The sequence below is a fragment of the Dryobates pubescens genome, chromosome 3 (genome assembly GCF_014839835.1).
Source record: "Dryobates pubescens isolate bDryPub1 chromosome 3, bDryPub1.pri, whole genome shotgun sequence".
NCBI classification, from domain to species: Eukaryota; Metazoa; Chordata; class Aves; order Piciformes; family Picidae; genus Dryobates; species Dryobates pubescens.
Window position 1 is genome coordinate 8,793,850 of NC_071614.1, and position 72,089 is coordinate 8,865,938.

A 72,089-nucleotide genomic window follows, 5' to 3' on the forward strand; every position below is an offset into this window, starting at 1 on the left:
ATAGATGTTTAGATTTAGACTCTCGATATTATATCCTCTTACTCTTTGTTCTACCCTGTCCAGATCACAATATTGCTATTCTATTACTTCCCTTTTATTGCTACTGTGTCAGTTAGTACATTGCTACGCCGAGTAAAATCAAAGTGCCCTAATATTTACTGTTATGCTTCAAATGAAAAGTATTCTATGGCAATCCATATGCTGAAAGCACACTTAATAACAGACTGTTAATTGCAGATTCTATGTCTAAGCATGACACTTCAGGGCATGGTTTAAGGGCCATGGTGGTCTTAGGTTGGTGGTTGGACTCAATGATCTTGGAGGTCTTTTCCAACTGAAACTATTCCATGACTTGCTCAGCATTCAGTAAGCTTAAAGGAAAATTTTAATGTTGATATGCAGGTGGTGCATACAGATTAACTCCTAAAAAGCATTCTCAACCTTATTTGTACAGTGTAGTTAGCTTTACAAAGCTTAGAGTGTCTTTAACCTACTGACTTTTCACCAGTGTAAAAATGAAGGTTTAGGAAATTTCAACAGGCTAAATGCCAGAAGGATACAGTCCTTATTTTTTTATGGGGATTTAATGAAGTTTTAAGCAAAGTTTAGAATACCTAGAGTGTCATGAATGCAAGAGACATCACCAATCATAGCTTGCTAGTGAGCTGAGAGGACCTACTGTCTGATGTGGTACCATCAGCCAATCAGCAAGAATATGAAGGCCAAAGGGAAGGGGAGGGAGTCAGAGGGAAAGAAAGAAAGAACAGATGGCAGGAGTAAAACTTAGTATAGAGGATTTGTTAAGGACAATCAGCAGTATCATTTAACAGAAGAGCACAGAATAGCACAGCAATACTTGATCACAGAAGCAGTATTACATTCACACTGTTCTGGTGCCCTCTTCCAATTGTCTTCTAAACCTGTCCTGTTAGATTGACTTTCTGAAGCTTTGGGAGCCTCGGAGCTGCTCCATCATATCACTGTTTTATCAAATGAAGGCTACAGTTAAAATCTGGGAGTGAAATCCTGGGATTTTTGCCAATGACATCAACAGGGAGAGGTTTCCATACCTGCAGCTATGCAGAGTCCTAACCGTTAAGACCTGCACAGACAGTCTTCTAAAAGCAGAGAGCTTGAGGAACCATCCCTTCAACTTGTGCCACTGTGTGCCACTGAAAAGGGCCTGGCTCCATCCTCTTTGCATCATCCTCTTTGCACCTTCCCTTTAGGTGTCTCTCTACATCAATGAGCTCCCCCCATGAGCTTCTACAAGCTAAGCAGTCCCAATTTTATCAGCCTCTGTTCACCAGAGAGATGTTCCAGTCCCTTTATCATCTTAGACAACCTTCACTGGACTCCCTCTGTGTCTCGTACTGAAAAGCTCGGAACTGGAAAAAGTGTTGCAGGTGTGGCCACAGGAGAGCTGAGCAGAGGGAAAGAATTCTCTCCCTCCACCTGCTGGTCCACCAGGACCTCCAGGTCTTTTTCTACCAAGTTGCTTTCCAACTGAGGTACCCCCAGAATATATTGGTGCACAAGGTTGCTCTTCCCTAGGTTCAGGACTCAGCATTTCCCTTGCTGAACTTCATGAGGTTCTTATCAGCCTGTCAAGATCCTGCTGTATGGCAGAATGGCCACTTGGTAGTTTTCTAATCCACATCCATATCCAATTTTTTTTGGCAGATCATAAAAAGGAAAATGTTCTTTCAAAAAGAACCTCCTCTTCTTACTTACCATTAACAATTCTACTTAAATGTTTTCTTAAATGCAAGGAGTGTGGATGCAGAGTTTCAGTTTTGATACCTACGTGAGTATAAAGGAGTCATAGGATTAGTAAAGATAGCACATGAGAAAAACTGTTTGATGAATAATACTCAAGCAACTCCCATATCAGCCCCTCCTATGCAATTTTATTATGCATCTTTGATGCAGGACACAATATAGCTGTGCAGAGCAAATGCTTCCTGTTGAAAAATATTCAACATACTATTTCATTCTATTTTTTTTTCTTCCAATTAAGGCATATTACTTTCTCAAATGGCTTTCTTAATATAAGACAAGGAAAACGGAGAAGAAAGCATGATACAGAACTAAACCCGGACCTCAAATGTGCTCTATGAGCTTTTCAAAAAAGCAAGAAATCCTATTTGTCTCCTATCACTTATTACCCTCATCTCTGCTAGATCTCTAGGAAAATTCCACAGACAGATCTCTTTTGAAGGAAGAATAAGATTAAACTGTTTTGCTACATCTTTTTGAAGGTCCCTTAAATTCACCCTGTCTTCACAGCAGATTGTGACTTAAGTTTGGGGGGGCTGTACAAGAAGCAAAGCACGTGTGGCATGGTCCTTTCTCTGGTTACTCTCCACTTCTGTTGATCATCCCAAGTAAGATGTTCGTATCTCTGTCTCCAGTAACCACCAATGAGCACACTGTGGGGTTTGTGTTTTTTTTCTTATTCTTTTTCTGATGCATTTGTGCATTTGTCCTCTGCTAGAATGAGAGCACTGAGTGGCACCATTTGACTATTTACTGTACAAATACAAGTGCCTGCTTTTATTTATTTTATCTCTATTGCCTGGTCATTGCCTGTGATAGCTTCTAAATTCTCAGCTTGCAAGAAACTGACTAAACATTCCTTGTTTTTCTCTATATGTCACCTGTTGCACTGCAGATCACTCTCATAGTCCTTTTCCTCACACATCTAAACTTCCATCCCCTGCATTCCTTTGCTGATACTTCTAGTTTCATTATATGAAACTAATAATTTCTATGTCCATTCTTGATAGTTTCTCTGCCTCCTACAGTTGCTCTCTGAGATGACCGCACCAGCATGCAGTATTCCAACAATAAATCCATGGATTTACATGGTGATAGGACTGTGTTTTCTATCTCACACCCTCACTTCCTTTCCTAATAGTTGTTAGGAGTCCACTTGCTTTTTAAATGCCCCTGAGTAATGACTGAAGACTTTCTGAGGAACGACTGCAACTGCTACTCAGAGCTGTTTATAGTTTTCCCTCTAATTCAGGCCCATGTGTGTATACTTTCAGAAAACAAATACTTATACCTTGGTAATAGTGAAGATTGGTTGGTTGTAAGTATCGTTAGTTCTTACCCGAGCTACCATTTGACTGTGAATAGTATCACCTGCAGCAGATCTTTCTCTGGTACTTCTCATTGAAAGGAAAGAGGAAGAGGCAGCATTTAGAAGTGCTTATTAAACACAAGGGTGGGGGAAAGCTGAACTAATTTTCTTCTTTACAAGATATATCTTGTCTTCTGATGAATTTTCTGCATTGACTTGGGACGCTCTATTGCCAACCACCTCTTTAAATTATTTTGGTTTGGAGTGAGTTTTTGGTCTAATTTTTAAGACATTACTTTGAATGTGAGTTCTTTGCTTGTCTTCTTGGCTTTTGCCTGAGCATGGCAAGAAAAAAGCTTTACTATTCCCTGTACTGTCACTTAGAGGTGGAATATTCTGGTTCTTCACTTCCAAATAAACTGCCTTGGCAGCCAATATCTTCACAGAATCACAGAACCACCAAGGTTGGAAGAGACCTCAAAGATCATCAAGTCCAACCTGTCACCACAGATCTCATGACTGAACCATGGCACCAAGTGCCACGTCCGATCCCCTCTTGAACACCTCCACGGATGGCGACTCCACCACCTCCCTGGGCAGCACATTCCAATGGCTAACAACTCTCTCAGTGAAGAACTTTCTCCTCACCTCCAGCCTAAACTTCCCCTGGCACAGCTTGAGACTGTGTCTTCTTGTCGTGGTGCTGGTTGCTTGGGAGAAGAGACCAACCCCCTCCTGGCTACAACCTCCCTTCAGGTAGTTGTAGAGAGCAAGAAGGTCTCCCCTGAGCCTCCTCTTCTCCAGGCTGAACAATCCCAGCTCCCTCAGCCTCTCCTCGTAGGGCTTGTGCTCAAGGCCTCTCCCCAGCCTCATTGCCCTGCTCTGAACACGTTTGAGTGTCTCAATGTCCTTCTTAAACTGAGGGGCCCAGAACTGGACACAGTACTCAAGGTGTGGTCTAACCAGTCTTCCTGGCATTTCACCTGAAGAGACATTTTTTTATAATTCAAGTGTTAAATATGCCCCTGCAATATTAAATTCAATTTAATTTAAACACTCTTCAGTTTAATTTAAACATTCATTATCTGTGCTTCTAATGGTTTTATTAAAACAAAACCTACTTAATAATGTCTTTAAATGTATTCTTATATAAAGATCTGGAGATACAGACACATTTAAATAACAAAGAAAGAAATTATCTAGCATTTGTTTGAAACAGCCCAATGAAATACCTAATTGTTTGGCAGTTCCCAAGAAGCACATGAAAATCAAGAAGTGCTCTGATGACAGAGCCACTCAGATCACAAAAAGGGCACTTTTTGCAAAGACAAATGGTGACTTTCACATAGGAATAATGAGAATTACTAAGTGTAATTCTGTCTTAAGTATAGAAGGTGCATTTTATTATTCTGTGATGTAACTCTGATATAAGTTGAAATTTAGACAAATATTTAGATGAAAGCATTTTCCAAGCTGGATATTTCAGCTTCAATTTCAGAGCATGCTTGCACTTTATTATCAGAAAGAGAGAAGTGCAAAAGCACAAGGCCGAAGGCTCCAAAGTCTTATTTAATCCAACCCTCACACGGCAATGAGTAATGTGTAAAGCTTCAGACCACTGATAATAACTATTCTCTAAATTAAAGATGAGCTTCAGCCCATCTTCTTTGATGATTATGAAAGCCAAACTTTTAAAGCTAATTAGTTTCTCAGTTAGGGACACTGTTGTTTATTGTTCAGGCACCCTTAAGGTAATTATTATGCCTGACCTAAATTAAGAACATTTAGCACATTTTATTAACAATGCACAGTTACAGAAACCCCTGACCATAATATGGTCTGGGCCTCTCTCTTCTGAGGTGGCCTATCACAGGAAGTAAATTTCACATCCAGGGATACTTCCAACATAAACATCTGGCTGCAAGTTCTTGCTTACTTGACTAGCAAAAGTTGCACCACCCCAGTTCACAGAGAAAAATGGCCTCTGTTTTCCCCATCCTTTGTTGGCGTTATATTGTTCCCTCAAGAAAAGGGTCACCAAGATGATCAGAGGGCTGGTGTATCCCACCTGTGAAGCCAGGCTGAAAGAATTGGGCCTGTTCAGCCTGGAAAAGAGAAGGTTCTGGGGAGACCTTACAGCTACATGTCAATACCTGAAGGGGGCTACAGAAAGGCTGGAGAGGGGCTTGCAGAGATAGGACAATGGGGCAATAGTTTGAAACTGGAGCGGGGTAGATTTAGGTTGGACATAATGAGGAAGCTCTTCATAGTGAGAGCGGAACAGGCTGCCCAGGGATGTGGTTGAGACCCTGTCCCTGGAGACATTCAAGACCAGACTCGATGTGGCCTCAGGCAGCCTGTGGTAGTTGGAGATGTCCCTGCTGATTGCAGGGGGGTTGGACAAGATACCCTTTGAGGGTCATTTCCAACCCAATGCAATCTGTGAATCTGTGTATTGTTGGGAGCTGAGATCAGCCAGCCAGGAAAGTACTCTGAACTACCTAAGGAAGCAGTAAGAACTGGTTTGCTCTTCTAGCTCAACAGCCTCCTGCCCTCAGCAGTAGGAAGTGGCTAATTCTCAGAGAAAAAGAGTAGAAATCAGAAAATATTGGAGATTTCTTTCTGTCACACACCCTGCCAGCTTCCAACAAGAAGCATTTTACAGCTTTCTGAAACAAAAGTGGCACTGCTGTTAATATTAGTGGTCTAATTATCTGGCATTTAGATTATGAAAAATAGTCCTTCCCAACTTATCTTCTCTGTATCATTACCAGTTGTGTTGACCTTTACTATATCACCTTTTTTCTAGATCAAGAATTTTATTCCACCTTGGACTTCCTAACCATGATCTTTTATTGCTCCTTTTTTGTGCCATTCTTACTTCTACTACTCCTTTTATGAAATGGCTTATGAGAATTGCAAGCTGGGTTTAATATATGAATGTACCTGTGGATAGAGAAAATATATCAAATGAAACATGAAGAGTTGTTTCTTTCCAAATGATTACTCCTGTTTAATTCCCCTTTGATTGACATTGGTCACTGAGCTCATGAAATTCCCAGAGAATCATCCCAAGTCTGTTTTCAAAAAGTACCATCAAGGCTGGAGCCTGTCATTCTGTTCTTTAGTTAATCTTTCCATGATTCTATTAATTGTGAGTTTCAGTCATCAATTTATCATCTGTTCACTCAATATGGTAATACTCTTTTGTAACTCTGGGTAGTCAGCTTTAGATTTGGCTGTCATGAATATGACTAATTCTACACTGTTACTGTGTTACTATTGATCTCCTTTCCCATATCTTTTATGAATATATGGACAGGTTCCAGGTGTCAACATCCTCAATTCTTCTTTCCCCTATTTTAAACCACTTATGGTCACTCTTCCTACTGCAATTTTCACTAGGACTGTTTTGATGATGGGCTTTACCAAACTTTTTGAACTCTCCCACACTGATCAGGTGAAAATTAGTAATACACATAAGTGAGTCCACGATTACACTGCAGTTTATTTGTGAGATACATCTTCCCTCTACAAAGGTCACACTCATTATCCTCAAATATTTAATATATATTCACATGCTCACTGAGCCTACACTTTAGCAATCCCGTATAGAAAGTGGGCTCTGCATCAAAAGTATTTTTATCTTTAATTTTGTTTTACTTTTTCAAGCCTTTCACACACAATGGTATGAAAGTTTGACTGAACACTGTTGGCAGATTCACTATGCAATAATGTGACTCGGTTGTGGATGTTGGTAGGGTCCCCTGCACCCAAAGTAGTGTAAAAGAAAGGATTGCTTTTCCCCTCATCTTCTCCTCATGTTCAAACAAAAGCCTTGAAATCTGTCCATAAGGTCACAGATCCCCAGCAAACAGGGCAGGGATTTACTGCAGTTACACAACACAACTCTTTGGATGGGCAGGCCAGCCCATTTTCAAATACCTCTCTGCTGCACAAATGCTTCCTGGTGATGAAGGCATGAATAACTCTAAAAAGTGCTGTGACAAAAGGGCATTTACTCACTCAGGTGGAATCTCCACCTGGATTTTTGAACAGCAGAGCAACTTTGATGATACTGACACCAAGGAAGGCTCCAGATTTTCTGGGAGAAGGTCACGACAGCAGCACATGAGTGACCAACCATGTTCTGTCAGGCCCAAGAGCCCTTCCAGCCCAGTGTGTTTTCTCCAGCTCTTCACACAAGCATACGCCCAGGAGAAGCAAGAACAAGGCTGCCAGCTTTGACATTTCCAACAGCTCTGTGCTGAGGGTACCATGACCCTATCCTGTTGCTATTCCTTCCTATGTCTCTCCTGCTAGTATTTGCCCAGTGTCCCTTTGAACTCCTGCAGTCTTCCTGCTACCTCAGGAGCTTCACATTCAGCATAGAGGTCCAGTGTGTTACTGCAAGTACTGAACGGTGTGTGTAGGAGGAAAACACGAGTGGTACGAAGCCAGGCCAGAGTTGAAAGTTGTTAATTAGGGCTTTGGAATGACAGTCTGGGTCAACAGACTCAAGGCACCTTTTCTGACAGATGTGGGTTTCTCCCACACTGACATTTAACAAAAAAAATTGAAAAAGCTCCCCAAAAATTAAAGTTTTGACCGCAAAGTAAGTATTCTGGGTCATTATGTTTGGAAATTATTGCAGGTCCAGACAAATTCATTGCCTTTCTATGACCACAGGTAGTTGCATGGAACATAATGAATTAAAATATGTATATTTTAGAATATTTCCCAGCTAGCTGTTAAATCCACTACGGCAAAGTGGGATACAGCTGCAGGGGACTGCAGGGGGCTGTGGCTCTTGCTGTGGGCTTACATGAACATCTGAGGTGGGATATACCCAGAGAAGCTGGCTGAAGGCTGGGGATAAGAGGTTGCTTCTGAAGACAAATCAGGCTTTACCAGGTCACACAAAAAAATTAAACATTGCAGCCTATTTTCCTCTGCTCATACTAGGTCTGTACTACGGAGTTTGGTGCAATGTTGTAGGTTTAGTGTGCATCCATCATCAGAGGCAGCCTGTAACACCAACGTACCACAGGGTACTGCAGCATGCAGCTGGGAATGTGACCATAGGTTATCACAGGTCACAACAGGTTATCACAGTGCCCTATGGACAAGGAACTCTTTCAATCCACCTCTCGCTTTCCACCTCACCAGGTCCCGGAAGCACTTGGTTGCAACCAGTACATTGGTCACACACCTCAATGGATTGCCCACAGGACTAGAGGGGGCCATGGCTGTGGTTTCAACCATAGCAGCACTTCCTATGCCCACACAAATGTGTAAGCATCCCACTGCGATTGCCTGATGGTTACACCTTTCCCTATCTTCTTGCCACCTACAATATCAGTGACATCATCAAATGACTGTCTTACGCTTTCAGATGCAACAAACTCATGGATCCTTGAAACTGAGAAACTGGAAGTTTTGGGGGTTTTTTTTAAAGAATTTTTGCTTCTTATTTGCATATTTCAAGGTAACAGCTATGAATTTGAGTTCCTGGAGTAGGTCCAGAGAAAGCTGACAGAGCTGGTAAAGGGTCTGGAGAACAGAGCTGTTACAAGGAACAGATGATGGAACTGTGGCTGTTTGATCTGGAGAAGAGGAGGCTCATTGCTCTCTACGGCTCCCTGAAAGAAGGTTGTAGTGAGGTGGGCGTTGAGCTCTTCTCCCAAGTTACAAGCAATAGGACAAGAGGAAATGGCCTCAATCTGCACCAAGGGAGGTTTAGGTTGGATATTAGGAAAAAAATCTTCACTGGAAGAGTGGTCAGGAAGTGGAACAGGCTGCCCAGAGAGGTGGTGGAGTCACCATCCCTGGAAGTATTCAAAGTACATGTAGACATAGAACTTTGGGATGTGGTTTAATGGACATGGTAGTGTTGGACTGATGGTTGGACTTGATGGTTCAAACCAATTCTATGACTCTGTGAGATCATTGATCCTTGAAATAGAGAGGAAGGGTTTTGTAGAACTTTTGCTCCTTTGATTTCACATTACAGGGTTCCAGCTATTGAAATGTACCTGTCTCCTGTGTGTGCAACCACACTTCTGGGTTAACAATTATGAGCATTTATTCTTTTATTCATTTGAAGCCACTCTGAACCCGAGGCGACACAGGTGAGCACATGCAACAGAACAGCACAACCCTCCCCAAAACGAAACCTGGCCGAAAACCCGAAGGTTTCGCTCGCGGTAACCACCCGCCCTCCCCTCCCCGCCCATGCCTGGCGAGTGCCATGGCGGCCACGGGGCTGGCACGGCCCCGTCGGGACCGACAGGGGACCGTCTGCGCGATCCCCGCGGAGCGACAGCCGGCCGCAGCGGGCCAGAACGGGGGGCTACGGACGGGGGAGCTGCTCTCCGGGACAGATCGCGGAGGGGAGGGTTGAGCCTCAGCAGGCGCACCCTGCGCAGAGCCGGCGCCTCGGCAGCGCGGGCGAGGCAGCGAGGGGAGGGGACGGGCAGCGCCTCACCGCCAAGGTGGGCGGGCAGGGCAAGGCAAGGCAGGGCAGGGCAGGGCAGGCGGGCGGGGTGTCCCAGCGCCGTGCCCGGGACGGGCATTACCTAAAAGGAGGGGGGGTTAAAGAAAAAAAAGAAAAGTAATTAAAGTCGCCGCTGCCGCCCGGTCCCTCCCTCCCCACCGGCCGGCTCCTCTGGCAGACGGGAGGGGACAGCGGGAGACGGCCTTCCGCGGAGACACGCCACCTGCGCCGCCACCGCGCACTCGCTCTCCGGCCGCGGCAGCAGCACCGACAGCGTCGGTGGCTCCCCCCTTTCGCCCCCTTCGCCCCCGCGCACCATGGCCCCCGCAGCCCCTCGCCTCGTCCTCGGTCTTCTGGTGAGTGGCTGGGTGAGTGAGTGGGTGGCCGAGGGGAGAACGGAGCGGTCCGGTGGCGGTGCGCGGCCGCGCAGCCCTATCATGCACCCGGCGCTTCTCCTCCGCAGCACTTGCTTCGCCGCGGCCGCGTAGCGCAGAGGGATCGATCTCCGGCTTTTTATTCCCAAAACGCATTTGAGAGGGATTGTTGCGGGCACAGGAGTGGCCGCAGCCCTCACCCCGCGCAGGGGACCGCGGTGACTGCGCGGCCGCGGAGCAGATTTCGGAGCGCCGTATGCTGGCGGCGGGGCGCGATTAGGCGAAGGGGAGAGAACTTGGTCGTTCGTTGGGTTGACTTTTGACTTTCGGACTGGTGGCCGGGCGGCTTTTTGGAATGTGCGTGCGGTGACGTTCCGCGCTGGACACGGACTGCGGTCGGTATTGCTGCTTTTGGTTATCCAAAGGAAAATTTGAGGTGCGGTTCATTTTACTTGGAATTCCTCTGTCTGCCCCCCACCTTCCAGGCCCCCAGTTGTCTCTTTTCCCTGGGAAGGGTTGTCCGTGCGGTGCGGAGCGTGTTCAGCTGCTCTGGAAGAGTTAGCAGTTCATTGAAGAATGCCAGCCATTCCTTTAGCTTCAGTTTACGATGTTTGTACGGAATTACCAGCTACAGAAGGGCTCTTGCAGGGCAGTTCTCCCTCTTTTTTTTTCTTTTCTTTCTTTTATTTTTTTAGTGGCTGAGTGAAAGTGATTTGTCTTTTGTTTCTTTAACCCATTATTTTTTTCTCCCCCTGTGATCATTGTGTTCACCAAAAAAAAAAACAAAGAAGGCGGGTGATGGTTTGAGCCTGAAAGGAAAGTACTTGGTCAGGCTGAAGCACTCAGTTTATTGTTTTTATACTAATTATAGATGTACATTTTAATGAAAGTGTTACTCTTCCAGACACTATACAGACTTGCCTCTGCTAGGATATTAATAAAACCCAAAGAAACCCAAGCGAGCTTACTCATACACCTAATTAAAAAACAGAATAATTAAATAAAAGAAATCCTCCTGTCAAGTAGAAAAATTGCAACACTCAACCCCAAAAATCTGCTGAAGTGTCTTCTTTGTAAAGCAAAGGGATATTGCAGCTTATTTTTACCTGGTGTTTCCTTACATCTTGATATCTACGAATTACTCCTGTTTATGTTTGGTTTAGTCTTCAGTAGTTATTTCTGCTGACATCAGGCTAGCTTGGCTTTAACTGTTTCAAAATGAGATGTCATTGATTCTTCAAATGCCTTAGAACAATGTGATAAGATGGTTTGATTCTAATAGTTTGAAAGTTAACATCACCCAGGAGAGAGTGTTTTATTAAGTTTCTGTTAATAAGGAAAGTGCCTACTAATACTTAAGCAGGGGTGTTTAAATTGGTTTATATACACATATTTTTGTATCCATGTGGACATAAGGAAGGACAGGGAGAGCTTTTGTGATGCAGACACAGCATTTAAATTGCTTTAATGCATGAGAGAAAGTTCCAAGTTTCAGCTTCATTTATTTTTTAGCTGATCATAGTGTTTCTAAAGTGTTTTATTTAATTATTTTCTTAATAAGAATCCCAAGTAATTTTCAGACTTTCCATTAGCTATTTACTTCTTTACACCTTTAATCCTACACAGGGACGTGCAAAATAAAAATGAGTTTCTCTCTTGCTAGACTTTCATCCTGAATGAATGAATGCACTTAAAAGGGTGAATGTATTTATTTGCACGTCTCCATTTCTGTGCTTAATTTGCTGTGTGTGATTTTTGGATTATAGTTTTAAAGATCTGGATAGAAGCTGGGCAAGGGTAGAAACTAGGCAAGGACTAAATTGCTCAGTGCTGAGGAAAATCTTTGTAGCTCTGTGTGATTCTCTTTATGAAAGGCCTGGTTATCTACCAGACATTTGAATTTTGAGGAGGACCCCATTTTGTAACTGGTTATATGGGAGTGGACTGCTGGGATACACAAAGTTTTATTTATGTCATATCTAATTGCTGCAGCTCGATTTAATTAGTTTGTTGAGAAGGCACTTTGAAGATGCAAAGTGATACGTAAGCACAAGTGTCATCATGAGGTTTTAATAAGGCAACTTGTCCCTTTAATGTTAAGCATCACCACGGTCCTACCAAACTGAGTGGTGGTGGATTGAACCTTCTTGGAGACCTTGGATCTAAACTGGCCAAGAATGCTACTGGAGGGAGTGCACGGCGAGACTCACTACTAAAGTAACAGTGTAGGTGAAATCTTCTAGTCAAAGGCTACTCCTGCTTTTAGTGTCAGCACTGCCATGATTTTAGGGAAAAGCCCACAAGCCTTGGACAGACAGAGGAGCAGTTGTCAGAGCTTGTTTCCAGTTTGAAACTTTGCATGCTGGTGCTGCACGGTACCTGAATTTTTAGCTGAAGTGTTTTCTCTGTGCCTTGTCCTAAACCCCAGACAAACCAAAGGCAGCTTCAGTGTCTAGTTACTATTCAAAATACCATGCAATTATTGGTGTTTGTTTTTTTTTACCCCTGATTTCTTAATTTGTTTTTTAGGTGCTGAGTCTGTGCTGTGAAGCTTGCAAGAAAGTGATTTTTCATGTTCCTTCTCAACTAGAGGCCGAAACCTTAGTTGGCAGAGGTGAGAAACTGCGAGATGCCTGTCTCATCAGTACGACCTTGTACCTTTGCTGGAGGTGCTGTTAACAGTGGAGGAGACCTTTTGTTTTTTAATGGAATGAATGGATGACTGGACAGCCAGCTAAACAGCTGGATCAGCCTTTTTGTGGAGGATACGCCCTGTGTTTGTGTTACGGATTGAAACACTGGCTCCGTGAATCCATTTGACTTTGGTGTAAACAGCTACTGTCAGGCTCCAGTATTTGCTTGTAAAATGAGTATGGCAGAGCTTGATGTTTTCAAAATTTGGAGTCCAGGGCTTAGTCTTGAACTAAGTGGCTTGATATTCCAAAGTGCACCCACAGGCCACAGTGATAGACGAAGGCAGTAGGTCATTTGGATAATGGAGAAGAAATAAAAGAAGACAAAATACACACAAACAAGCAGAAGCTGCCCCTCTGTGAAACATGGATGTGACTGCTCTGCAGTGCTGGGGCATTCAGGGCATGCAAGGGGACACGTTGCAAATGTGTCATGCACGCAGATTGGCTTGAGAGAGAGCTCCTGCCTGACTGGATGGCCTGTCTTGAGTTAGGGCAGTGTGCAGGTGACTGAGAGGAATAGGGGAGACCAGAAAACAGCCCACTCCTTTTGTTCAGGCCAGTCTTTGAAAGGCAGCTTTTAAAGGTGTGGCAGAGGAGCTGCTGCAGGGTATTGTTGCTGGCTGAGACTGAATTTGAGGATTCAGAGTTGGCTGTGTGAGTGTTATGACAACAGGGGAATATCTACATTCCTCCAGAACAAACAAATAAAGTGGATTAGCAGTTCATCAGAATACTTCTGCTCAGCAAACCTAGCTTTAAAAATGAAACTTCATTGTCCTTAGTGTTAAATTTTAAGAGGAAAGGTTGCTAGAGCTGTTCAAGTGTTTAGCACATTCCCAGAGACTTTGGCATTTCTCTGTGTAAATAAACTTGATTTGTATAAAAACAAAACTTCATGTTATTAGAGTGCTGTTAGAGAAACTCCATAACTTTGAACTGAAGCTTTCCTCCCCCCAAAAAACACACATTTAACAAAACCTGTATAGTTTGAATGGCATTACTTAAGCATTTATTGAGAAAGAGTAATGTGTTTTATGTTGATGCAAGGGCCATAGCCTGGCAATCAGATGAGTCAGGATTTTTCTGGTTGTTGTAAGGTTTTTGACATTTCTGACTTATGCAACATACACAAGAGGCTGTAAAGAAAAAAAAAAGATCCCACAAAGCTATGGCTAACTGAGCATGGTGTTGACTCATATAACCACCAGAAACAAAATCTCCAGTCTGGTATTTTTGGAGCTGCAGTGCTGTAATACATAGCAATATGAAATACCTCTAAGTGAGGCAGTGATACTCTCTTCAGTGCTAAATTGTCCTTGTACAGAGTGACAAGGGAGAGGAGTCACTGCTGCAGTACTATATATCCAACCTGGTTAATTCCTATTCTATTCTATTCTATTCCATTCCATTCCATTCCATTCCATTCCATTCCATTCCATTCCATTCCATTCCATTCCATTCCATTCCATTCCATTCCATTCCATGTTGGACACAATGATCTTGAAGGTCATTTCCAACCTGGTCTGGTCTATTCTATTCTATTCCATTCCATTCCATTCCATCCCATTCCATCCCATCCCATCCCATCCCATCCCATTCCATCCCATTCCATCCCATTCCATCCCATTCCATTCCATCCCATTCCATTCCATTCTGTAGAAAGTCTAGCAAATGGTTAATTGAGCAGTTAAAAGAAAAACAGAAGAAGGAAGAATCATGTCATATTCAAAATCATGCTTCCTTTCTCTTATTGAATAACTGAACAGAGAAATGAAATCTAGTTTATTGCAATATAATCTACTTATGTGGGGTGAAATCCTGAATCTGCTCTGCTCTGGGATTTTTGCAGTCAGCTTTCCTAGAGCAAGGTCCCATCCACTGTGATATCTTTGAAGGGGTATTGAAAAGTTTGGAGAACATGACAGTGGCACCCCTTGCACTGTGCAAGGGCCATTTCTTTAGGGTCATGTGTTTAGGTCTCTGTCTTCATCTTTTTCAGGGTGTCAGATTGGTTTTGCTTAATGCTGTGGTCCTGCTGCAGTTCGTAATAGTTATCCTGGGTTTGCCTTTTCTCAGCTGTAGTGCTGAATTATTTGCTGATGAGCCAAGTTTATTGAATTCATTACGTTAAGTTTTATTTTGGCCACAAGGGATAGCAAATGCAGTAAAAAATAGCCAGGAAGTGTGCTGAACTTACCTGGTGCTTCTTATAAACTGCCTGGGATTCTGTCATGTACATACTAAAAATCTGCCAATTGTTTGTTTGAGAGTTAGTCTTTATCTTTCCCATCTGTCTGCCTCATAATTTAAAGGCCTTTGTCCTCCCAAGACTATTAAATCACATAGTACCAGTCAATGCTTTCCTCCTGAGGGCAAAACTTCCAAGATGTAACATCTCCACGGGGCATTTGCATCAATTAATCATCTTTGTTGATGTTGTGGGGCATGGAGCACAAGGCAAATGTAATAGCTACTGATCCAATAATGAGCATGTCTACCATGTCTTTTTTGCATCTAAATGTCTTGGTTCATCTCTGATGCTTCAGTAATTTTGTCAGTGTCTTGTTGAAATAGATCCATGAAGCACCCATGTCCTCCAGGAAACACTTGGGAGCAAAAGAGTGGAAATGGCTGTAAACTTGCTCAGGTCTGAGTGATGGGTTCTAGAATTTGTCATGCTTAAATACTGAATGACAAAAATTTTTGCAGGCTCTCTGCCAGGAAATACAATTTTTACTTAGGAAATGTTTGGTGTTGGGTGTTACTGTTTCCCTGGTTTGAGTTCTTGTCTAAACAATTTTTTCTTACAGTTGATTTGAAAGAATGCCTTCAGTCTGCAGAATTTATCAGTTCCAGTGATGAGAACTTCAAAGTTCTAGAGGATGGGTCTGTCTACACAACTTCTGCTGTTTCCTTGTCTGCTGAGGAAAAGACTTTTACCATACTACTTAAAGATAGTCAAGAGCAAGTACAAAAGAAAATACATGTTAACTTGGTGGAAGAAGAAAAAAAGGTGAGCTTCTAATTTCAAGGTATCTTACTTATTTGAAGCACTGTTTCACAGAGCATAGCTTCATGCTGGGTCACTGGTTGAATTTTAGAATTGAAGCACTCAGGTGTGGAGTGTATTTTATTTAGCAGCTGATCACTGTGTTGCTTAGGTCAGTAGACTCCCTTTCTGAAATGGGAGATGCTAGCAAGGATAATCAAGATCATCAAGAATCTTAAAAGCTATGTTTTAATTAAATTAGGAAGGAATCAAATCAGATTTTATTTGTGCAAAACAAGACAATGAATTAACCCCCCCCCCCCCCCAGCCACACTTGGATCATCACAGGTGTAACCAGACATGAAGGCTTTGGAAAAACAAATGGTCAGTGGGAAAACTGGAATGAAAAGCAAAAAGATGGCAATGCAGGACAGTAGCTGAGCAAACAGGACAGTAGTTAAGCAAACATATCCACAGTTAAGAGTATATGGATGTATTCTTACCTGTCTTTCTGTCCTCTAGCCCCAGCCCCAGAAGACCAGACATGCTAGAGATACAATTCTCAAGCGAACCAAAAGAAGGTGGGGCCCTATTCCATCTGTTATGATAGAGAACTCACTGGGACCTTTTCCACTGCAAATTCAGCAGGTATCTTTTATATGAGTCATAATTTTATGACACGAGCTGGTTTTGTATGTGACTTTATTACAAAAGAAGAGTGAAAGTGAGCTTTCTTCTATTCCCCACTGATGGCATGCCTGTGACTATTCCTGTCTTGCTCTGTCCTGTTCCTTGTGTATCTCCTGATCTTAGATCTGAAATAACTTGTGATCATAGTTGTTGGGATGAACTGGAAACGTGAAAAAAGCTGTCAAAATGAGAGAGATACACTACCAGAAGAGAGCTCTTTGGCCTGGAAATCAGTGAAGTGTAATTAAAAATCAAAAAAGCAACAACAAAGCAACCCCCACAAACTGTTGCCTAGAAGAAGTTTTTGTAGACACAGTGAGGGACCTTACCTGCATGTCTACATTCTTTGTGGAGCTGGATGTGTATACTTGGAGCACTGAAGACTGAGTGTGGCCTATATTATTAGGAAAAGTACTTACTGTAAGAAAACAAGTAGGCGTGAAAGAGAAATGCCAGAACTGGAGTTATCATAGATCCATCTAGCCTGCTCTAGATTACAGAGTAGCTGGTAGCAAATGTGTAGAGACAAGTGTAATAACAGAGTCTGTGCAGAGCAATCATTCTTCTACTAATCTTACCTTCCTAACTTCTGGCCTTCAGTAGGGGAGGAAAGTGCGTAGGGAAGTGTTTATAAATAGACATCTGCTTGATGTTACCTTCTTGGTGCTTGTAATGAGATGCAGAGAGGCTCTCTGGATTTGCATCTCTCTGGGCTATACTTTAGGTGGTCTTCTTTCTCTCTTCCTCTCTCATGATTTTGACTTTTCTAGTTGCAACCCACATTCTCAATGAATGCATTAAACCCCAAGTCTCACGATCAGGGGCAGTAATAGTAAGCCACCTGTATCTGACTTGTATGTGCAGTATTCTAGAGAGATTAGATTTGAAAATGCTGATTTTTATGCCCGTTGTCATTAATTGTTTAGTAGCCTTTAACATTTCTGAGTTTGAACTAATTGCCTCTCTCCTGTACACACATTACCAAGGAAAGCAGTTATGTGGCAAATTGTTCTCCTGTGAAGCTTAAGCTGCTGAAAAAGTAGAAGCAAACACAATCTTGGGTTTGTTTTTTTGAAGAATTCCTGCTTGTGCTAAATACCATTGTGAGAAAGGGAAAAAAATGTATCAGAATTGCACTGCTGTTTTCCCTTGGGCTTACAAATGTGTTCTTTATAGGTCCAGTCAGACACAGCTCAGAACTACACCATTTATTACTCTGCAAGTGGACCAGGAATTGATCAGGATCCAAAGGGTTTGTTTTACATAGAAAGGGAAACTGGAAATATCTTTGCTACTCGTGCTGTCGACCGTGAACAATACCCCAGCTTTCAGGTACAGTCCTAAATTGTGTTCAGACAATTCAACCTTTATTTCCCCTTTTTTTTTTCTGTCATGTGTATATTTGAAAGCTGGGATACAGGGGAAACTGGGAGCAGACAAGATCTGGAGTCAACTATCTGTTCTGAGTAACATCTCTGATGTTACAGAGACAGAATCGGTGACAAATAGATAGCTAGTCATCTAGATCTTGAGAGCAGCTTTGATTTTCACTGCTTAGACTTTAATTACAGCATAAATACATAGAATACATAGAATACATAGAATAAACCAGGTTGGAAGAGACCTTCAAGATCATCGCGTCCAACCCATCAACCAATCCAACACCGCCCAAGCAACTAACCCACGGCACCAAGCACCCTGTCAAGTCTTCTCCTAAAAACCTCCAGTGATGGCGACTCCACCACCTCCCCAGGCAGCCCATTCCAATGTGCAATCACTCTTTCTGTATAGAACTTTTTTCTAACATCCAGCCTGAACCTCCCCTGGCGCAGCCTGAGACTGTGTCCTCTTGTTCTGGTACTGCTTGCCTGGGAGAAGAGACCAACATCCGTCTGTCTACAACCTCCCTTCAGGTAGTTGTAGAGAGTAATAAGGTCACCCCTGAGTCTCCTCTTCTCCAGGCTAAGCAACCCCAGCTCCCTCAGCCTCTCCTCGTAGGGCTTATGTTCCAAACCCCTCACCAACTTTGTTGCTCTTCTCTGGACTCGTTCCAGCAAGTCAACATCCTTCCTAAACTGAGGGGCCCAGAACTGTAGTTAGCTATTGGATTTTCATCACTTTGGGGAAGAATTTGAGGTTATCCCAGAGTTTTTCAGGGAAATCTGAAATTGTCTTTGTAGAAACAGTCACAAGAAACTCTAGATGGCTGTGGATTTTTGAGCCTCCCTTTCCCAAGCTGTTAAGCTTCAGTATTTTGTTAAGAAGGTGCACTGCTCTCTCTGCTGGCTGAGAAGTGTAAGAAGGCAGCTAGTGAAAACTTCTGAACAGCTAATTTGCAATACCTGTTACTGCATTTTATTTGATTATGTTGGAATGGGGAAACAGTTTTGCTGTTGTTCTTGATTCTGTTGTAAATAGCAATATTTACATCTAAATTTTTGGTAAGGCTGAGATTGCCTCATAGACACCTGCTAAAAACCGTGTCCAAGAGACTTGGAAAAAGCATTTGACAGAGTTGGGGTGGGAGCTATAAAAGTGACTGAAATACTTGTAGTGTGAGGAGTGGAAAGGGAAAAGACTTGGAAGTATTAAATGGTTTTGTGTTGCTGTCATTCTAAGATACCAGTCACTTCCCCTTCCATGTGTCTGAAGATGCTGGTCTTGAGAAGCGTGTGCTTGGCACACTGTATTTCATTTTACTGACTCTTCCATTGAGCTGGCAGTGCAATAACACTTCAGGTTGCTTAAGCATGAAGCAAATTACTGAATTTATGTCTTGCAGATCATTTGCTTTGCAACCACCCCCGATGGTTATTCACCAGAGGTACCACTGGTGCATACGATCAGGATAGAGGATGATAACGATAATGCTCCGTATTTCACACAGGATGTTTTCCAGTTTTCTGTCCCTGAAAATTCCAAACCTGGTAAGAAGTGTTTTCAATCAGTGAAGACAGTTACTGCTGCTCAGCTCAGTTACATACAAGTATGACTGGGTCTAATGCTGTCTTTAAGCAGTTTGGGTGGGATTGCTTAAGTACTAATTAGTCACGGCAAAGGCTGAACCTGCAAAGAGCAGTTCAAGGTTTCTTAAGGATTAGAAATTCCTAAATGCCATCTCAGTCGTAGCAAAAAGTATTGTTTACAGCTTCAAAGATTCACAGATTGCTTCAGGTTGGAAGGGACCCTTAGAGGTCCTCTTGTCCAACTGCCCTGCAGTGAGCAGGGACATCTCCAACTAGATCAGGCTGTCCAGGGCCACATCAAGTTGGATCTTGAATGTCTCCAGGGATGGGGCCTCAACCACAGACCTGGGCAGCCTGTTCCAGTATTTCACCACTCTCATTATAAAGAGCTTCCTCCTTAAAAAGAAGGTTTAAAATACTGACATGATTCAGTGTTGTTAAAACTTGCGAGAACTGCAGAACATTACACTTTATTTTGATCCAAAAGCACCTGATTCCATAAAATGAATTAACAAAACAGCAGGTTTTGACAGACTAGTTTCCTAAACAAGTAAATCTGTGCTGTTCTAAGGTGTAAAATGCCTTTGATTTAAGCTTACAGTGTTTGAGCTGATGACCTTTTCCTGGGAGAGGGCAAGGAAGAAAGTCTTGCCTTCTTCCCATGCTTGTACAAGGCAAATATTTACCTGTTACTGACTTCACCTCTCTGTGTAACAGAGGACAAAAGCAGGGAGGAGGATAGAGCCCAGACAATAAGGAATGCAAAAGCTGTGGTTTGCCATTCCTCATTCATCTCCTGACTAGGGGTACAGAGTGAGGAAAGTCTAATTTGCCTCACAAAAAATGGAGCAAAAAGTCTACTGCTTTACTCCAAAATACCAGTTGTATTTCATTCTCTAAGCTGCTCTACTTACTGGGTGGTTTAAAGTGAAGTACAGCAGTGCTCCCTGCAAGGCAATACTGCAGTGTGAACCAAAAAGCACAGAGCCTTCACCCTCCCAGCAGCCCCTCTTCAGCTCTGTTTGGGATGCTCAGTTAGAAGTCACTGTCAAAAACACTAATTGAAATCTAAACTTTTAATATTTCCTTTTGATTGTTCTTTCTGACAGCTGCAGTAATGACAGCTTTGCCTAAAAAGGGCAGAAATAATGCCAGAAGATTAAAATAGACACTTCTACCCTGTTGCTGTGTTTTTACTACTATTGCCTGTGTTTTGAATATTTTAATGTAGAGCTAAATGATCAAATAGCTATTTTTACTGTATCTGAAATAGAAATACCTGGGGTTTGGTAATTGCCTTTTGTTCTTTTTTTCTGGAACTAAAAATCCCTGTGTTGTGTTCACAGGTGTAGTCGTCGGCAGAGTGACTGCAGAGGACAGGGATGAGCCTTACACTCTGCACACCACGCTGAAGTACCGCATTGTGTCGCAAACCCCGCCAGTGACCCCAGCCTTTTCTTTACATGGGGACACTGGGGTCATTGCTGTGTTATTACCACAGCTGGACAGAGAGGTGATCTTCCTTGAAGCATCTTTAGCTGTCATCTAGTGCACATAGATTGCTGTTTAACTCTGAATTGCTGGCATGGGAATCATCAGATAAATTATTTCTGTTACCCCTTTTTTGTTTCCCTCTCTAAGGACCTTATAAAGCTTTCCAGACACCTTTAATTTGCCCCAGTTTCTCCATAGATCTATCATGTCCCAGCTACTAGAGACTGAATGGGATGCTTGGTGCCATGGTTTAGTTGATTAGATGGTGTTGGGTGATAGGTTGGACTCAATGATCTCAAAGGTATTTTCCAACCTGGTTTATCCTATCCTATCCTATCCTATCCTATCCTATCCTATCCTATCCTATCCTATCCTATCCTATCCTATCCTATCCTATCCTATCCTATCCTATAGAATATGTCTGTGTCCAGAGAAGGGCAACAAAGCTGGGGAGGGGTTTGGAGCACAGCTCTATGAGGAGAGGCTGAGGGAGCTGGGGTTGCTTACCCTGGAGAAGAGGAGGCTCAGGGGAGACCTTCTTGCTGTCTACAGCTACCTGAAGGGAGATTGTATCCAGGTGGGGGTTGGTCTCTTCTCCCAGGCAACCAGCACCAGAACAAGAGGACACAGTCTCAAGCTGTGCCAGGGGAGGTTTAGGCTGGATGTTAGGAAGAAGTTCTTCCTAGAAAGAGTGATTGGCCATTGGAATGGGCTGCCCAGGGAGGTGGTGGAGTCACCATCACTGGAGGTGTTTAAGAAGAGCCTGGATGGGGTACTTGGTGCCATGGTTTAGTTGATTAGATAGTGTTGGATGATAGGTTGGACTCAATGATCTTGAAGGTCTCTTCCCACCTGGTTAATTCTATTCTAATTCTATTCTATTCTAATTCTATTCTATTCTATTCTACTCTTGGCAGGGGACCTCCTGATTCTCTCCTGTTAGACCTCTGGATTGTAAATACTATGGATTGTTTTTCCTTATCTCTTCATGAATCCCATGAGCCACCATTTCCTCCTAAGTAAGCTCCTTTTTGAGGTGCTTCTTGCTTCTTTACAGAGAAGGTGAACTAACTTCTCTGGAAGTAGTCACCCTAAACTTAACAGAAATATTTCCAGTATAGGAAACTTAAACAGTAATGTAACATTTCCTCAAATGAAAATGCAAACTTCTTTTCAGCTGGCTTTCAAGCAAACTAGATATAGGAGGGTTTAATTTTATTTAATTAATTTATTTAATTTTATTTGGGTTATTTTTTAATGGATAAGATGCCATGTGAGAGCTTGTTTCCTCTAGAGAAACAGGCATGTGTAATTCAGAATAATATTTCTAGCCTAAGACAGTCAACAAACCCCACTGCTACAGGCACATCTCTTTTAAGGACATAAAAAGTCATTTTCTGGCAAACTTGACATCACTGGAAATCCACATTAGCAGTGTGTTGCAAACTTCTCCCCTTGCAGGTACACTGCTAAATTGTTTTGGCAAGAGAAAAATGCAGTGATTGTGAGCATTTCCATGACTACTAAGGAAATGATCACAGTGACTGCTGAGGGAAGAAAAGGTTGAAAAATGAGTACACTGCCTATCTTGTAATGATGAGCTTATGAAGTGCAACAGGAGATTTCTTTCCTCTCCCTGAGAAACCTGATGCTACTTCCAGGCATTGGGAACTGGATTTACTGTCTTGATTTACAAACTCTCTTGTGCCCAGTCCCCCCAAGTCCCTTTTGCCCATTTAGGTATTAATAAGGCTGAAAAAAGCTTCCTGCTGCTGTGACTCAAATCAGGGGTTTAAGCAGGCTGGTTATCAGTGATCCTCTTGGAACTGACAAGGGCACTGACTCATGTGCCAGGTGATGCCAAATGGCAGGCACTGCCCTGTCATGTATAACTCAGACAAAGTGCAGCACCATTTCTGATCATCCTCTCTGAAATAAGGGACATGCACTGTAACGTTTTACCAGCTAGAAGCCTAAGGGGATTCTGTGCTGCTCCAAAGGGGAGCCGTAGAGAGATGAAAGTGCATCATTTTTATCTTCCAAAGCTTCAGGAAAGTAATGCTGACACCGTGAGAAGCTTTATTTGATACAAGATACAGCCTACACAGTGCTGAAAGATGAGCTCAGTGGTGCTTAGCCACTGAAAAATAGTTCACCTGGATAAAAGCCCAAAACTAATTGCCTCATTTTGTAGGGGAGCACTGAATTTACAGCAGAGTTGGGAGTAAAATATTTAGGTCTGCTTTTGTGTGTAACTATGTGATTTTAAAAGAATGTGTATGTCCAACTTCTGTATGCTTCTACTCATCCTTTCAGCTGGTACCCAGTTACACTCTGTTAGTTGAAGTGAGAGACATGGCAGGTCAGCCTTTTGGTTTGTGCACTACAGGAACAGCTGTCATTAGAATCGAAGACACAAATGACAATGCACCATCCTTTAGACAGTTGCAGGTAAGTCTTCTTATGTGAAATGTCTGTAAAAAGCTTAAAAAAGAGAGAGACTTTTTATCCCCTTTCTGCTTTCCTGATGGGCAGTCCCTCAAATAAGAAGCCTAATGTCCAGAGACAGTTAATGCTGATACAGACATTTGAGAATGGTCTGTTGGCTGTTGTGCTGTTTGGTAATTAGACCTATTGGTACATTAGTTGTTTTGAGTCCACTAGTGTCCACTGGGGAAAAGCTGGCTTTACTCATTCATTCATTCATTCATTCATTCATTCATTCATTCATTCATTCATTCATTTCTTCTGCCATGCATAGTCTTAGAAATGCCATAATTTACCCATTTTCAGGGAGGGGGCAGGTACGTTTGTAAGCATTGTCATGACCTTGTTACCATTTTAACAGCTTTTGGCTAAATGAAAACCTTAATGTCAGTGAGGTTGATGCAAGGATCTTCACTGACATGTGCTTTGCTTTTCCAACTTCTTTGTTCTTCTACAGAGATATTGTTTAGACCACTTCTTTTTCACCACCAGCTGTAGCTCAGCCCTAAGTCTTTGCAGTGATGCAGCCTTCAGTAATATTCAGGACAGAGTGTATGTCTCAATAACCATGTATACAGCTCAGCTACCACAGGACAGGAGATTTTGTAGTATGAAATCTATGAAAATTGATTCATTCCCCATGAGGACTGCATTTATTCTACAGTAATTCAGGATCACTCTTACCTGTGCTTCTTGAGGAGAAGGTCTAGAGAAGGGCCACAAAGGGGATCAGAGAATTTGGAAGCTGCTGTATGAGAGAATTTAGTTTGTTTAGCCTTGAGAGAAGGCGGCTTAAGTGAGGCCTTATCACCATGATCCAGTATTTAAAGGGGTTTACAAGGAAGAATCCTTTTTACAAGGAGTCATGTGGAAAAGACAGGGGCAATGGGTACAAGTTAATCCTGGGATGATTCTGATTAGACATGTGGAAAATTTTTCACAGTGAGCCATTGGAATAATCTGCCCAGGGAAGTGGTGGAGTCCCCAGAACTGGATCCTTTTAAGATTCAGTTGTTTAGGGTGCTGGGTCATCTTGTTCAACCCAGCAAAGGTTGGACCAGATGATCCTGGAGGTCCCTCCCAACCTGCTATTCTCTGATGGTACAGAGTAGCACAGCTTCTAGAAAAAGTTCCTTAAAAATTAAGAGTCTTTTCCTCCTTTGCCATTCAAGAACAGAAGTATTTCACCCTTCTTGGCTTGGCTTCAAGTTCTTGTGGTTTGTTTATATATATATATATTGTTTTTTCATTTACCCCAGTGCCTTTTCTAATGTGCAGCTTGATCCTGTTTTATGCAAGCCAGCAGCTCTAGCTGGTGTAACTGAGGAGAACTGTGCTAATTTATCTCTCCTGGAAGGAGAATTCCAGCCTTAATTAAATTGCCAGTGATAGTTGGAGTGTATGAAGGAGCTGATATTTCAACTGTGCTGGCAGGGAAGGTTTACTGTTTCACTTGGGGTGTAAAGGGAGGAGTGGGAGAAATATGGTAATGCATGAAAACAAAGTGAATCATTGCAGCAGCTTGGTAAATTGACCCCTTGGGTTTAAGTATTCTTATTGCCTACAGGAGAGATGGAGAGGTACTTTTTATAAGGGCGTGTGGGGACAGGATGAGGGGTAATGGCTTCAAACTGGAAGAAACTGGATTTAAATTAGACATTAGGAGGAAATTCTTCCCCATGGGGTTGGTGAGGCACTGGAACAGGATGCCCAGAGAAGTCTGGGAGGCTCCAAGTCTGGAAGTGTTAAAAGCCAGGTTGGATGGGGCCTTAAGCAGCCTGGTCTGGTATGAGGCATTCCTGCCCATGGCAGGGGATTTAGAACTGGATGATCTTTCAAGTCCTTTCCAACCCAAAGCATTCTCTGATTCTGTTTAAATGCAGTGTTCTTCAGACCTGCTGTGTGGAACAGTGATTTAAATTGATTTTTATCATTTTTGTTCCATGACACTCCAAGTATGAAACTCGAGTGGAAGAGAACAGAGTGAATGTAGAAGTGCTGAGAGTCTCTGTTGTTGATCTTGATGAACCTGGTTCACCTGGCTCAGGAGCAGTGTATGAAATTATAAGAGGAAATGATGATCAGTCCTTTGAAATTACAACAGACAGAAACACAAATGAAGGAATACTGTGTGTAGTGAAGGTAAGTTAAAATGGAACTGCTGGAGGAATATTTGTGTCTTCAGGTGTTACTTTTAAAACTAGCAATCTAGAACTTGTTTTTATTCAAGGCACATCTGTAACTATGAGGCAAATCATGCTTTCTCTCTGATCTGAACTCTCTTCTAAAGCAGATTGCATAATGCACTGCAAACAAGGCTCATGTGTGGCACATAACCTACACAAAGTCACCTTCCAGACTGCTCAGTTTTGTGTGTGCAGAATTCAGGGAATTCCCTTTGGTTTGTCATTCCAGAAGAGCTTGCTGCTTTTGTCTGATTCCACAGTTGGAGCTGTTTAGACTCAAGGATGTAGCTTGAGGCATGGCTGGGCTTTTAACAGAAATGGGAATGTGGCAAAGTAGGGGAGGGATGAGCACCTCCTTCAGCCTTGCTTTGTCGGGGAGTTGATTAAATTTGCTAATTCAGCATAAAACTCTGCAGGTTTTATTTTGCAGGGTAGGGACTTCAGATTTGCTTTTCTAGGGTGTGAGGGAGTTGACATACACATAAGTGTGTTAATTTAGTTACCTGATACACCAAATACTTTACATATGTGAGGTAAAAAGACCACTCTACCTGTACTCCAGCTGTTCCTTTGCCTCTTCATGCCTCGTTTTCATTATGTGCTAAAACTGCTAAGAGGTAAGTTCTAAGGAGCAGAGAATATTAATATTAAAAGGTGAAGATGTAAATTGTGAGAGTAGAGATATTGGTTAAATTTGAGGGGTTTATTTATTATGGTTTTTTTTGTCCCTGCTAATCATTAGAGCTTTTTTTTAAAGCATAAAACTGTGTCTCTGGTATGTGAACCCAGTGGAAATTTCTTACATTTAATGTGTATTATGACTTTAGGAGATAATTGGCTTCATTAAAGACATTGGAGAAGTTGTCTGAAGAATAAATGGTAGATACTGATCAACTCCACAAGTTTAGACTATTTGTAACAGGTGAAGTCTTACTAGGAAATAAATGTAGGTGCTAGCAAGAAGTGTGATTGACTTGTGCTGGAAAGGAAATGTGTGTAGCTTAAAATAATGGCCAGCTAGATATGGGAGGAGAATGTCCCCCATTGCATTTATTTCTTAATTCTCAATTCTGTCAGTAATTGACTATCAGACTTTTCATCTGAAGTTTGACAGTGGTGCTGCTTAACCTCATTAGGGGTGAGGCTTCATGTTCATTTCTTTGACTGACTTTGGTTTTTAAGTCATGTTCTTTTGTTGTATCTCCGACTGGATGCTCCAGAAGGATGTCTGACTTCTTTTGTAAATAAATGTGGTGCACTTTTATCTATTTAATAATTGGTCAGTGAAAACAATATGAAGTTTTGTATTGGTTTGCAGGGAAAAAAACAACACTCTTATCTTTATTACAGGGACTGGATTATGAAAGTGCCAAGCAAAGGGTCCTGGTGATTGCAGTTAACAACGAAGCACCCTATGCTCTGGCACCCCATTCCCAACAAGTGTCCCAGAGCACCAGCACTGTCACAGTGCATGTCATGGACGTGGATGAGGGCCCAGTGTTCAAGCCCTGTTTGCTTCGCATAGATGTTAAAGAGTGTGAGGATATTGGGACCAGCATTGGGAGATACGTAGCAGAAGATCCAGAAACTGGAAATAGTGAAGGCATAAGGTATGGAGCAGTCTTACGTAGTTTATTTGCAGTAGAACATGGGTGGGACACAGGAAGGGGAGAACGTTTGTGGATGCTGCATAGAATCATGGAATTGTTTTGGTTGCAAAAGACCTCTAAGATCGTCGAGTCCAGCTATCAACCTAACACCACCATGGCCACTAAACCACATCCCAAAGCGCCATGTCCACACGTTTCTTGAGCACTTCCAGGGATGGTGACTCCATCACATAGAATACATACATAGAATAAACCAGGTTGGAAGAGACCTTCAAGATCATCGCGTCCAACCCATCAACCAATCCAACACCGCCCAAACAACTAACCCACGGCACCAAGCACCCCGTCAAGTCTTCTCCTAAAAACCTCCAGTGATGGCGACTCCACCACCTCCCCAGGCAGCCCATTCCAATGGGCAATCACTCTTTCTGTATAGAACTTTTTTCTAACATCCAGCCTGAACCTCCCCTGGCGCAGCCTGAGACTGTGTCCTCTTGTTCTGGTACTGCTTCACCTCGCTGGGTAGCCTGTTCCAATCCCTGACCACTCTTGCAGGAAAGAAATGTTTCCTAATATCCAACCTAAACCTCCCCTGGCACAATTTCAGGCCATTTCCTCTCATCCTTTCAGCTGATACTAGGGAGAAGAGACCAACCCCCACCTCACTACTATCTCAACATATGTGCAGCACACAGTGTATATGAGTCCATGTATCTGTGTGTCTCTGTGTTTGTATGTACACATACCTGTGTGAAGTCTGAGATCTTTAACTAAACAAATTATTCTTGACAGCTACCGGATACCACCTGGGCAGTGTAATTGGATCAGCATTGATGAAAGATCAGGTGAAGTCAGAACCATTAAAGTCTTGGACCGAGATGTAGGTGAAATGAGACGAGGTCAATGCAATATCACAGTCCTTGCAGTAGACAGAAGTGAGTACTCAATGTTGTCAGTCTTCTCTGTGGTCTATTACAGATGTTGATGTGTAAATTTAATGTGGGGACAGCTATAGTGGTTCAGACCAGAGGCCCATCTAGTTCATTGGCTTGCCTTTGGGAGAGCTCTGTCTTAGGGAATATTATACAGTAGGGAAGGCATTTAAGAAATGGAGCCAAATTCTCAATGTTTTCTGTACTTACCTACTCCCATTTAAAAAAGCCTTTCTTAAGTATACATTGAGAGATTTTCCTGTGGCTTGTATTCCTTTTGTTTTGTGACCATATCTTTTTTAAGTGATAGCACCTGGCAGCCATGAGGTTATCAGAGGAAGCAGAGAGAGAACTTACTGAAAAACAGTTGCTGAAATTGCTATTCAGTAGCAGGATTTAGTTTGAGCCCTTACGTGGGAGCAAAGAGCAGACCTTAGAAAGCTGCTTTACAGCTAATAATTCTAACTCTGTCCAAAGCACACATACTAAAATTAAATGGAAATTGTATGAATTTAAATTGTTTAGAGCTTCTGTGGCATCTAAATATGCACCTGCAGCCTAGAGAAAGTTTTCAAAGTAGACTGGATTTCACTGGAATGCATATGCAAGCGTTGGCCATTCCTGTGTTGGAAAGAATGTAATGAGGAAGGAGAACTTATTCATTCACTTCTTGCATGTAGACTTTGGTGACATAATGTGTGTCACTGCTGAATCCTGCTGCCACATGGTGACTCAGAGGGAGGAGGACAGAAGGAAGTACACTGTTTCCCAGGATGTTCATGTTCCCAGGGGAAGTGAGGGAGGGGAAAGTGTAGTTTATTTTCTCCTTCCAGAAATAAAATGAGGGAGAGCTTCACTTTCTGCTTTTGACTCTCAGTTTGGTTTAGCATCCTTTACCCCTATCAGCTCTTTCTCCTCTGTGTCTGTCCTGGCACAGAGAGACACATTCAAAAGACATTTTCTGTACACGCAGAATATGGGGCTTTGGGAGGTGTTGATCCAGTCTACCACCAGCCAAGCAAAGAGAAACAACTAAGGGAGAGCTGTGAGAATTCTGCCTTCCTTTTTGGCTACATCAGCTTTCCACTTTAATTTTAAACTTGGATGTTAACAGCTGATGGTATTTCATTGTGAAAGTCTGAATGTTAGAAGTCAGTGCTAACAGTAGTTATTTCTGTCTCACAGATGGCAAGACAGGAACTGGAACAATTCAGGTTTACATCCATCCTGGGAACAAGAATTACCCACGAATCACTAAAACTGACTTTACAATGTGCAGAGACAGGAAACCCATCTGCCTTACTGCCCAGGACGGTGACGAGTCTCCTTACAGCACTCCCTTCGTCTATCGCATCACCGACCGCAACATGGCCTCCATGTGGAAGATAACTCGACACAACGGTATGTTAAGGCGTGTCTTCTCCTCATACAGCTGTATGTTGCCACAGGAGGCTTTGCCACCCTTGGGTTGACTGCAAGAATAGATGGGGTGAATGTATGTTTGGAATTGGTGTGGTCAGTAGGACTCACAAGGTAGCCCTGATGATCTCCAGCAGTTCCTCAGTTTTGTTTGCTGTTGTGGTGGGTTGAAATTTGAACTTTGCCAGACCGGCTCAGGTGGAAGCAAATGAAAGCTGTATTTACAGGCAAAACTACAATCTGCAATGGAATGCAATGAATATGTACAAAATATACAGTATTGACAATATTTACAGATATTTACAACTAATAAACAGCACAAGAACCCAGGGAAGCTACTAGCCTCTCTCTCCCTCTCTTACTCCCTTACCCCCCTGTAGAAAATAAGGGAGAAAAGAGCAGAGGAATGTTAGTACCAAAACAATGCAGCCAAGGTCAAGCAGAAGCAAGTTAGAATAGAACTAACCAGGCTGGAAGAGGCCTTTGAGATCATCGAGTCCAACCTATCATCCAACACTATCTAACCAACTAAACCATGGCACCAAGCACCCCATCCAGTCTCTTCCTAAACACCCCCAGTGATGGGGACTGAGGTTTGGGGGTGGCAGTGGAGCAGCTTCCCTGGTCTCTGGGGGAACCAGAGGGAGGCCAGGAGGGTTTCTGTGTTATATGCTAATTGTAAATATCTGTATAATACTGTAACTCCTGTATATTTTGTACATACTCATTGCATTCCATTGTAGAGTAGTTTTTGCTTGTAAATACAGCTTTTATTTGCTTCCAACTGAGGTAGTCGTGCTAAGTTAATGCTGATGGGAAGCTTCAGCCCACCACAGACAGGCAATTTCTTAACTGACCTGGGTTTGAAATAGTTTGCAGAAGTTAAGGAAGTGGCACTGTTGGCATCTCATCCATGGCCATTAAACCCTGTCCCGAAGTGCCACGTGTTTCTTGAGCACCTAAAACTTGACATCAACATGAAAGTTTCAGTTCATGTGTTTTCAGAAGGCTCTATAAGGTTTGCTTTTTTGATTCTAATATCTAAAAAAGTGGTGAAAATATGAATCCTTTCAAGATGTAGTTTTGTGTCAAGACATTTTAAGCTAGCTTGAAACTGGCTAACGGGGCTCTGGTATCAGTGCAGCTGGAACATAAGGGAAGATTGCGAACAGGATGGAATTTGTGATAACAGAGGTTTGGTTCTAGGCCTAATTTGGTCTTTCTTTGTTTTTCACAGATAATTCTGTGTATCTTGCACCAAGGGATGATGTTCCATATGGAGTGTATGATATTCCTATAAGCGTGACTGATAACGGGGGGAAGGTAGGAGAGAGCCAAGTCAGAGTGAACGTCTGTGATTGCACGGCTCCATCCGATTGCAACGGCACAACCCGGTACCTTTCCGGTGGAAATGTCACTCTTGGCATATGGGCCATCCTGGCTATGATCTTAGGATCACTGTTACTACTCTGTAAGTACACTTAGTTTTCTTAACACAAAGTGCAGAACAATTGTAAAATCAGCTGAGAGAACCTACAGTGAGGGTGATGAGACACGGAATGGAATGGAGTGGAATGGGATGGGATGGGATGGGATGGAATGGAATGGATGGAATGGGATAGGATGGGATGGGATGGAATGGAATGGGATGGAATGGAATAGAGTGGAATGGAATAGAATGGAATGGAATGGAATAGAATGGAATGGAATAGAATGGAATGGAATGGAATAGAATAGAATAGAACTAACCAGGTTGATAAAGACCTTCGAGATCATCGAGTCCAACCTATTACCCAACACCATCTAATCAACTAAACCATGGCACCAAGCACCCCATCCAGTCTCCTCCTAAACCCCTCCAATGATGGTGACTCCACCACCTCCCCGGGCAGCCCATTCCAATGGGCAGTCCCTCTCTCTGTGTAGAATTTCTTCCTAACCTCCGGCCTAAGCCTCCTTCACACAGGATGCTCTCAGGGAAACCAAGATGCAGTTCAGAAGAAGGAAATAGTTCAATGCAATGAAAACTTTTTACACTCTTTGAACAAAATGTTTTTGTGTGCAGTGTTGAGTATGAGCATTTTTGAAAAGAAGTGTATTTTTTTCAAGTCACATTTGATGTTTAAGCAGTAAAAAAAGGCTAATGCAACAAAAGTCATTATCAAACAGAAATAGATACCATTATGAGGTAAAACTCATAATATCTTCCTCTCTTTCTTCTTTTCCATAGTAATCCTGATCACCATTTGTGGCTGCTGTGGTGCTGGGGCAATGCAGAGGCATGTGACTGATGATTGTGCCAATCACAATTTAATCATTTCAAATACAGAAGCTCCAGGAGAAGAAGTGATGGTAAGTTGTCTACTTTACTTCAGTCTAGAAACAGCTGATTAAGACATCCATAGCATTTCAGTTTGAGAATAGGACTACCTACAAGTGAGTGATTTAGTAAAGGAAAGAAGCAGTCAATGCAGGATTTATTAAATGTGCTCTGCTGTTTAACAAGGATTTGAATATCCTTACTTTAGGCAGAGTTGGTAGAACCATTTCTCTTGAAAACTATCTTAGAATCAATCATAGAATCAATAAGGTTGGAAAAGACCTCAAAGATCATCAAGTGCAACCTGTCACCCAACACCTCATGACTACTAAACCATGGCTTCAAGTGCCACATCCAATCCCTCTTTGAACACCTCCAGGGACAGGGACTCCACCACCTCCCTGGGCAACACATTCCAATGGCCAACAACTCTTTCTATGAAGAACTCTCTCCTCACCTCCAGCCTAAACTACCCCTGGCACAGCTTGAGACTGTGTCCTCTTGTTCTGATGCTGGTTGCCTGGGAGAAGAGACCAGCCCCCACCTGGCTACAACCTCCCTTCAGGTAGTTGTAGAGAGCAATAAGGTCTCCCCTGAGCCTCTTTTTCTCTAGGATAAGCAACCCCAGCTCCCTCAGCCTCACTTCATAGGGCTGTGCTCCAACCTCCTCCCCAGCTTTGTTGCCTTTCTCTGGACACCTTCCAGCAACTCAACATCTTTCCTAAACTGAGGGGCCCAGAACTGAACACCGTACTCAAGATGTGGCCTAACCAGTGCTGAGTACAGGGGCAGAATGACTTCCCTGCTCCTGCTGGCCACACTGTTCCTGATCCAGGCCCAGATGCCACTGGCCTTCTTGGCCACCTGGGCAAACTGCTGGTTCATATTCAGGCTGCTAGTAATTCTTCCAGAATTCATTTTTTTGGTGAACATTTTAATCACTTCAGTCATTTTCAACAGTAAGATTAGATGGAAATTTGCTGTTTTGCTTGTGTTGAATGGCTGTTTATGACAAAATATTACTGCTTTTATGTGGAGAAAGAGTAAATTCAGCAGATAGTCATTGTAAATTAGAGGTGCAGTTTCTGCCCATTCCTTGAAAAATGGCCCCAAATACCATTGATTTTTTGAGCCAGTGGGAAAAATTTCATTGAAGAGTCCATGTTTGTGAAGTAAGTTCTTGCTTTTGGCATCTAAGCTTTCTTAAGATGCAGTTCACCATGAACGTAGTCCAACCCTAGACTGTGTTCATATAGAAGGGCTTAGCTCTTCAGGCTCTTTCCCCTTTTCTCTGTCCACCACCCCCTGACTTTTCTCTCCCTAAGAAAAGGTGATTAGTTTAAAAATCATGGGGTTTATTTGGCTTGAAAACCAAGAAATCCTAATGGTGACCAGTGTCAAATTTCTTTCTGCCAATGAAGCATAATGTAAAGTCATTAGCAGCTGATCATGCAGGTTCTGTGTTCCCATACTAGCTTTCTGTATTTTACTCAGTACAGAGACTTAATGTGTGAAGAAACAGAATGCAACTTAAGCATTTGACTGTACATCTCACTTAATGGCTTACAGGTTGTAGACTTTGAAAACCAAACATTATTTTTACATGCTAATTTAATGAAACTAGCATTTGGATTGTAGTACAGCTTTCACTGGGATCATGGAATCACAGAATGGTTTGGATTGGAAGGGACCTGCAGAGGTCATCTAGTCCATTCCCATCTGCAATAAGCAGGGACATCTTCAACTAGATCAAGTGGCCCAGTCTTCTTGAGCCTCACCTTGAACACCTCCAGGGATGGGTTCTCAACTACCTCCCTGGGCAAATTGTTCCAGTGTTCCATTACTCTCATGATAAAGAGTCAGGTTTTGGATTTCATCTATTTAAATACAGACTTCCCTCCCCCCCCCCATAGTTTCCTTTCTAAAGACCCCTTCTTGATCTGTATAGCCTGGTTTTTTTTGTGCAAAATAGCACAGTGCAAAGCTGGATAGTTTCTAGTTTTCAGCATAGCCAGTTCTTGATGGATGATTCATCTTTTGAATTGAAGGAAAAAAAAACCCACTAAAGGACAAAGAGTAAAGTTACCCCCATGACCACATCTGTTTTCAGGATCACAATATAATTCCTCTACAAAACACATGTGATCAAGGAGGATATGGAGTGAAAACAGGAGATCAACAAACCTTTGAAATGGTAAAAGGAAGAGGGCACACCTTGGAATCGGTCAAGGGAGGTGGACATCAGACTCTGGGATCAGTTAAAGAAGGAGGAGGGCAGCCCATGATGGAAACCTGCAGATACTCCTACTCAGAATGGCACAATTTCACACACCCTCGTTTAGGTGAAGTAAGTATTCTGAAACTGGACTGGTTTGATTGTAGGTTAATCTTGATATGCAGTCTCTTTTCAAGGAAGATACATGTTTGTGCTAGAAAGGTGGCTTTCTGGGGTTGATGTTTGTTTTGTCCTGTGCTCCCCTTCATCCCCTTTGCCTTGTCAGAAAGTCATCATTTATGTACTTTTAGACAGAAGTGGAACTGACTTTTCTTTTCTTGGTTGAAACTACAGGTAGATACTTAATATATTTACTCATTTAGAACAATCACTCAAGCTTTTGTGGGGTTTTCTGAGAATGTCTGTCTGCTTTCCTTCTAACTGCTTGCTTTGTTCTGATTTAGACCTGATACTTAGCAATGGTGCAGCACTAGAAACGCAGTTACCCCATGCTTGGAGATCAAAAACTCTCACCACTTGCCTGACTAGCTGTGTGTAAATCAGTCTTTTAACTTCAGTGGAGTTTTAGCTGCCTGACAGGTTATTTAAACAGGTTCTTCCTCTTTTTAGTTGTTACAAACATGAGTAGTAGAAATGATTTCTTTATTAATTACTTATATTTTGGAGTCTTAATGATCTAGACCAATCATGTGCATTTTTTGTATGTAGGAATCCGTTAGAGGACACACTCTGATTAAAAATTAATCAATGAAAGGTAAATCAAAAGAAATTACTTTTATGCAATATGCTTAGGATAAACAATTTAAGAGAATAACAAGGTGTGTTCTCTTCCCATGCAGAAGGTGCATCTATGCAGACAGGATGAAGAACAGAAGCATTCTGAAGATTATCTCCTTTCATATAACTATGAAGGAAAAGGATCCTTGGCTGGCTCTGTAGGCTGCTGCAGTGATCAGCATGAAGAAGAGGCACTTGACTTCTTAGATCAGCTGGAACCCAAGTTTAGGACACTAGCAGAAACATGCATCAAAAGATAAATGTGCCTTTCACAGTGCTGAGGGAAACTGTAAATAAGTGGCCTTTGTGATGTTAGGTATTATGGAATTGAGGAGGGGAGAGGTTTATCGACATTAATGTAGACCAGTGAGAGTGTCACTCACTCTTACTTTGCAACAGGTTTTTTGGTTTCTGCTAGACACTTTCCATCAAGAACAAGGGATTCAAAATGGTTTTTTTTTGGTCTTTAGACTATGTTGATAACAGTGATGCTAGTCTCTACTTTGATTACATTTCCTCCTCTTTGTGGTTTACTTCCAATGCAAAAACTTGGTGGTGTCCTTTTCGTTACTCAGCTTCGAAGTTTTACTGTATTTGCTTTTGGAGAAGGGAAACTTCTTAGGTGGCTGTTTCTTTGTTCTCTTCTAATTCTGTGGAAATAAAACAACAACCAAAAGCAAACCCCAGTCCTGGTGGCTATCAAATGCCTTGTTAATTTATAACTTAGACGAACTGAGATGCAAAACACTTCTTCATTGTTTTTTTTTTCCTCACATTCAAAATACTGATGAACACAGTAGAAAACTTTATGTTTTGATTGAAAATTAAATCTATATATATCTATCTTGTATATATGTAAAATAATATTCAAAAAGATATATATTTTTTTTTTCTCCTAATGGGTTCCAACCCATCAGACTTGCTATCCTGAGGGATTTATGGCATCACCACATAGGCTATCAGCATTGTATGCAGGTATATATTTTTCTTTTGAGGAAATAAAACCAGGTTTTGTTTGCTTTTTTTAAAGAATCAGGAAAGAGGAGTACCTATCATACTTCAAAAGAATGCAAGACAGATCTCATGTTTACTTAAGTTTGTACCTCAGTTGCTGGTGAGTTTTAACATAGGATCATTGCAGAAATGTTGAACGTTGCCCGGAGGTTTGTCTGGTGCAGCTACCACTACCTTTCTCACTTGACTTCTTCTGGACTTCATCAAAGTGTTTCTTTCTGTAAGTAGGACTTGACAGAAGACACAGCTCAAATGGATTGAGCATAAGGTGCTTTAAAGGTGCTTTACACTGGGATAAACTCTGTTTTGAGTGTATTACGTGGTGGTTGTAGAGGCGAGCGCTTACACAGATCTCTGACAGAAATCATGAATCCCATTTGTTATTTTACTAGATTAAGCATACATATACACTATATATATATACAAAAGCCTGAAATACCTTTGGCAGAGGACAGCAGTGAGACCTGAATGCTGCCATAAGGTACTTCTGGAATTCAGCCTCTGCTTCCCAGGTTTTACATATCTGCACTCCTGGTTAAGTAATCTGTCCTCTACACTCTGGGAATTCTCTTGTGCCTTAAAAGGACTTCCTGCCTATGAGAAACTTGTGCAATGCCTTAATTCTGCTGCTGTAATTCTGCTTTTAGGATCTGCTCTGTATACATATGCCTTAGGAAGATATTTTTTTAAAGTTACTATAGCTAGTGATCTGTAAAAGGGATTATTAATAACAGCAAAGGGTTACACTGCCCTCAGTGCACAGCTGCTGCTGACTTCCAGTGCTTGCAGCTCGTTCCACACAAATTAAGGTCAGTGAAAACCCCTAACAGTATATGAACTTACCCAAGTTATAAAGCAGTGCCTTTAATACTTTCTGTTTCACACTGTAAATGGACTTCAGAGTGTTTCTGGTAAGAACCAGCTGTGGTTAATAACTTCATAGACCAAAGTTAAATGTATTTTATTCTGTCATTTGGAAGTAGTGATGAATGCATCCTGAACTAGATACACTGCCAGTGGTAGGAGCAGCAGTCACCAGCAGCAAAATACTAGGTGAGAACCGAGGTGCTATGGACTTGGTTTAAAAAATGCATGCTAAGACAGCTCTTCTGAGCAGGTCTCTTCATTATCACTCACAGAAATGTGTTTTGCTGTGCAGGGATAGGCAAATCAGTGGCTGCTGTAAGACAGGATAGCTCTGCTGCTGCCAGTGGTGCTATGCTGACTGTGCCAGGTGAAGATCTGTCCCCTGGTGGTTTCTTTGCTTCTGTGTGTCTTGGGTCTTTATCTTTAGTCATTTGCTCTACACTGTTTAAGGTAATGTTAATGTCTCCCTCCCCTTTTAATGTCTGGTAGGGGTTTGATGTTTTGCTTTTTTTAATGACATAAAAATCCTAGAGTTCAGAAGGACCTAGGATAAATAACTGAATGCACTCTTTTAAGAATTACTTTGGGGGGTGATGTAGAGAAGAAACCTCTGGAAATAAGGTTTCTTTCCTCATGAAATAGAATAGTAGTCCTCTTCTAAAAGAATAGCCCAAATTTGGCTGAGCTCTAATTGAATTAGCATTGGCTATTTTCAGTGGCTAGTTGCCAACTTTCCCCTCTGGGGTTAAAAATAATCACTTAATTGAAACCAAAATAATGTTTTCTATTCTAATTTACCCTAAGGTTTTCATTTTATTTTTTTGTTTTATTTTCTATTTCAGCTACCCCAAGTAATTGGTTACATCCATATTTCCCTCCCCACACACACTCCTAAACAACAAATTTGGAACTACTTCTGTGTCTATTTTAAAAATGAAAGGAGTAGAAATGAAGTGGAAAAACATTATTCTCCTTGTGTCCTCTAATCATGGGAATGGAAACTGTATAAAGCATTAAGGTTTACAGATACCAAGTACCAACCAACATTGGTGTAAAGCTTACAAATGGACTGTTTCAAATTGTGTCATTCACTTGTTGTTACTGCCTGGAATCACCTCAGAAATGGTGAAGACTTGTTCTCTTCAGCTAGGTAATCTGCTAAGTATCTGGTTGTGTTACCATTATCTTAACATCCTGGTTTAGGTGTATTTTGTACAACAGTGAGTAATAAATCTTTTGCAAAATAAAAGGAACTTCTACAAAACCTGTTGATTTCTTGTGCATGGGTAGTTCTTGATGCTCTAGGCATTCCTGGTGGGGAGTGGAGTTACCAAACATTGGGATGGGCTCCCCAGGGAGGTGATAAGAATAAGAATAAGAATAAGAATAAGAATAGAATTGGAATGGGATGGAATGGAATGGAATGGAATGGAATAGAATAGAATAGAATAGAATAGAACAGAATAGAATAGAACAGACCAGACCAGGTTGGAAGAGACCTTTGAGATCATCGAGTCCAACCTATCACCCAACACCATCTAATCAACTAAACCATGGCACCAAGCACCCCATCCAGTCTCTTCCTAAACACCTCCAGTGATGGTGACTCCACCACCTCCCTGGGCAGCACATTCCAATGGCCAATAACTCGTTCTATGAAGAACTTCTTCCTAATATCCAGCCTAAACCTCATGCCCATCCCTGGAGGTGTTTAAAAGAGGCAGAGACGTGGTACTCGGGGACATGGTTTAGCAACAGACTTGACAGAGAATGGTTGACTCAATTATCTTTAAGGTCTGTTTTGACCAAAATGATTCTGTTATTTTAAAATCATAGAATCAATAAGGTTGGAAAAGATCTGAGAGATCATCCAGTCCAATCTATCACCCAACACCTCATGACTACTAAACCATGGCTTCAAGTGCCATGTCCAGTCCCTTTTTGAACACCTCCAGGGATGGTGACTCCACCATTAAATGTTAATTGAAGGGGGTTTGCAATGTTGTGCTGCTATAACCCCAGTACTTGTCCTTGCAGCACAAGCAGGGGTGAGTTCTTACAGCACAAGCTGGCCACTTGTCTGTGGGGCTTCCTTAGTGCCTTTCCAAAATGATCACATAACACCTGAGGAATTCAGGATCTTAAAAGTACAAGTTGTTCCTCTCATCTCACTGAGGAATTGCAAGAAGTGCACTGTACCTATTTTCAGAACCTCTCAAGGAAAGCCAGTGGCAGCAGCTAGCCCAAACTTTCATGTCTGGCAGTCATAAAGCTGCAGGATGTTGGTATTATAAGATTGTATGATACCTCTGATACCATGATCAAGAGATCAGTTTTGGTTATCTTGCTTCAAGGAAAGAGATAAATTTACAGAATGGCAGAGCTTGGAGGTGACCTCTGGAGGACATCCAGTTCAACCTCCTCCCTCAATCAGGACCATATCTGGTTTTCCAGGACCAAATGGTACTCTCTTGATCTTGTAGAAGGGGATCTTTGAATAGTATCAAACTTCCTGGGAACCTTTCCCTTCAAATTCTTATCCCTTGGGACTCCACCAAGCAGGTATTTGCAGCCACAGTCTCCTCTCCAGCACTGTGATCTTGCCTTTTCCCTGCTTTGTGTACTTAATATCCTGAGCTCTACCCTTGTATGGTCACTGCAGCCAAGGCTGTCTTTGACCTTCACATGCGTGATTAGCTCTTCCTTGTTGGTGAGTATGAAGTCCAGCAGAGCACCACCTCACTCCTCTATCACGTGTCAGAAAGCTACCATCAGTGCTTTCCAGGAAGCTCTCAACTTGTGTATGCCCTTCTCTGTTGCCCCTCCAGCAGATACTAGGGTGGTTAAAGTGCCATATGAGGATGGGAGCCCATAAATGGGAGGCTGTTTCTGCTTGTCCATGGAAGGCCTCACCCATTTGTTCTTCCTGATCAGGAGGCCACTTGTCACTCTGTGGGTGGTCTGCTCTTTAATCCTTACTTTCTCAGTTGGCAAGCAGCAAATTCCTGCGAACAGGTTGGGCTGGCAGATGGGTGTGTCCATGCCTGGCAGCAGGGAGTCACCTCTGCTGTCACTCTGCTGCTTCCTGGTGTTCCTGCATGGCTCAAGGTCACTCAGCTCTGATGCTTCTCTTGGCAGAACACCTGGTTCCTCCTCAGCTTTGAGGGCGGTGAACCTGCCTCAGTGTTCACCTGCTGCCACTATTCAGGCAGTTGATGTGTTTTAGCTCCTCAAAAAAGGGTGGCACTCCTTCCAGCACTGTGTTATCTGGTGCTGTGTGACCTGGAGGAGAAGTGGGCATCCAAGCAGCATGGAGGAGGTCCTTTTGCCCTGGCGCTCCAAGCTGCCTCATCACACGGAAGGTGTCGGAGGGCTGAGCTCAGCATTTGTGTGCTGGCCAAACCATGAAGTGGAGGAGGGTGTTGAGTGCTGGGACAACTGAGCTGGGAAGAAACTGGTGGAAGGAGGGATTAAAAAAGGCCTGAAACTGCACTGAGTCACCTCAACCTCAGTCAGCCTCAAGCTGAGGTTCATAGTTGTCCACATTTTCAGATGCTTATGCTATTTGCTATATATAAGCACCATGATGAAAATGGGATTCAAAGTCCCCCATTGATCTTGGTTTTTTTTCCTGGTTGTAAGTGATTTCCCAAGGGGGCAAAATATTCTTTTATCAGAAAGCAACCACTTGAGTGTTTTGGTTTGACCCCAGCTGGCAGCTAAGCACCACACAGCTGCTCACTCACTGCCCTCACCCAGTGGGATGGGGAAAAGACTTGAAAGCAAAAGTAAAACTCATAGGCTGAGGTAAACACAGCTTAATAGGGCAGAAAAGGGAAAAAGCAATAATAAAATGATGATGATGATGATGATGATGATGATGATGATAGTAATACAAATAATAAAAAGAACTGGAATATACAAACCAAGTGATGCCCAGTGCAGTTGCTCACTATTTGCTGATGCCAGTCAGTTCCTGAGCAGTGCCCCAGTATTCCACCCCAGTACTGGGAATGTTGTCATATGGTATAGAATATTCCCTTGGCCAGTTGGGTCAGCTGTCCCAGCTTCTTGTACCTCTCCAGACTTCTTCCTGGCAGAACCTGAAAAGTCCTTGACTGGGTTTATGCACTACTTAGCAAGAACTAAAACCATTGGTGTGTTAACAACATTGTTCTCATACTAAATCTAAGACACAGCAGTGCACCAGCTGCTAGGAATAAAATTAACTCTGTCCCATCAAAAAACAGGATAATAAGGTGCTGTTCTTGCTCTTTAGATCTTATCAGAGCCTTCTGCATGCATTTAAAGCAAGTTTTTAGTTTAAAAGGACTGTATTGTTACAACTGAAACATACCTGAGATGATAAGGGCACCAATTTGTCTAATAGAGCTATACTGAAAATAGTCTACCATGAAAGCTGCCATTGTTTGGCATGATTATACCTTTGGCTTGGCAAAATCAGTAGATTTATTTTTCTTAGAGGACAGTCTGTGGTTTCCCCACAGTTTTCAGATATCTAGAGTCTTGGTTTTGGTTGGAGCACAACGACAACTCTCTGCAATGCTTTCCACCGGCAAGTACCTGGAAGAAATCTGCAGACTTGAAGTACATGTGGTTTAGAGAACCAACAAATAACTCCCAAGACAAATTGTTCTGTTCTCTGAGCCCACCTTTCTCCTAATTTAGACCTTGTCCTCTTTGGCTCTACCTCCCAGATCCCTCCCTGACCTTAGTTTCCTCATCCCCTTCACTTTCTGTGTTCTCTGCCTTGGCTTCAGGATATGTCTGATCAAATATTGGGATTGTCTCTTAGGTATAATTGTTTGCCCCCACCCCCCCCATATCTCAAAGATATTTGTTGCTATTTACCCTTTCTTCTTCCAATCGGCTCCTGTCTCTAAGTGGACTGTCTGCATGTCATAGGTTGAAAGGGACCTCAAGGATCATCCAGTTCCAACCCCCCTCCCCCTCCCACCATAGGTAGGGACACCTCCCACTAGATCATGTTGCTCAGAGCCACATCTAGCCTGGTCTTCAAAACCTCCAGGCATGAGGCTTCTACCACCTCCCTGGGCAACCTGTGCCAGTGTCTCACCACCCTCATGGTGGAGAACTTCTTCCTAACATCCAGTCTGATCCCAGACAACTTAGATTTTCAATGCAAAAGATCTTCACCTGTTGGTGAGTGACTGAAAGTAGTCTTTGGCAAACAAGGAAGCATTGTGCAACTCTTTAAATATAGGTAGCTTTGCTGGATCAGCCTATAATTAAGCCATCCCATAACTACAATCAAACCACTACAACTTATCACATGAATGTTCAAACAGATCAAATAGGCTCATAAAGACCCATCTCTTTCCTCCCACTGTAAGGAGGCTATAATTTGACCAGATCAAAGAGTGTGTGATGAGGTTTTGTGCCCCACCTGTGTTCTAGAACACAAAAGAAGTTGGCACCTCCTTGCCACCCTTACAGATGATCTTAAGATCACCTTATAACTTGGGTTTTGTTGTGTACACAGCTCAAGCAGTCACTGCATCAGTAACAGAAGTGAAGGGACGACGTTAAACACCAACACCAACCAGCACCAGAACAAGAGGACACAGTCTCAAGCTGCACCAGGGGAGGTTTAGACTGGATGTTAGGAAGAAATTCTTCATAGAGAGAGTGATTTGCCATTGGAATGTGCTGCCCAGGGAGGTGGTAGAGTCGCCATCACTGGAGGTGTTTAGGAGACTTGATGGGGTGCTTGGTGCCATGGTTTAGTTGATTAGATAGTGTTGGATGATGGGCTGGATGCGATGATCTTGAAGGTCCAACCTGGTCTGGTCTGGTCTGGTCTATTCTACTCTATTCTATTCTATTCTATTCTATTCTATTCTATTCTATTCTATTCTATTCTATTCTATGTAAATCAGGAGACTTTTAGATAAATAAACAAAGGATACAGGAATTTCTCATGCTTCTGCTGAATTCTGCATTAATACCAAAAAGAAAAAGAGCCATCACTGATGGTCAATGGCTGTATAGGTTATGAAAGTAAAGTCTGAGTTGTCTCCTTGCAGCTAATGATAGCTAGAACTCAGAGTCACAGTGCTTTGAACAGCCAGCATGCATTTACACAACATCATCCTTCACACCTGAAAATGGTGAAAGAAATAACAACTGTAAAGATTGTGTTGTGCAAATGCTTGCTGGCTGTTAAAAACACTGGATGATCTTCAGAGGTCTCTTCCAACCTCTACCATTCTGTGAGTCTGTGATATATGTAAAGGAAGAGGAAAACATGTGGATGGGGGAAGAATGCATTCGATGTGATTTTAACAGGGATGTCCCACAGCATCGCCAGCTGTGGGACAGTTAAACCTCTGCTTGAATGATGGAATGGTTTCATCAGTCAGAGCAGAGTAAGTGGTGTAATAACACAAACTGCAGTTTGATGAGTTGTTATTGTAGCTGAAAAGCAGGGTTTGATTCAGGGAGGAGATAGCCTCTGTAATCAGCTGGTCCTGCAAGCAGCGGTTAGATTTTTGGCAGCATGGTGTCAGACAGTGACTCTCAGCTTCACACACAGTTATGTACACAAAAACCTGTGCATGCAGAGACTGACAGACCTGACAGAATAACTCTTTCTGTCAAGAACTTCTTCCTCACCTCCAGCCTAAACCTCCCCTGGCACAGATTGAGGCTCTGTCCTCTTGTTCTGGTGCTGGTTGCCTGGGAGAAGAGACCAACCCCCACCTGGCTACAACCTCCCTTCAGGTAGTTGTAGACAGCAATAAGGTTTCCCCTGAGCCTCCTCTTCTCCAGGCTAAGCAACCCCAGCTCCCTCAGCCTCTCCTCATAGGACTCTCTCATAGGGCTTTCTCATAGAGAAAGGAATGTGTTAGACTTAACTAAACAGCTCAGCTAAGGCCAGCCAACAAGCAGGCTGATCTTTCCTGAGCGAAGCAAAGCAGCAGAGATCAGGAGAGAAGAGAAAGAATTGTTTTGGTGCAACTCATCTTATTCCAGACATGAATCCAATGAATTTGTTTAGAATAATCTTTTGTTTTCCTTTTTACACCCAATAGTGATTTATTTCTATTTTTTCAACTTTTCTGCTCACAATCTGTAACTAAATTTTAGAGGCACAACCTAAAACCACCCCACACTCCCTTTGCAAATACTGTTTAAAATTGAGCAGCTGGGCCATTGCCAGACAGTGCTGGAAGCTGCTAACACAAGGAGGAGGTTCCAGAGTCTCCTTGCTCACTGGACCACAGGCTCAAAGTCTTATCCATCTGGGGCTGGAAGAGTCAGGGGTTATTTTTACATTACCAAGCAATCTGGCACACCAACACCAGCTTAAAGCAGTTGGTGCCAAGGCCTCTGCTCATAACCCAAAGATGGCTAGGGTGATTTCAGGTGACCTCAGTCAAGATTTAGCCTGGTTCCCTGGCCTGAACATCCCCTTCCTGTGATTAGAGACTATTCAAAGGGCTATTCACTGGCTGCATCTTTGCATCTTTGCTGGGGGTGATGAGTGGGTTTGGTGAACACACAGAGTAGAGCTTTTGATTGAGTTTCCTCCTAAGCTATTCAGTTTGCTGGTACCAAAACTGGTCTGAGAACTGCACTGACATGCAGTAAGTGGGGATGACTGGGACATGTGCTTGGAACTGCTCTAGAGCAAAATGTCAGTGTAGATACTGGCCTGATGACTGAGGCACTTTTGCCTCATGCAGGAATATTGCATTGTGCTTCTCCATGAACTTCTAACCAATTTTTACTAGATTAAGAAATTCATGGAGTTATAATATTCTTCCAGTTACCTTTAGCAACAGCTGCTATATTGATGAGTGGCACTCCACATGGAAAGACAGGTTCATTGCAATAAAAGCAGAAAGGAGTCAGCTTTAATATTATAAAAACATCAAGTGACAAATTTGTTCTCATTTTAAGTCAAAGTCATATGCACCCCAGGCTGTCAAACTTAAATGCACAAGGAAAACAGGATTTCTTTGTCTGGGTGACTTAGTAAGTCTACAGCTGTGCAGGAGCTGCTGCACATCTTGCCAGTGAAGCACAGAAAACATTTCATGACACAGTAGATGCAGAAGCTGGGACAACTGATAGCATCATACCAAGAATGAGGAGAATATTAAAAGTAGTTAAGATCAAGGCAGAAGACACCTATCAAACCCAGTTAACTTAAATGGAGATAATGGCTGTGTGAATATGAGCTGTTCAAAACAATTTCCAAGCCAAGTTTCAAAAGAAAGAATAAAAGCTTGAGTATTGCACCAGCTCCATCTTTGAGCCTATATATAAAATCATTACAGTTTTAACATACCAAGGAAGTAATTCTTCATAGTTACAGAAGGAACACCGTCTTCATCTCCTGGTGTTCTGAAGTGAGCCTTCTCCATTTCATAAAATGGCATTTCTGATTTGTTTGTCTTTGAGATTTGCATCAAATGCAACATTCATTGCAGCAGCTCCTTCAAAAGGTTAAAATTCCTATGAATAAAACAAGGAGAGAGGAGGGAGAGAGGAGAGAGAGAAGAGAGAGAGGAGAGAAAGGAGGGAGAGAGGAGAGAGAGAAGAGAGAGAGGAGAGAGAGGAGAGAGAGAGGAGAGAGAGGAGCGAGCGAGGAGAGGAGAGAGGGATCTTTAAAACTATTACTTCAACCCATGCAATCATCAGCAGATATACAAATACCCAACTGACATTGACTTGCTTCTTAGTCTCTGTTTTAGTCATGCAACATACAAAAACCCAATCTGGAATTCATATCTCTGGTCATGAGGTTTACTGCTTGATGTGATTTGACACTGTGACAGAGTATTGTTCTGATGCTACAAGGTAGTCTCCCCTTGCTGTCCAAACATGCCCTACCAACATGATTTAATTGGCTCTCAGCACAATTACTATGATAATAAAAATTCTCAAAGAACAGTGATTGCAAAATTTCCCACAACAGTGACTCGGTCGTGGACAAGATCAAACATAAATGCAGTAGAAGAGAGATGTTGAGCAACTGAAGCTGAGTCCTGCCACATGAGGTGGTGAAAGTTAATTTTACCAAAAGACATGAGAGTCTTTAGTTTACTCTCCTGGAAAGGAGCATTAAATTACAAGGCCCTGTGAGGCATCTGGCCCAACACAATCATCAGAAAATCATATTTGAGAAGATAAAACTATAAGGAAGATGTCAGCCCATGGCTTGGACAGCAGCACTCTCTCTGGGTTAGGAATTGGCTGGAGGGTTGAGCTCAGAGAGTGGTGGTGAATGGTGCCACATCCAGCTGGCAGCCAGGCACTAGTGGTGTCCCCCAGGGATCAGTGCTGGGCCCCATCCTGTTCAATATCTTCATCAATGATCTGGATGAGGGCATTGAGTCAGTCATCAGCAAATTTGCAGATGACACCAAGTTGGGAGCAGGTGTTGATCAGTTAGAGGATACAAGGGCCCTGCAGAGGGACCTTGACCAGTTGGACAGATGGGCAGAGTCCAACATGATGGCATTCAACAAGTCCAAGTGCCACGTGCAGCACTTTGGTCACAACAACCCCAGGCAGTGCTACAGGCTGGGGTCAGAGTAGCTGGAGAGCTGCCAAACCGAGAGGGACCTGGGAGTGCTGATTGACAGCTGGTTGAACATGAGCCAGCAGTGTGGCCAGCAGGAGCAGGGAAGTCATTGTACCCTGTATTCAGCACTGGTTAGGCCACACCTGAAGTACTGCGTCCATTTCTGGGCTTCTAGTTTAAGAAGGACATCAAGAAACTTGAAGGTGTCCAGAGAAGGGCAACAAGGCTGGGGAGAGGCCTCGAGCACAGCCCTATGAGGAGAGGCTGAGGGAACTGGGGTTGCTCAGCCTGGAGAAGAGGAAGCTCAGGGGAGACCTTATTGCTGTCTACAACTACCTGAAAGGGGGTTATAGCCAGGAAGGGGTTGGTCTCTTCTTCCAGGCAACCAGCACCAGAACAAGAGGACACAGTCTCAAGCTGTGCCAGAGGAAGTTTAGGCTGGAGATTAGGAGAAAGTTCTTCCCAGAGAGAGTTGTTAGCCATCGGAATGTGCTGCCCAGGGAGGTGGTGGAGTCCCCATCCCTGGAGGTGTTCAAGAGGGGATTTGATGCGGCACTTGGTGCCATGGTCTAGTAGCATGAGGTCTTGGGCAACAGGTTGGACTTGATGATCTTTGAGGTCTTTTCCAACCTTGTTGATTCTATGAACTCTTCAGAGTGAATAATCTGTTACTGAACAATGAGCTACAAATGTGATCAGTGAACACCTGGAACCAGGAGTTGAGAAGCTAGCAAACAAACCAATGATTTGATTGCAACCAATGATATGATTACAATGAATTTCACAGACTCACAGAATCACCAAGGTTGGATGAGACCTTAAAGAGCATCAAGTCCAACCTGTCACCACAGACCTCCTGACTAAACCATGGCACCAAGTGCCATGTCCAATCCCCTCTTGAACACGTCCAGGGATGGTGACTCCACCACCTCCCTGGGCAGCACATTCCAATGGCTAACAACTCTCTCAGTGAAGAACTTTCTCCTCACCTCCAGCCTAAACTTCCCCTGGCGCAGCTTGAGACTGTGTCCTCTAATTTAAGCAGATTCCAGTTGTGATCCGGAGCTGTGTTTCACTCAGCAGTGAAGCACAGTGTTTATGCAGGCACCAGTTTACCCGCGTTCAATGTGTGCTGCAGGAACTGGCCTCAGGATGGCAGCAAGTGATGGGAGTACAGCCAGGATTTAAATGCTCCAACCCCAAACTGCATCCTTGGCTACTGCAAACAAGCAAAATGCAGAGTAAACCCTGCAGTAACTCTTCAGCTGCAGAAATCTTCCACACACCATTTCAGGCACTGCTATCCCATACCCAGATAAAGTCATTTATCCATTTTCACTCCTAGGCTGCTTTTTCAGTCTGTAAGTGTTACGGGTTTCATGTTTTCATTTACTGCATGTTTGTCTGCTATGTACTTCCTAATTGCTGCCAGGTTAACAGGAGCACAAAGTCAGATGGCCAAGGTTAAGTTTGGACAGAAAGGAAACAAACAAACAAACAAAACCTCAAAAGGGAGGTTAAAAAGACAGTAGAGAAGGGCGTCTTGCTCAGCTTTCCAACTACTTCATCAGAGCTCTCAAGCCTGCCTTCAATCAGGCACCAAAATCACTGCCTATTTTCCTTCCTCTGCTTCATTTTGCTTTTCCTTTTGAAACCTGAAATTTTTGAAGTAGTGCCAGAGACAGCTGCACATGGAAGGGAAAGATTTCTGCCAGAACCAGTCTCTGCCTTCAGGCATGTCCTGTCCTGCTGAGCCCTAACCTTAAGCTTGTGCAGGTGGAGCAGGTCCCAGAGTGCAGAAAGTGCATCTTGAGCTGAAGGACTGTTTAAAAGCAGCACAGAAAATCTGGGGCAGTGGGAAAGTAAAAGAAGGTCGCTAGAGATGTTATCTGCTAATTCTGAGCAGAAATACCTATATGAGCTCAAGAAGAGGATCTTTACTGGAAAAGTGCCCTCCATAGACATGAGTCAGGTAGTGGAAAAGCTCATGTTTGTACTTGGCAGCTGGTTGTGCTTTAGAAACATTTACAAGACAGGATATTCAGCATCGGACACGTCCCTGTGCCACCTGACCTAGGTGTACCTGCTTTAGCAGTGGATTGAAATAGATGATCTCCAGAGCTCACTTCCATCCCCTACCATTCTGTGACTCAGTGATTCTGTCTGCCCCAGGTCGCTGCGCGCAGCAACTCCTGCGCACGTTGCAGCCTGTGCTGCCATCGTGTGGCATCTTGCTCTTTAGTCACCGAAAGTCACACAAATAAATAAATAAACCCTCACCATTTCTTTCCTCTCCTTCCATTTGCTGCTGGCCCGGCACTGTCCCTCAGGAGAGAAATTTTCTGCCTTGAAGTTTCTTCAGATTCTTTCCTGATTTTGTTCTTTGCTTGCAAAAGCAGCAGGAAATCCACCCTGGCACTCTGGACAGCACTTGATCATGGGTAGAAGTCCCAGAAGCTGCTGAGCCTTTGGTATTGTGGGCCATTCTCAGCTTCCCTGGGAAGTCTTACATACTGGTGACCAGAAGCTAATGAAGAGAAAGTTTAAGCCATCACCTGTGATAAAGAAAACTTCTGTCTTTAATTGTTTCACTTCCTACTTCAGTTTACCTAAACAATATTTCCTTTGTCCTGGGCTTGATGGGACAGAATCCCAGGCCAGCCATGGGTCATCAATAGCTCTGAGTCAGCCAGGACAACAGAGAGCTGCATGTGTCCCAGAACATCAGTATCACACACAGTATAAACTGGGAAGGTTGCTGAGGAGAGGGAATTCTTGTGCTTGATCCTCCTGCCTGGTCTGACCCTGACATTCTTCCTTCTGTCTTCCTGTTCAGTGTGGCTGCTGCACCTTTGCTGGGCTGAGTGTCACTATTCTCTATATAGTGTCATTTTATATTCTCTATGCTGACACTGGTACCAGTTTGGCTATTTCATTAAATCCATTTTCATTTTGACCTGTGGGTCTCCTTTCCTCAATTCCCCTTCTCTGCTAGGGAGGGGTGGTTGGGTGACAGCTAAAGTTGAGCCACAGATAGGGTCTAAATGTAGACACCTTTTCACTGTTGTCATTGGACAAGCTGGAAAAGTCCTCTCCTGACCTACTCAAACCACAAAAGAGAGTTGCCTGCATAGAGTGTTTTGTCTCATGCCTCAGTAGTAAACTGTGAGGGCTTCTTGTTTGTAGAAAAATAGCCACCTAAAAAGACCATCTCTAGAGGATTTTAGCAATTCCTTCCAAGTGTGACCACCTAAACTAATGAATCTCCAGTGCCTATTTTCTATCCCACAATGTTCTATGCATATTGCTAAGTACAAAATTGAATGTAAATCCTACTAAATGCAGTGAGAAGATGACATAAATTACAGCAAGCTTTGAATCATGCTCTCTGTGGCCAGGCAGTTTCTTTGCTGGTTAGACAACAAGAGTTGCTAAAATTAATTTCTTCAGAATAAAAAATACCCAGAACAAAGAAGAAAGAAAACTAACCAACCACTCCCCACTCCCCCCAAAACAAAATCACAACCCAAACCCCCAACAAACCAAACTCCACCAACAAACCCAACCCACCAACAAACCCAACCCTACCAACAAACCCAACCCCACCAACAAACCCAACCCCACCAACAAACCCAACCCCACCAACAAACCCAAACCTACCAACAAACCCAACCCTACCAACAAACCCAACCTCATCAACAAACCCAACCCCACCAACAAACCCAACCCCACCAACAAACCAAACTCCACCAACAAACCAAACTCCACCAACAAACCCAACCCACCAACAAACCCAACCCCACCAACAAACCCAACCCCACCGCAAACCAAACCAAAAACCTAAACCAAACCAAAAACCTAAATCAAGTCCACCTAAAAATACCCCAAACCACCACCAAAAAAAAACCCCAAACCCAACAGAACAAACCCCACAAACTCACAAAAAGGTCAAACTAGACATGCTACGTGGGCTGTGACCAAAATGCCAAGCCACATAAGCAGCTTTGGTGTTTCTATGAAAGCAAGAATTAAATGGCCAAGCACTGCCCATTAATCCTCCCATTCTCAAGCAGCAATCCCCAAGCTGCCTGCTACAGAACAAACCTCAGATTTATTTTGTACAGTTTATCAGTATGATGACATATGAGGTTCCACTTTACATCTTAGAGCCTGCAGAGTCTTCCAAGTGCTCAGTGAGTTGGCTCTTCAGGGAGCCTGCTTGGAGTCTGTAATGTTTCAACTCACAGATTTCCCTTTCACCTAACACTGATAATAGAACATTTCTTTTCCAGGCAATAAAAAAAACCCCAAACCCACAAAAACTCCAGTCAAAACAAGCCCAAAATACCACTGCCCTTGGGAAACACTTAAAGGAAGTGTTGTGTTGATTTGCTTAAGGTTTTCCTTTTCTCCTCTTTTTGGCTGTCCTTTATTAAGTAAGTGATGTTTGGCTCCAGTCAACTGCATCCCTCCAGGAAAACTTTGCTTTTGCTGTCACCAAGACTACTGAATGGTACCAGCTGCTTTTTAACCTAAAATCATTTTCATTGAATTAATTAATTTTATTAGCTAAGGCTTAGCTCCATTAAAATGAAGACTCTTTTAAACACAGAAGTTACACTCTGAGTCTCTATTTGCCTTGTTTACAGAATAGGTTCAGCATCCTAACATTCTTCCTACCCAAGCATCTACCTTCTCCAAAAACCTAGTTGCTGAATGAAGAAATCACAGTATAACTAACTAAGGTTGGAAGAGTCCCCAAGGATCATCAAGTCCAAATAACACAGAAAGCTCAGCTGGGGAATAGGAATGCCCTCAGTGGTTCAGTTCCCATCTCCTACTGACAAGTGCTTGCTGAATGGTTTCTTGGCTCATGCATTCCTTCCACAGAATCTGGTCTGCCATGAACACAAAGTGAAAGGAGTTGCATGCCTAACTGTGAACCTAGAACAAAGAGAAAAGGGAAAAAATGCCTGTGTAGTAATTTTTTGGGGGGCTTGAATTTTTGGACCCTCTTATGGGCTGGTTTGTTCACATACCACAATGGGTAAGATAGAGGTTGGAACCACCCATGGGTTGATGGATATAGGAACCTCACAACACTTCTCTTCTCTGGAGCTTAGGGCAAACTCCACTCCCTCTTGGACATGTCTGTCTCCTCTTTCCCTTCCCTTCCTTTCCATGAGGATCTGGTTTCCATTGTAAGTAAACTTTGACCCACAGCACATGGGAGAACTGAAGAATACTTTGATCAAACCTTGATGTGGGTAAAGCAGCAAACATAGCATCTAGAACTAAGGATTAATCAAGGTCTAAGAGCCAAAAACCCAAGCACTGCAGTGCCTCATCTGTAAATGATGCACTGGATTTGGTCTTCCTTCAGATCCCATAAAACCATAGGATTAAGATGTGTGAGGGAAAGGGGGTTGGATTGCAGCTCTCACTGACTCTTGTAGGGACTTTTGTCTTAATTTAGGTCTAGCTCTATCTAAAATTTCATGTCCATTGACATTTCTGTTTGCAGCTGTCAGAAAAATGTGAAGAAAAGCTAATGAAGTATTTCTAGAAGATGCCTTTGTTCTTGTGGGAAGTTTTTGCATATCTCAATGAAACATAGCAAGAAGGTGGTACAGCTGAGCTCTAATGACTGTTTCTGTTGTCCACTGGAACTGGTAAATCAGCTGTTGGAAAGGTCTTTTCTGACTTCCTATGTTATGTCCTGACATACTTTCTCATCTTTCCAAGTGGTGCTGAATGTGATAAACATCATGTCAACAGCCTGAGTATAAAAATGGAGTCACCCTACCAATTGCAAATACTTAGTTGCAACCATCATTTCAAGTGTGTCTCATTTAGATGAATACGAGCCTGCAGTGTGCCCAGGTGGCCAAGAGGGCCAATGGCATCCTGGACTGTATCAGGAACAGTGTGGCCAGCAGAAGCAGGGAAGTCATTCTGCCCCTGTACTCAGCACTGGTGAGGCCACACCTTGAGCCTTGTGTCCAGTTTTGGGCCCCTCAGTTTAGGAAGGAGGTTGACTTGCTGGAAGGTGTCCAGAGCAGGGCAACAAAGTTGGTGAGGGGTTTGGAACACAAGCCCTATGAGGAGAGGCTGAGGGAGCTGGGGTTGCTTAGCCTGGAGAAGAGGAGGCTCAGGGGAGACCTTCTTGCTGTCTACAACTCCCTGAAGGGAGGTTGTAGCCAGGTGAGGGCTGGTCTCTTCTCCCAGGCAACCAGCATCAGAACAAGAGGACACAGTCTCAAGATGCACCAGGGGAGGTTTAGGCTGGAGGTTAGGAAGAAATTCTACACAGAGAGAGTGATTGCCCATTGGAATGGACTGCCTGAGGAGGTGGTGGAGTCACCATCACTGGAGGTGTTTAGGAGGAGACTGGATGGGGTGCTTGGTGCCATGGTTTAGTTGATTAGATAGTGTTGGATGATGGGTTGGACGCAATGATCTCCAACCTGGTGTGGTCTATTTTATTCTATTCTATTCTATTCTATTCCCTTCTGCAAGAGAAGTGTACTATCTGCACAGCAAAATCTACGTGAAATGAAAGGAGTAAACAGCAGCTTGCAAAACAAATATCATGAAGCAGTCCCCCACCAAAGATTCAGTAATTATTATATAGAGTAGGCTGCCCTTAATACAACAATTAATTAATTTTTCCAAATGAATTATGCAAGCCAATATTTTTTTTCCCTTCATTAAGGTTTTGTTGGAGTCATTAAGTTCCATTAATGAATAACAAAGAAGCAATTGGAATTTTATTCTGGCTGATGTGTGCTAATGTGCTTAACTTGAACTAAATGTGTTTCTAGTATGTAATCAAATTTGAATCAATCAAATCAATTTCCCACTGAAAGTGCTTTTGGAGCTGCAGCTGCTTTATGTGGATGTCTCTTCCCAGAGCAAACTGCAGACAAAACCCAAAAGACTACGTGGCTCTGGAACATATAACATTGTAATTAGGAACCAATCTGCCTGATTTTGTTGTTAGGAAGATACTGCTCCTGCTTCAAGCTCAATTATAAGTCAAAGTGGCTGAATTATTTCCTAGAAATAAATCATCTAATTAATTTAGATTTTCTAAAGTTTTAGGAATTCTAGCACATTGCTTACATCTTCCCCTCCCTCCCCCATGCAGCAGAGAGGAAATAAATCATTGATGAATTTGTGAAGGAATTGGAACTCATGCAGTCTAGGCATTTTTGCCTCCACAGTGGTGCTTTTAGGAATGATCAATTCATTTAAAAATTGTCCAGAAATGAGCAGTGCATTTATTATTATTATCATCATCATCATTATTATCATTATCATTACTATTGGCAACTTTCATGAATGCTTTTCTTCAAGAAGTTCTGAAGGAAGGATTTTGTGATTACCTGATCAGGGGATACAGAGAAGATGCTTTGAGGTTTTCATTGGAGATGCACAGTGATAATGCAAGGTGCAATGGATATGAGAAGGGCAGCAAGGCTGGTGTGAGGCCTCAAACACAAGCCCTATGAGGAGAGGCTGAGGGAGCTGGGGGTTGTTTAGCCTGGAGAAGAGGAGGCTCAGGGGAGACCTTATTGCTCTCTACAACTGCCTGAAGGGAGGTTGTAGCCAGGAGGGGGTTGGTCTCTTCTCCCAGGCAACCAGCACCAGAACAAGAGGACACAGTCTCAAGCTGTGCCAGGGGAAGTTTAGGCTGGAGGTGAGGAGAAAGTTCTTCACAGAGAGAGTTGTTAGCCATTGGAATGTGCTGCCCAGGGATGTGGTGGAGTCATCATCCTTGGAGGTGCTCAAAAAAAGGGGGCGGGGGGTTGGACCGTCCCTGGAGGTGTTCAAGAGGGGATTGGACGTGGCACTTGCTGACATGGTCTAGTAGTCATGAGGTGTTGGGTGACAGATTGGACTTGATGATCTTTGAGGTCTCTTCCAACCTTATTGAATCTATGATTCTATGCATGTGAATGTAAAATATTACACTGTCAATGCTTGGGAGTATTCTCCCACTGGTTATCTTGGACTGTTCTGGAAAGCCGAGACAAAGAACTTTGCAAATCTCTCTTCAAACAGCTCATGAAGAGACCCTGCACAATCCTTCGGAACAGATATGAAGATCGAAAGAGAAATTCCTATTTCAAGACTCACAGCAGTGCTTCAGAGCACTGTTATTGTTTGCAGGCTTTCGGAGGCACTATCAGTGAGAACCAAACCCAGTCAGACACCTAACTTCCCACAGCAATCCCTGGATAATCAGGTTAAAATGAAAGACTGGGGAAATGCAGTAAAATTGCAAGCAACACTGCGTGCTTTCTCAATTCTTTTCTCTGCCTGAGAGTATTGGTGTTCTCTTTTTCACTATCTGATGCTATTTATTTACGATACTCAGAGGGATAAAGTATCAAATTTCTTTCCCCTGGCAGTGTGAGCAGAACCTAAAAAAAAATTGATTGTATCTATGCCTTAAAATGGAGGAAATGATTATATACAGCAGTGCTTTACAGATTAACTGCAGACTGGCAAATGAGAAAAGGGGGGGAAATATAATAGCAGAGCAGAAATAGCTGCTCTGGAAACTCCATAAATAATGTCCCTTGTTTCTGAATTTGCCTAATGTTCTAAAGCTGTAGTTCAGCACTGTATGTTATTAAAAGGGTTAATATGAACAAAATGGTTTGTAGTTTAAAATCCCTTAAGTGATTTTACCTCTAAGCTGTATGTTAACCAGGTGTTTTTTTTTCAGTTGCTTCACAGGGTTTGGACCAATCAAGCAATATTATTACATTTGCTGTTGCCTAACTGTGGCTGTAACTGCAAGATATTGTCATACAGTATCCACTGGCAATGGGTACACCACAGTTTAAAGCTGGCTCTATTGCTAAAACAGTGATAAGGAAAATTGGGTTTTCTATTAAAAACAAATGAATAAATAAAATCCTTTGGCATATGTTTGTGGATGAGTAATAGACAGGGATCACAACTGAGCTGAATCACTGGTCTAACCTGAAACTTGAATTTCTGTTGGAGATACAGTCTGACCAACTTCAGCCCATCAACTTCAGTGGACTTTAAAGGCAGCCTGGACTGCCCAGGGTCTGGCAACCCTGCGAGTGCAAAGCCAGAGAACATCCTCCACTGCTCCCGCTGATCCATCTGCTAGAATACAGCCAAGCACTGACAAAAGCTTTGGGAAGCCTCAGATGAAATACAGAGCACAAAGAGAGTACAAAGTACAGTCTCACCACATGCAAAGTTAGTTGAAGTTCAAAGAAATAGCTTCCTCCCCCAGCTCAGTCCTGTGTGCTGGTGTCTAACACTGAAGTGGAGTTTCCATGTTCAGACAGGATTCCTTTCTTGTCTTTGGGTAGGAAAGAAGCCCCTCAAGAAACAAAGTGGCTTGAATTCGCTTCATCTGACAGCAGGGACTTCATTACTGAACCTGTAGGCAGGGTCCTCTTCAACATCTACACTTTGCCCACTAGCAGCCAGCCCTAGGGTAGGCTAAATGAATTCCCTTGTCTTTTTTGCTTGTATCAAGGACCTTTTGTGGACATTTCTGTCACTCTAGCCCATCAGCAGAAGTCCAAAGATGCTGTATTTAAGCATTTTTTGTTAAATGGTAGCTCTCTAATCCTAATGGAAGGGTAGTCAGTCTTCTGTAAAGGTACTGTGTTTGAAACTGTGAGCAGAGACCTTCAGATCATTATTACACCGAAAAGAAAGAGTAGGTAGTCACTTGTGTTACTCAGCTGTTGCTGTGAGGGTGGGAAGAGTAGATCAGCTGTGTCCCTGCTGTTTCCTCTCTTGTTCCTTCATTGCCTCAGCAGTGCTGTTGGTATCGCAGATTCCCCCCAGCTGTGACATTCTCATCACACCCTGCTGGGTTTTGCCTTTTGCTTCCCATTTTCCTTCATATCACACCTGTGGGGGACATGTGTGTGGGGGCAGTTGTGTGAGGGGCTGCAGGGGCTCAGCGTGGCCTAAATCAGGTCCAGGTCTCAGGAGCTGTTCTCATAGAATCACAGACCAGTGGGAGTTGCAAGGGGCCTCAGAAGATTCATCATGATTGAAGTCTTACCCCATGTTAGAGCCCTTCTCTGGGCTTTGTACCATTGGTGAGGTGATGGTAAACACCCATACCTGGGCACTCTGAGCACAACAATTGTATGGGCCAAGCACTATGCATATCTTGGTTTTGATGTGTTTGGGTTTTTTGTATTTTTTTCTACAGGTGAAGAATTTCCTGCTGCACCCAGGGCTCCAATGGCTACTTCTTCATCACTGTTACAGTCATCCCCAAGAACTAATCTTATTGGACCAAGAACAGCACTAAACTCTGTTTGACATTGCAGAGAACCCAGCTCAGAGGTCATTTGGTGCCATGTAAGGAGAAACTTTTACCAGAGCACAGTTTCTCTCCTGGTTCAGGAATTGCTAGGACTGAGCTCTCAGAATTTGTTTGGCAAGGTCTATGCAGCAATCTAACATACTTAATGCATACTGACTTTGGAGGCATGCCTGAGCTGCAGGGTGCTTTCCCTTGAGCCCTTAGTTAATTCACTGAAAATAAGAACTTTTGGGGGAAAGCTCTGATTTTACACATGCAAACACATACCCAGGAAAAGAAAACCAAACTCAACAAATATGTTTATGGTGGTAGCACTTAACTCAGTAGAGCAGAACCTTGAGATTCTTTTAGCCCATTGTCATGATACCCTGGTAGCTCTTAATCCCCTTCTAACAAGAGAACAGAAACTTGGATAATAAACTGATAAATTAACGGAAAGGCTTATTTATTCACCTTAGTAAACTGCTATTAAACTACTGGCATCACTATTGATGACTGGTTCATAGACTAATAGATGAATAATGCAAGCATTATGCATGGATCTTTATTCATGTGTTTCCTGGTTGCCATTATTCTCATTTTCCTTGCTTTCCACCAGAGAATAAATAGATGGTATGGAGAGGTTTCTTTTAGCAAATGATTTCCCCACACACACTCTCTGAACTGTGCCTAATCACTTCTAAAAAATGAGAATGTAATTTAAAATGCAGGCTTCTATAGAGGTATACTATTTCATGGGCAGCTAAATAGTAACTCTCTCTCTATAATTTAACAGTAGGCATTCATATTAGAAGTCTATTACAAATCAGAGGAGAACTAGAAGCATAGGCTCGTGCACAAGAGGAGTAACAGCTTTGATCTGTCATGACCCCAGAAGACAGGGATTCAAGTTCCATAAGGAAGAATATTCAATGATGGCTGAGTACTGTGTCCAGTTCTGGGCCCCTCAATTTAAGAAGGACACTGAGACACTTGAATATGTCCAGAGAAGTGTAACAAAGTAGGTGAGAGGCCTCGAGCACAAGCCCTATTAGGAGAGGCTGAGGGAGCTGGGGTTGTTTAGACTGGAGAAGAGGAAGCTCAGGGGAGACCTTATTGCTGTCTACAACTACCTGAAAGGATGTTGTAGCCAGGAGGAGGTTGGTCTCTTCTCTCAGGCATCCAGCACCAGAACAAGAGGACCAAGTCTCAAACTGCACCTGGGGAGGTTTAGGCTGGAGGTGAGGAGAAAGTTCTTCCCAGAAAGAACTTTCCCAGGCTTCTCTCACTTCACTTTAGAGGTCAGCTGTCTGTAATTTTGGATATGCATACTCAGACCTTTACAATAAAAAGAAGTTTGGTTTTCTTGTTTGTTTGGTTTCAGTTTTCTTTAGGATGGCGAGGTGAAAGGGGAAACCATTAAAAAAAAACCCACCACAAAAATGTTTCTAAAGAGGATGTTTTTCCTTTTGCATTCTGCCATTCTATTATTTATTAAGCAAGTAGCCAAACTAAATAGGACTCCTCACATTTATAACAGGAAGAAGCAATCAGTGTCACTCAATTCGTTCTACTGAACAAGTTAGAAAAACACAGCAACATTACTCTACTGGACAGAAATTCTGTCATTTGATTGTGTTGCCCAAAGCCATGGGAAAATCAGGGGGAAAAAAAATAGGTTTTCTTTTATTTTTGGGCAAAAGAATAATACTAAGGTCAGTGCACACATGTTGATTTCTTCTTTGTGGCTGCTGAAAAGCACAAGGACGCAGGTAAATGAGGTGTTCAGAGCTAGCAGTATTTAAAGCGGTACAGAAAGAAGAGCTTTACCTGGATTTTCTCTGAGGGCAGCAAAGCATTAATTTCAGATTAAAAAGGTGGTGTAGGCAAGAGAAGAATCAGACTTATTCCAGTTCAAGCTCACCAGCTTTAATGAAGTGGACTCGAATACCTCAGCATTTATTCAGCATTAAAAATTGAGCAGTAACCAGAAATATAAGAAATAAATGCCCAGCTAATAGGATACAGACATGCCTGAACACAAGCATAATACAACAAACAAACAGAAAGGATAATAATGAAGTTAACAGTATTATAATTACTAGGCTATTAATAACAGATTCTTTCAGACTAAAGTTTGTTGTAAAGCCTTTTGTTCCAAATCCATACCAGAGCATTTGATAAGAGAGAGAACACTAATGTGACCATCACTTTGCTCAGCACAGTCCTAGAGGTCACAACCTCTTTTGGAGAGAGTGTGCATGTAGAATTGTGGCAATGATATTAGGTTTGTTTCTTTCAGAAAGCTCTCCAAGGTCTGCCTTTTGGGAAAGGGAGAAAGAAAGGGGGCGGGGGGAAGGAGACCGGACTCCTTGCATCATATTCACAGAATCACAGAATTATTGAGGCTGGAAAAGACCTCTGAGATCATGGAATTGTCAGGGTTGGAAGGGACCTCAAGGATCTTCGAGTTCCAACCCCCCTACCATGGACAGGGACACCTCACATTAGATCAGATTGCTCAGAGCCACATCCAGCCTGGCCTTCAAAATCTCCAGGGACGAGGCTTCTACCACCTCCCTGGGCAAACCGTTCCAGTATTCACCACCCTGACAGTGAAGAACTTCTTCCTGACATCCAATCTGAATCTACCCATTTCTATTTTTTTCCCTTTCACCCTAGTCCTATCATTACCTGACACCCTAAAAAGTCTCTCCCCAGCTTTCTTGTAGCCCTCTTCAGATACTGGAAGATCACAATAAGGTCTCCTTGGAGGCTTCTCTTCTCCAGACCGAACAGCCCCACCTCCCTCAGTCTGTCCTCATAGGAGATGTGCTCCAGCCCTCTACTCATGCTCCTGGATCATCAAGTCCAGCCTCAATTCAAGACAGTTTTCCTTTCCAGCACTTGGTCCTGCTTCAGGGTATGTGTTAGATAAAATCCAAAGTCTCAGTGGGGAACTTGAATGCACATTGTTTCATCCCTCAGGCATGTAGCACTGCTTCCTATCAAACTGCACTCTAGCTAGGATCTCTTGCTGTCACATTTACTGATTGCCAAGACTATTAGTAATCTGCTAGTCAAAGCATAGCAGCTCATCTACCAGCAGCTACATCTACCAGCATCTACACAACTGTTGCTTTTACCAACCTGTCTCAACAGCAGAAACAGCTCTTGAAGACTGAAAGTCATGATCTCCTCCTTGATCCCCTAAATTACATTTTAAACCCCCACATTTTATTTTTCTTGTAATAAATCCAAAGATTTAGCTACAAAGGAAATTAAACAGAGCAGATAACACAAGTGAAAGCTACAGGACATGGGAATTAGAGCACTGTTGTCCTTTCAGGCTGGTCCAGTCTTTTATGGTATCCAGCATTAGGGTCTCTTCTCCCAGGCAACCAGTGACAGAATAAGAGGACACATACTTAAGGGGAGGTTTAGGCTGGGTGTTAGAAAGAAATTCTTCCCAGAAAGAGAGATTGGCCATTGGAATGTGCTGCCCAGGGAGGTGGTGGAGTCGCCATCACTGGAGGTGTTCAAAAAGAGCCTGGATGAGGCACTTAGTGCCATGGTTTAGTTGATTTGATGGTGTTGGGTGATAGGTTGGACTCGATGATCTTGAAGGTCTTTTCCAACCTGCTTAATTCCGTATTCTGTAAAAGAGGGAGTACAAAGTCGTGTCTTTGCCTATCACAGTCAAAATCCTGTACTACAACATGATACTGTTGACTCACCTGCACACCAAGTCACATATAATAATTTTTGCAGCTCAGTTTCAAGTCCCATTTATTTATTTAATTTTAATTTATTCTTTCCCTCCTGTTTCACCAGCTGCAGTTAAAATTCCAGGCTGAGAAACACGAGCTCCTCCTGCAATGTAATGGATGGAGACAGAATCATTTACTGTGGGACTCAGTGGGCACATTAGCGTACGTAAGGCATATTTTGCTGTTAATTAACCTCATGGAGAGATGAGAGAAAGTGACCCAGCAGCATAGATTTGACTTTTACTTATTTTTGTCTTAGCACACTCCCACACTTGTGTTTCCTCTCACTTGCCTACAGCCATATGCTGCCATTTTTCACCACACTTTTGTTGTAAACAGCTAACGAAAAGAAACTGAAAAACAGGGCACAGAGAGGTAGTAGCTAGCACCTCCCAGCTAATAATTATAGACCTGTTTTTCCTGCTGTTATTCTGATTAAAAAAAACAACAGCCAAATATCCTACTTCTCTTGTTTCTGGGGGGTGGGGTGGGGTGCTGAAATTGAATGTTTCCTGCTCCTACAGCGGTGGTTTCTTGTGACTGGCAATGCTGATGCATTCATCACCAGGAACGCGGGCAGTTAAAGGTCAATATGCTAGAACACCAACATGGCTCAGGCTCAATTTTAAAAGCAATGATTTGAGCAGAAGATCTAATGGAAAGAGATTAAGCATTTTCATAAATAAATATTGAGTTCAGAAGGAATTAAATGTAAGCACAGATACGACAAAGACAACACTTTTAAAGGCAACAGATAAGCAAGAGCTAGCAGAACAGCAACCTTCCAAGAGGTGAACATCTGCCTTTATCCTTCAAAGAGCCTGAACATTTCTGCCCCCCCCCCCTTTTTATTTTTTTATGCTTGTCTCTCCCTTATTGAGTATGCATCTGGAGTCAAAGAATGCATTCCCAGGGAAAGAAAATTATCATATAGAAAACATTACTTCAGGGAATAAAGCAAAATGTGAACTCAGGCCAGTCTATAGAACCTTTTAATTTGCAAAACTGTAAGTGCACATCACTTGTTTTCAAAGACTAGTGAAGGAGAACCATTATCCAGCTTTTTTATACATATATATATCTATATCTATCTCAAACGCCTTCTGTTCTGCCCATTAACATTCCTACTGCTTTATAAAACATTATGTTTGCCTTTAGTTAAAAAGAAGAAAGAAAAACAAAGTCACCAGCTCGTTGTATTTGTTATCTACTCTCTATCACCTGTAATAGGAGCCAAAGCCAATATGCAGTGCCTGCTTTGAGGGCTTTCAGGAAGAAGACCCCTCAGCTGTGTTCCCACCACTGTTTTTTGACCTTTTTGCAGCCTCCACTCATTAACCAGCCACTCACAGCTTTTTTTCCCCCCCCTCTGTCACACCACTTACATGAACTGCAAAAATGGTGTGGAGGTTGTACTCATTTGCCAGTTACTTAAGGTTATTGGCAAGAGGTGTCTACAGCAGTTCACTTTTCTTCTAAAGATCCTAATTCCATGATTTTTTTTCTCATATATATATATACACATACACACATATACACACATACTTTATTTCCTTCCTTTCTTGTCATTGCTCATCTTCCTTCCTTCCCCTTCCAACCTGCCCAAGTTCTTGTCTGTTACTAGCTGTGTAGGGTTACCTGATCATGAAGAAGGTGAGAGAGAAGGCAGCAGGTAGAAAAAGACACCAGAATAAGAAATTTGTGTCAGATCAAGGATTCATAGATTCATAGAATGGTTTGGGTTAGAAAGGACATTAAAGATCACCTAGTTCTAAGCCCTCTGCCGTGGGCAGGAACACCTTCCACTAGACCAGACTGCTCAAAGTCCCTCCAGGAAGGGAGCATCCATGACCTTCCTGGGAAACCTGTTCCAGTGTCTCACCACCCTTACTGTAAAATGTTCCCTGATGTCCTCTAGATCTCAGCAGGCACCACTTGAATGCATGCTTAGCACTTTATATATACATGTGTCTGCTTGCTGGCTCAAAGCTTCAGTAATCATAGCTTCCAGGCAGGGACCTCAAAGAGGTTGGCATTAAGAGGAGATCAAAAAAACCACTGTGCAGAACCTGAAGTCAGGAACCTGGATATTAAAAACTTGCTCATCACTAAAGGATAAACACATCTATTGAAGCAACCCATAAGTAAATAGAAGGCTCTTTGCAGAGAGATTTTTATCAAGCTGGGTAATAAATGAATAATAAATGCAGTACAGACATCCTAGACAGAGCAGCTTAAGAAGGGCTTCATCAGACTGATTCAATGTGTCTGTCCTACAGAAGAAATGTGCTAGTTGATAAAAGGTTTAAATGCTTGTTAACTGGAAGATCTGGATATGATTTTGGAGTATCAGAAGGCTCTCTAAGATTTTTTTTTCAATGCAGAACTAGCTCATAGATTTTGTAAACAAACCTTTTGAAGGGTTTATTGCTTGAGACAAACTGAGTAGCTGAGTCCCCGGCTGGGAAGTCAATGCAGAATGTATCTCTCCAGGCTTCTCTTAGGAAATCTTAACCAAAGCTTTCCTGCAGCTCTATTGTCCTCTAGTGCAGCGAATTCAACAGCTTTCTCTTTCCAGAAGCCTTCACTTCTCTCTCTCTGGCTACAGAATTCCTCTCCTAACTGGGAGCAGGGGCAAAAGTCACTGCATTTGCTTTTCAAGCACCTCACTAATTAAGAGTTCAGCAGGCCAAAAGAATGACCTTCTTCCTGGCTTCCTGTCCAAACCCACACATTTTAGCTGCAAGCACTTACCAAAAAAAAAAGATTTTTTTCCCTCTACAACTGCCCATTACTCATGGAGCAAGCAACTGAGTCTTTTCCTAAGGTTGTCCTGCTCTGTTTCATTAAAGCTTTCCCTTCCAGAATCAGCTCTAACCAGCAAGTGACCTTTTATGAGCCAGATGCTCACTATCTGCAGTAGAGGCTGTTAGGCAACTAATTACAGGGACACAGCAAGAACTGATGAAAGACAGCTTCTCTAGACCTTGGCTCCCCTTAAAGGAACCTGCTATTCCCTGACAACCTGTGAAGGAGATCAGGTAACCTTTTTCTCTGCCTGAGTGCCTTCCTCTATGAACAGAATCAGAGCAGCTGCTGTAGGAGACCCTGTGAGTCTTCAGGCAGGATTTAATTATTATGGCAGATGTTACCAGGTAATACCATTTAACATATGTCTGCTCAGCCCCTCACAGGCAGCCTTGTGCCCTGAGCCTTCCAGGAGCCATATAGCCACATACATACAGCACAGAGCCAACAGATTTGGGTTTTGAACAGAGATTATGAGCCAGTGCAGGGCTATACTATCTGTATATGGCTGCTATTAGTTCAGAGAGTAAACAGGAAAAGCTTCTTCTTTGCTTGCATCCTTCCCCCTCCAAAAAAGGCAAGAAACCAGAGAGCACTAACAAGACAAAGAACCCTTTCCCCATTGTCTCCCCATAATTACTTTTGCTGTGACTTAAGGATGTTGATAGATAATTTCAATTGTGCAGGGAAAGAGGCAGGGAATGCTATACAAGCAGAAAAAGAGTTTAATCTCTGTAATTGGAAGTGGGTTTTGTTTTGGTTTTGCTGAAGAACAAGATTCTTGAAAGAAAAGCTTGTTGCTGTGCTGTTTAACTGCCTTTGTGGCAGTGCTGGTGGCTGGGGAATTCCAGCTTGCTTCACTCTCCCACAGAAACCTGCACTTCTGGGTTGTGTGTTTTTCAGGCCTGAAGGAAGGGTGGTGATCATCTTGACACTTGTCATATGTGCTGTCTTTGGAGGCCCAGACCTCTGCCAGCCTGGGATGCTAATCCTCATGGAATGCTTTCAGGTTTGCATGATTTATATGTGCTGACTTCATGTTTTCAACACAGAGGAAACCTTTGACTGGTGAAGACAGCCACCTACCTATGAATGGCTTCACCTAGAAACTTGCACATGCAGTTTGAGTTGGTTTGGAGTACCACAAAACATGAGTTTGGAGATGGTTTCAGAAACCCTGCAGACTTAGAATCATAAGATCATGGAATCATTAAGGTTGGAAAAGACTTCTAAGTTCAAATGTCAACCCAAGTCTACCCTGACCACTAAACAACAAAGTGAACTTTTGCATTTTGACCCTGATATCTCACTTCAGATAACTTTGTGTTTTGATACTCAAGTTGATTTGGAGTCCCGGTTCACCCTTTCAATCTCAAACTTGCTCTTGAACACCCACATGTGCTTAACCTTTTAACATAACTAAGCATCTTAGTCTTACCCTCTTTAGGGAAGGTTTTTGCTCAAAACAAATGATGTATTTGTTACCTCCACGCTCAAATAATGGAACATTTCACATCTACCCACTGCAGAGAATAGTGATAATTTAACTCATTTAGTAAATGACAGTGTGTCCTCCAAGCAACAAACGATGCTGCTGGCTCTCAGCATTGCACTGCCTCATGCACCCTGTAGGCAGCGAGAACCTCTTTGTTCCAAGAGCTTTGCTGAAGATGTTTTCCTTTTCTGCTTCCCTTTCTTATAATGCTCCATCAATTCCTGCAACAATGCAATTAGCAGTAATTACAGGGAGGCTGGTAGGATGAATGGAGATTTTTTAGATGATTGTCTTAAAATTTCCTCTCTGAACAACAGCAGATTTGCCTCATCTAAAGAGAGATACAGAACAACTCTGTCACTGCAGCAACTCCCCTTTCTAGAGGCAACTTCATTTATCATTTCAAGAAGCTTAGAGAAGAAAGAAAAAAAAGAGGGAAAGAAACTAAAGAAAGATTAATTTTAGTCCAGCCATATTTATAATAAAGAAAGGATGAAAACAATTATTATGGCAATTATTTTTGTTAACATTAGCACCATGCATGGCAAGTTTAATATAAACACCACCAAGGCAAATACCCACATTTTCCAGCTGATTAGCTGACAAGGACTCCTTGTGTAACTTCTGAAACTGTATTTGTAGCCCAGAAGTTCTCAAATGTATTTTCAAGCTGTAGGCTGCTCCCTGAGCTCTGAATGATGTCTGCTGGCTGTTGTCTGCTTCTCTTTCCAAGAGCCATGTAACAAGGCAAGTGTTTCCACTGAGGGTGGTGGAGTACTGGGACAGACTGTCCAGAGAGGTTATGGTGTCTTCTTCTCTGGGGACTTTCAAAACCCACCTGGATGTGTTCCTGTGCCACCTGATCTAGGTGAACCTGATCTGTGCTGTTTTTCTGCAGTGAGTATCACAGAACCAGAGATCAGGGATTAGAAGGGATCTCTGGGGAGCATCTAATCCAACCCCGCTGCAGAAAAACAGCAATAGAAAAAGATTTCTGGTTGAACATTCACTCAAGAGCAATACATAGCTTTTGAGGTTTTTCCTGTGAAATTTTGAGTATTTAACATATATCAAACCATTTATATATTTATACACACACAGACTTTTAAATATATATAATGACCACAAAAACATAGACTCATAGAATAGTTCCAGTTGGAAGGGACCTCCAAAGGTCATCTAGTCCAACCCCAATCTCCTCAGCAGTGAGCTGGGGCATCCTCATCTAGATCAGGTTGCCAGGAGACTTGTGGAGTCTCACCCTGAATACCTCCAGGGATGGGGCCTCAAGTACCCTCCTGGGCAACCTGTTACAGTGTTCCACTACTCTCATTGTAAACATCCAATCTAAATTTACTCTTCTTTAGTTTGAAACCATGGCCCCTTGTCCTATCACTACAGGCCTTATATATATGCTATTATATGTATGTATGAATGTCTGTTCATCAAAAGAAGGCAATATCCTGCATTCTGACCCCCTGCCCTTGACCAGAACCAGTAGTTCAAACAGGATTCTGCCCACATTATTCATATGGTATGATTCTCCCAAACCACACTGTCTTTGGTGAAGCCCAGGAGTGGCATAACTCTGACCTGCATTCAACAGGCATTTGCAGGACTGAAGTTGCTTTCAGATGACCCAGACGCCAAGTGTCCCTGGAAGCTGAAAGGAGCCATGACATTGTTTATGATCCTGCATTTGCTGCTGGCAGCTAGGGGAGTTGTTCTGTGCCCATTTTTCCTCCTGCCTCAGTAACACTTTGTTTTGCAATGTGTTGTCAGACTCCATCACTGCTCAGCCCATGTATTTTAGCATTTTTGCACTGTGCAAGGAATTCACAGACGCTGTGTGTACAAAAATGTGTCCAGAGAAGGGCAATGAGGCTGGGGAGAGGTCTGGAGCACAGTCCTGTGAAGAGAGGCTGAGGGAGCTGAGGATGTTTAGCCTGGAGAAGAGAAGTCTCAGGGGAGACCTTATTGCTCTCTACAACTACCTGAAAGGAGGTTGTAGACAGGTGGGGGTTGGTCTCTTCTCTCAGGCAGAAGAAGGGGAAGTTTAGTCTTGAGGTAAGGAGAAAGTTCTTCACAGAAAAAGTAATTGGCCACTGGAATGTGCTGCCCAGGGAGGTGTTAGAGTCACCGTCCCTGGAGGTGTTCAAAAAAGGATTGGATGTGGCACTTGGAGCCATGGTTAGTTGTTAGGAGGTGTTAGGTATTAGGTAATAGGTTGGGCTTGATGATTTCTGAGGTCTTTTCCAACCTGGTTGCTTCTGACTTTTCTGTCTTAGAATCATATTCTTGTTTCAAAACCAAGCACTGCTTCCTTTCTGACATCTCCTTGTTTCCACGTATTCTGAGCTCCTAGTACAGGGCCTGAGGCAGTTAAAAGCTCTGTAGTCATGTTCATTGCATTCATGCAAACTGCTGGAACATACCAAGGTGAGTGGTTCACTCTGGTTTTGTTGCACAGCTGGGCACACGTCATCCTGCTTTAAGTCTTTTCTCACATTAAACAAAACAATAAGAAGGAAAACTACCACCACATCCATATGGCAAAATGATGTTCTGCGCCTTTTCTGGACAAGTTCATTATGAGATTGGGTTTGCAGGTAAATGCAGGGAGCATCTTTTCACCTTCTAAAAGCAACAATGCAGCTGATCCTCTCCAAATGCTCATTTAAGCAGTAAAGATCATGAACACAGTGCTTGTCACCAGAAACTTCTCTCTGAATGACTTTAACAGATATTAGGTTAATCCTAAGTGATTTGGTAAAAAAACCCCTCAACCTTTTCTCAGCAACTCTTTCTTTTTCTTTTCTGTCATGGCTTGTAGTCCCAAGGCCAAGCACCACCAGTTGGCACCCAGTCACTAAATGTACCAGCCTGGAGGAATGTTAGCAGGAGCATCTTGTAGCAGAGTCAGGGACACGCTTGTCAGTAAAGCAGGTGATTGGAGATCCATGTCCTGTCTTGCTTCCTAGCCCTCTGGTCTTGCTGTGTACCTACCTCCTGCAGCACTCACTACTAGCCACAAAACTTAGAATCATAGAATTGTTAGGTTTGGAAGGGACCTCAAGGACCATCCAGTTCCAACCCCCCTGCCATGGGCAGGAACACCTCACGCTACATCAGGTTGCTCACAGCCACATCCAGCCTGGCCTTAAAAACCTCCAGGGATGAGGCTTCTACCACCTCTCTGGGCAGCCTGTTCCAGTGTCTCACCACCCTCATGGTGAAGAATTTCTTCCTAACATCCAATCTGAATCAACCCATTTCTAGTTTTGCTCCATTCCCCCCAGTCCTGTCACTGCGTGACACCCTAAAAAGTCCTTCAGCTTTCTTGTAGCCCCCTTCAGATACTGGAAAGCCACAATAAGATCCTTGACTTCCTCTGAGGTCTTTGCTTCTCAGAGTCATGTCTAGACTACTCTGGGTCAGTAGAGAAGTGAGGAAACATCTTATCACAAGGACATCCACAGTGTTTCAAGGATGTAGTATCAGGGATTTTTGGAAGTGAAGTTTAGTGGACTGTTTAACTCAATTTGACCTCATAGCTGCTCTGAGTCAGAAGTCGGCCAGAATTTCTGGTAATGCTCTCCTGTCTTCTATTTTCCTTTAGTTCCAAGTACACAGGGCACTTAAAGATAATAAGAGGTTATTGCATCTCCTCCTTCATGCTGCTTGCTCTAGTAAAACCCTTTTTCAGAACACACACTGTAACTTGGGAACACAGGCCAGTATCGCCGAGCTGATAACCTCAGAATGTTGCCCTGAGGACTTCACTGTGATTGTAATTTAATGAGGTATTAAGGCTTGGACCTCAAGAGGGTAGCTAATTTGAACACTTTGGAGAAGTAAGACTTGAATTCAAAATACAATACAAAATAATGCCCTGGAAAAATAAAAAGGCTGTTGGCTGTTTGAGAGAGACACGTTTTGCTCTGTCAAAATTCAGTGTGCACAACTAAGGCAAGTGCTAGGCAGGGCATCACCAAATGTGGTCATTGTCTTTATCTGATCAATAATTTTACATAAAGGGGGCTGAAAAGATCTTCTTCCTCAGCCTAAAGCACTGATTTATGCTGTTGACATAATCCAGGATTATGTCATTCTGCAGTGAAATGATTACAGCAATGTTAGAGCAGATGCATTTTATCCCAATGCAAATCTACCTCCGGTTTTCCTTCGCTGCTGATGGCTTGCAGTAGCTTCCATATGGTATGAGATTAAAATGGACTGCTCAGGGGAATGGAAATATGAGGTATGGCAATTATGCCCAATAATGAATGTTTAAAGAAGATAAATCAAGACATTCTCTGTAGTCATTTACTGTTGAACAAAGAAAGGCCACGTACACTGTGCATAGCTTTTAGGTACAACACAGCCTACAGGAAACCCAAAGTCATCCTGTAGGGTGTCCTAAAATTCATGAAAATGTTTTCTTGATATAGGAAGCTCAAGAAATGAACAATACACAGGACAATGAACCACAAAACTATGCAGAACATTAAAAGCAAAGGTGAGGCTTATCACTTGGCTTCTTTCTCAAAGGCATTTGAGAGAGAAAAGTTAGTCACACTACAGAGCAAATCTTGGGGTTTTCTGCAAAGACATTGCTGTCTACAACTACCTGAAGGGAGGTTGTAGACAGGTGGGAGTTGGTCTCTTCTCCCAGGCAACCAGCACCAGAACAAGAGGACACAGTCTCAAGCTGCAGCAGGGGAAGTTTAGGCTGGAGGTGAGGAGAAAGTTCTTCACAGAGAGAGTAATTGGCTACTGGAATGAGCTGCCCAGGGTGGTGGTGGAGTCACCATCCCTGGAGGTGTTCAAAAAGGGATTGGATGTGGCACTTGAAACCATGGTTTAGCTAGTCACGAGGTGTTGGGTGATAGGTTGGACTTGATGATCTCTGAGGTCTTTTCCAATCTTCTTGATTCTATGACATCTCTGATACTGGGTTGTTGTAACAAAAAGTTAGTATGAGGTGATGTCTGTTTCCTCCACAATCAATTCAGTAATTTCTAAGCAGGAGTGAGTTCAGACAGCTGGGGTGATGACTTCTGACACAGCTCATCTGTTACTGCTCCAAGCATAGTCTGGAGGAAAACATCTGTCTTTGGATATACACCAGTAAATCCCATCTTGAAGTTTGTTATTGAAGCCTAGCGTCTAGCTGACTCATAACCCATGACAGCAAACAACAAATAAAAGCAGAGAACAAACCTCACAGTCAATTAATTAGTCCACTGATCTATTTTTTTTAGGACATAAAAATATTCAGATCCACAGCCATTTTCTGAGCCTTTGGAACTGAATTTCTCCCTGTAGAAGATCTTGACCATAAAACTATTGGGTGTTCCAGGATGGGTCTGCCCAAGTGCCTTGAATAGAACAGAATAAGCCTTGTTGGAACCTTTGAGATCAAGTCCAACCTATCATCCAACACCATCTAATCAACTAAACCATGGCACCAAGCACCCCATCAAGTCTCTTCCTAAACACCTCCAGTGATGGTGACTCCACCACCTCCCTGGGCAGCACATTCCAATGGCCAATAACTCGTTCTATGAAGAACTTCTACCTTATATCCAGCCTAAACCTCCCCTGGCACAGGACTGTGTCCTCTTGTTCAGGTGCTGGTTGCCTGGGAGAAGAGACCAGTCATTTATGGAACATGTGATGGTTTGCATAAGCAAATTAGAGTCTTATTCTAATTAGACTTAGAGTAAAATCTTCCCAGAGACTTCTAGAGTAAACTGAGGCATAACCTCCCAATCTTATGATTGTTGGTCCTCCCCTGCCTTCACAGACCTGCTTCTCCTGCAGGCACATTCTAACACCATGCTTTCCCTCTGGGTTTCATATAGAGACATTGCACTCAGCCTTCTTGTCCAGTGCAGGCTTCCAACACAGCTGTAACCCAGGTAAGTCCTTTATGTGGCACTAACCCACTGCACATCTGCTATGACATCCAGCAGCAGGTACCATTTCAGTACCTAGATTAGCTGAAGAATCTGCCAGGGCTGGTTGCTTATGGCAGTCACCTGGGATGCAAAAAAAGGCAGTTTGCAGCCTTCAGTACAAAATCACCCTGGGGGCATGATAGCACAGAAAAGCATTACTTTCCTGCAAAGAAAGACACTTTTCTATTTTCTCCCTCATACAAATAACAGTTGATTCTGCCTCTGAGCCAACAGTCCTTCTAGAAGAGAAATGGAATGGAAAGGTTTGTGACAACGTGTGAGGGCTGAAAATTAATGAAGGAGTTAAGGAATTCTTCAGCTTTATGTAGCAAATGCAGTAGCTGAGAGAATGTCAAAGAAAAAAGCAATGTGTGTCCCGAATGCTCAAAGACATTTAAAGGTTTAAGTGGACTATTAATCTAGGCCATCATCTGCCACAGCCTCAAATTACTATTAATTCCATTGAATTCCATTAAATTCCACTCCAATTTCCTTTGAAGCAGTTAGAGTTTAGGCAGCCCACAGAAGAAGGAAAGGAAGGTTTTTATAGGCAGCATCAGATGCAGGAAAGGAACAGTGCTGTGGATGAAGTGAAAATCTGATTTAATTTTTACCATTTGGAGCAGAATTGGTTTGCATTTACCCTAGAAATGGGCAAAGCACAGGTTTAATTCTGCATGTAAACAATGCATCAGTCATGATCAGTACTAGGAGCCAGTAAACCTTAGGGGAAAGTGCAGTGGCATGCACAGGAAGCAGTGTTTAATCTGCAGAGAGAGAGATGTTACTGTTTGATCTGTCATAATGTTACAAAGTGTGATTCATTTCTTATTAAGAGATCCATGGCAAAACAGAGCACTCCAGTAAAATGTGATGTGTTGTTTCATTAGTGCTCGTTATGACCATCCTGTCTGAAGCACCCAAAAACACTGAGCAGAGGCTAAAGAGAATTGCTGTTGGAGGAAGGGAAAAGTGGCGGTGGAAAGAAATAAAGTTCAAAATATCCATGTTAACTTCTACACAGAAGCCTCTCATGCCTCTGGGTTTTCATCAGGTGTGATTGATGCTGGGCTGATTGCAAAGCTGGAAAAGAGAAGGCAAAGCAAATGCCAAGCACATATCATCCTGAGCATGTTGTAAGTCACATCAGACCTTCTAAGACACTAATTTCTGCCCAAAGATCTTTTTCTTACGAGGTTAATTCTTTCTTTAGGTGTCGGTGCTTGGTTATCAAAATCATAAGAGAACCTCAAACAACCAAAACCCAACAAAACAAAAGGGAAAAAGAAAGAAAGAAGATAACCTCCTGGAGGTTTAGGCTGGATGTTAGGAAGAAGTTCTTCATATAAAGAGTTATTTGCCATTGGAAGTGGCTGCCCAGGGAGGTGGAGGAGTCACCATCACTGGAAGTGTTTAGGAAGAGACTTGATGGGGTGCTTGGTGCCATGGTTTAGTTGATTAGATGGTGTTGGGTGATAGGTTGGACTGGATGATCTCAAAGCTCTCTTCCAACC

The 72,089-nt window shown here is 42.7% G+C and overlaps 1 protein-coding gene across 1 annotated transcript; it reads left to right on the plus strand.

Moving 5' to 3' along the window:
• Positions 1 to 9,775: 9,775 nt before the first annotated feature.
• DSC1 (desmocollin 1) lies at positions 9,776 to 35,407 on the plus strand. Its single transcript, XM_054180202.1, has 16 exons — positions 9,776 to 9,940; positions 12,488 to 12,572; positions 15,465 to 15,667; positions 16,166 to 16,291; positions 17,510 to 17,665; positions 19,116 to 19,260; positions 20,646 to 20,812; positions 23,110 to 23,244; positions 25,237 to 25,422; positions 26,817 to 27,076; positions 27,869 to 28,011; positions 29,194 to 29,409; positions 30,665 to 30,898; positions 31,658 to 31,779; positions 33,858 to 34,094; positions 34,823 to 35,407. The coding sequence occupies exons 1-16, from the start codon at positions 9,902 to 9,904 to the stop codon at positions 35,018 to 35,020; spliced, it is 2,652 nt and encodes an 883-aa protein (XP_054036177.1). The 5' UTR covers positions 9,776 to 9,901; the 3' UTR covers positions 35,021 to 35,407.
• The last annotated feature ends 36,682 nt before the right edge of the window (positions 35,408 to 72,089 follow it).

Bases quoted from the DNA above. Each gene is read 5' to 3' on its own strand.
- DSC1 (XM_054180202.1), top strand. From the start codon at position 9,902: ATGGCCCCCGCAGCCCCTCGCCTCGTCCTCGGTCTTCTG. The intron at 15,668-16,165 runs GTGAGCTTCTAA...TCTGTCCTCTAG, and splicing joins TGGTGGAAGAAGAAAAAAAG to CCCCAGCCCCAGAAGACCAG. The intron at 23,245-25,236 runs GTAAGTCTTCTT...TGACACTCCAAG, and splicing joins CATCCTTTAGACAGTTGCAG to TATGAAACTCGAGTGGAAGA.